General features: G+C 38.7%; 1 protein-coding gene across 1 annotated transcript; it reads right to left on the bottom strand.

Annotated features, from left to right (window-relative positions):
- Window positions 1-9575: 9575 nt before the first annotated feature.
- MMRN1 (multimerin 1) lies at window positions 9576-50390 on the bottom strand. Its single transcript, XM_035326086.1, has 8 exons — window positions 49719-50390; window positions 36834-36953; window positions 34324-34430; window positions 28943-29041; window positions 26020-26193; window positions 18991-20970; window positions 13013-13159; window positions 9576-11851 (listed from the first exon to the last, which is right to left on the bottom strand). Exons 1-8 carry the CDS (start codon window positions 50249-50251, stop codon window positions 11430-11432), a joined length of 3582 nt encoding a protein of 1193 aa, XP_035181977.1. The 5' UTR covers window positions 50252-50390; the 3' UTR covers window positions 9576-11429.
- Between the last annotated feature and the right edge of the window lie 19352 nt (window positions 50391-69742).

The following is a 69742-nucleotide window of genomic DNA, read 5'->3' as shown; positions in this document are numbered from 1 at the left end:
AAGAGAAGAGAAGAGAAGAGAAGAGAAGAGAAGAGAAGAGAAGAGAATTGCTATCCTTAAGAATCAGGCTGCTTGTTTCAATCTTAATTGGAAAAACTGTTTTAGTTAGTATTAGTATAAAGGAATGAAGCAAAGAACAAAGCAAGATGATTTCCTTTTGTTTTCATTGGGTTTTTCTATAAGTCTTGAATTGTTTCCGTTCCGTATTATTGCACAATGTAATAATTATCAAATTAGCAGTTATAAATCCCAAATTCATCCCATGTGGTGGGATGAAAGGATCATGAAGGCACATGCATGCTGAAGACGTTTTATTTGGAGGATTTTAGATTTGCAAGAGTATCTGGCAATTCACGTAAAACTGGCAACCTATGAGTAAATGAGAGTGAGTTTCTAAAGTAAAAAAATCACTATTTTCTGAAAGATTATGACACTTCAACAATCTGCATATTTTCACAGAGGAATTGTGTTCACAGCTCCTAGTAGAATACAAGAAAGCTTTGTGACTTCAAAATGGGCAGTTAAGATCTGCAAGCTGCAACACGAATTCAGGGTGGAAAATGAGGGGATGTTTTAAAAGGGCTTCAGCTGCTCCTATGAAAGCATTTTTTATCTATGTATTTGAGCAAAACCCCTTTGATTTGTAAAGTGTTTAGCTTCAAATGTTTTGGGGACTCCAGAGGAATATATAGTTTCAAGTGAACTTTTTGAAATGCTGTGGCAAATAGTTCCTCTCCAACAAGAAAAACCCCAGACATCAAAGTGATCCCAGGAGGAGAGAAAAATAGAAGTATTCAGTGTATTTTAAATTGCTTTTCACAAACAAAATGTATAAAACTAGACATGATACCAGATTAGGAACTAGTTCTCTACAGCTTCCAGTGTGTAGCTCCACTGAAGTTAGTTTTTATCCTCAGAGACTTAGAAGTCTTTGCCTCTGGGTATTGGCAGCAGGATCCTGACAACATTTTCAGTTCCACGTGAAACCCATTGTATAGAAATTACTCTTATTCATACAGCTCCCAAGCCTGGTGTCCCTGGACAGGGTAGGCAAGCCTAGACTGGTCAGATGAAAATGAAGTACAAACGCTATGTTATATAAAGAGGCACATCTGTGAAAGAAGTGGGGAAAGGAAAACTATTCAAATGCAGCCTTGAAGGGAATTTACCCTGAAGAGATAGTTAATTGCTTAAGGCACGTGTGAATCAACTTACTGGGGCTGACTGAAGCAGCATTCTCACAGACCACACTTTAAGCAGGTGCACAGGGACACAATGATGTTTTTAAATTTTATGAACCAAACTGGTTCGGAGATCACACAACACACGTGTAAAAAAAAATGCGGATTTATACTGAGGTGGTACAAAAAGAAGCCATTCACAAGGTAATTCCTCTTATACTTCCTAGATTATAGAAGTAATAGGATTTGAAGTCACACCCCTGGGCTTTTGATTAATAAACCAATGAATCATCAGCATAACAATGACAGTGGAAATTATATTGTAGACTGCTTGTTCTTGAAAGAAATACAGAAGCTCAGAAAGCATGGATGTAAAAATTGAGTCCTTGTGAGATTTCACAGTGTATATGGAGGGAAGTGGCAAGAAATAAAAGCAAGATAAAAGTACAAAATTGTATGGGATTCACTACAGAAAGGCTGAAATACTACAGAAGTATTGAACACTGCAGATGTGAACTCCTGTGATCAGTTCTGTCAGCTTCAGGAGACAGGTCCAACAACATCAGCACTTGCAGCATGCTGTTATCAGCATACATAAACACATAACTGGCACTGTCACTTCGCAATGGATAGTCATCATGCTGGGCAAAGATCAAAACCCAAAGAAGAATTTCTCATTAAAGGTGTTATCTGGGAAGCAGCTTCATAACCAAGTTGTCTTTGTCAGCATTTTTGAAAATCATGGTGGGAAAAAAAGTTGCAAATTGGGTGGTGATGAAAGATTACTCCAAGACAGACCGCTGAGCATCATAGTTGAGAAGCAAGAGCTTTCCAATTTACAAAGACAGCAGCATTACTAGTTATAGGCAACACTCCAACATGAAGGCAGTGGTCAACACTAGCACTAGGTGGTTTTGGAGCAAGTTACCAGAATTCACTGGTTCTGGTCATGTTCTTCATAGACAGAAAACAGATATTGCTGTTTATAATGAACACACTGGTTGCAGGCTCATGATCATATCTTACAGTAGCGTGAAGGTGGAAAGGTACAAACAGATGATGAGCAAGAAAACCTACTATGTGCATGTTACTCTACATAGCTCTAATCCGTTAGACAAGAACAACTACACATATATAGTCCGGTACTTAATTGTACATACCTGTCCTCACCCATTACTGTAACCACCTAAGCTCAAGATTTTAACTTTTTTCTCACATTCATACTGCCACTAATACTGCTCCACGTGCAGGAAGAATATCTTTCCTCCCTCCAACAAGTTCAATGTGGGTGGCAGAACTGAAGGCTACAAAACCAACTCCCCCTTTTAACTTCCCTCAGTATGCAGGGAAAAACTGTCCAACTTTTTTTGCTACAATTTTTAAAGCCTGTCTTGGGAGTTTAACTGCAAAACGTAATGTCATTACCTTCTTAAATAAATATTTATGCATTAGCTATTACTTGGCTTAAATTTGACTGAGCAGTTCTCATTTAGATAAGGATTCAATTTTTTTTTCCCAAGGTAAGTTAGGTCAAAACTCTATTTAGAATTGTATGAATTTAATTCATTTGAAATGAGATAGACACTTCATTTAATGAGCTTATTTTTATCAGTGTTCATAAGCCAAGGGAAGCTCTGTGTGTATGCAACAGTGTGCAAGGTGGAATTAGGCTTGTTACACACCTGTTTTAAGTTGTGCTCTACTTTTGATCTAATACTTGGAGATGGCACAATAAGATCTGCTCCCAGTTTAATCATGTTATTCCCAGTAACAAAACAAAGTCTGAAAGGATCTCCTTGAATTTTTATAACATACCTATTATTTTTCTCTGCCATTGAAGAGCCGTTCACATACACACATTATCTCACTATCAGTTACTGGGAAAATAACCACAGAGAGTATCATCTGCAGACAGAGATATGAAACAAGCCAACAAGTGAGTGGTCAAAATGTATATGTATCTGTAAAAGAGAAAAGAATGGCATGAAGTTTTGAACAGGAAACTACTAGACAGTTTCTCAGACATGCACTTTCTCCTCTAACAAAAGTGTACATCACCTGACTGAAAAGCAATTTTTTCCCCACCAGCTTTTTTTTCTGTTACTACCTGAAAAAAAAAATCCAGACACAAACAACAATGAAATACTGTGTCTTCTGTGTACAAATAGACTGAAAAAAAATATATTCTACCTGTTATTCTACACAAACTTTTGGGATTTTTGTAGTGTACTATAGCAGAACTAAAATAACAGCAATAGGGTTGACTATAGGAATTAGCAAAATTAAAAAAAAAAAAAAAAAAAAAGATTTGGGTTTATGGCTCAGAAGAAATCTGACACATAGATACTGCATCATAAAAAAATTCCAAATGCACTGATGTCCAGCTGTTCTCAAAACTAGCAGGAAAGTAGAAAGAAATGCATGGTAGAAGACAGAAAAGCCTGAGAAAAGTCATGACTGTTTCAGTCTAAAATCATAGCAAATGTACACTCATACTGCAAGAAAATGAATAGTGTGGAGCATATCAGGTCAGGCTACTCTAACAAAGTGTCCTTCAAAAGAAAAAGCACGTTCTCAAAATAAGTTGTTATTATGTGTGTTTGATTGATATCTGCTATATGAGGAAAGTCTAAAAGACATACCTGGGAAATGCATGTACTGAGTACACCTGGCACATGGCTTCCAAGGAGTAGTTCAAGCTGTGCACACTCTACAAAATTTTTAGTGAAGTTTTTTACTTGTGTAGTAACATTGTGCACTCAGCAAATAAGCTTTCTTTCATACCACAGAGGTGAAGTTCCACAAGAAAATCTGCTTCATACAGTGAAACATGGAATTGAGTTTCCTAGACAACAATCATGAGGAAAGAGTTTCTATTCTGAAATCATTCGGAATTAAGCCTTTCTACAGGTTAGGTGATGAGCACTCTCATTCATTGGTCAAGTATATTAAAATATTTTTATATATTAAAATTTTATCTTATATTAAATATTTATCTTATATTAAAATTTTATCTTATTTTTCTCTTCATCATTATTTAGATAGATTTATGTATTGTTGTTCATATATTTTCTTTAAAGACATCATTTGTTTAATTTTCCAGATGTTTGCTAGAAAAAAAAACAACTTGTAGATTGTCTACTACATGGTTGGTAGAACAGGACAGTAAACAAGAAAAAGGGTAAATGTTTATTTTATTCTTTACTCAGTACAAACAGAGCCTGTGTTATTTCCATAAATTACAAATCTGTGTCTTCATGATTATTTAAGCATTTGAACGTGCTTTGGGGAAAATGGCCATACATACAAGTCCAAACCTATGCAAACAAGACAAACCCATACACATATTGAAGAATGGACCTAGTATCTTCTGCTCTAGAAGCTAACTGTTCCTCATTGTTACCTTCATATTTCTGTTTAGCTCATGCAAATAATTCAACATCTAAAGAGATAGCCATTAACAACTTTTAGTTAAGTCTGGTGGTTTCACCTTGCTATGCAGCTGTTCTCCACCACGAACTCTCTTTCACTCCCACTCCTCATAAAGAAAAGAAGAGAAAATATGATTAAGAGGGCTCAAGGGTTGAGATTAGGACAGGGAAATCATTCAACAATTACTGTCACAGACGCAGCATAGGGAGATTAACATAATTTATTGCCTGTTAAAATCATAGAATCATAAAGGTTGGAAAAGACCTCCAAGATCATCTGTTCCAGCCATTCTCCTACCACCAATGTCACGTGCTAAACCATGTCCCTAAGCACCATGTCCAACCTTTCCTCGAACATCACTAGGGATGGTGACTGCACCACCTCCTTGGGAAACCCATTCCAATGCCTGACTGCTCTTCCTGAGAAGAAATTTCACCTAATTTCTAACCTAAACTTCCCAGATTAGAACAGTAAGAAGTAAAAACAACCTAAAAACACCCATCCACCCTCTCCTACCTCCTCTCTCCCAAGCGGCACAGGGGAAGAGAGAATGGGGGCTGTGGTCAGCTTATAGCACTTCGTCTCCACCGCTCCTTCTTGGTCACTCTCTGCCCCTGCTCCACGTGGGGTCCCTCCCACGGGATGCCGTCTTTCCCCAGCTGAACCTGTGTGGGCTGCCCACAGGCAGCAGCTCTTCAGGAACTGCTCCCACACGGCTCCGTACCACAGGGTCCATCCCCCAGGAGCAAACTGCTCCAGCACGGGTCCCCCACATGGGGGGCAGCTCCCCCCAGCCCCCTGCTCCTGCGTGGGCTCCTCTCCACAGGCTGCAGCTCCGGCCCGGGGCCTGCTCCTGCGGGGGCTCTCCATGGGCCGCAGCCTCCTCCAGGCCACATCCACCTGCTCCCCCGGGGGCTCCTCCACGGGCTGCAGCGTGGAGATCTGCTCCATGTGGGACCCATGGGCTGCAGGGGGACAGCCTGCTCCACCAGGGGCCTCTCCACAGGCCGCAGGGGAACTTTAGCTCCAGTGCTCAGAGCACCTCCTGCCCTCCTTCTTCAATGACCTTGGTGTCTGCTGTTTCTTACTCCTCTCTCTTCCATCAGCTGTAGCATAGCACTTTTTTCCTTTTATTAAATTTGCTCTCACAGAGAGCTTATTGGCTCGGCCCTGGACAGCAGCAGGTCGCTTTGAAGCCGACTGAAACTGGCCCTTATCCAACATGGGGCAGCTTCTGGACTCCTCAGAGAGGCCACCCCTATAGGCCCCTGCTACCAAAATTTTGCCACATAAACCCAATACACCAATATCATCTGTATTTAATGCATTCCATGGTTTTCTTTGTTTCCCTTTAGCTTTTAGTGGGATCTCTCTCCATTTCATGTAAGCATAGTTCTTTTTTTTATTATTATTATTTTTCCAGTATAAAATATATTATGGTAGTGTGTATCTGTTAACAAGCTATAGCAATACCCAGGTGTTGGGGCCAAGTCAACAGGATGATGAGCTTAGACACTAGAAATTACTGTGGAAAAACATACTTGAGGCATACTATGTTCCTTTTGACTGTGTCTAAACACTGTCTGAAAATTGTCTCCTGCTTGCATAAGCTGGTAATGGCACTTCCTTTGTCAGGAACTGACCTTATACAACTTCCTCCCATGTGTTTTTTCATTTCATAAGTGCATTTTTTCACTTCACAAAAACCTATAAGAAGCCTAAGTGATTTTCTTTTTTTTCTTTTTTATTCCCTTCCAAGGTAATTTCTGGAAGATTCAGAGTAGTCAAACACAGCTGAGGATAATTCTCTGTCTAAACAGATCCATCATTTTAGTCAGTTTTGTTTGCCTTTTTTTTTTTTTTTTAAATCACAATCATTCTTGACTTTGTCACTAGATAAGTTGGAAGTAGACATTTAGTGTCAAATGTATGATTTCATCTGAAACAACCAAGCCTTCATGATGGTAAATCTACATGGATGAGATACACTGGTTTTCAATAATGGCTTCACAGATCATTCAGAAGGTTATTTGTAAAGAACTTCTGGGCACTTCATATCATTTGTATGGTATATCCCGACTCCTGCAGATCCACATAGCAAGCTTCCTGGAAGCTTGTCCACTCCTCCACTGTTTGTAAACAGCCATGATCTATTCTGTTTGCAAGTTGCTTTCTGTAAGATAAGAATCTTCAACAGCAACCTCCACAATAAATATTTTCAGAAACACTTCAGTGTGTTTACATGGAATATGTGAACGCAGAAGACTGTTTTCATTTAGCAGCCACCACCACAGATTTAAGCAGGGCAATGAAGTTCATTACAAGTCAGTGTGTTCAGTGTTAACATGTCTATAGCAACTTCAGCTAGGAAGCAGCTTGATAATAAACTTTTATTTCTAAGCTCCCTTGACTGGAATTCCATTTAATGATTGTGTTTTATTATATCTAATTCTTGTCAACTCTCCTGCCATTCCTGCTCTTATACAAAAAGGAGAATGACAGCTTTGCAAATCACAAATGACTAGAACTAGACTTTTACTGAATATTATAAATACAAAGTGGTAATAAATACTTGTATTTCTTATAGAACTCTGCTGAAAACATAATTACATTGGGAAGGCTTAGTCAATACAAAGACTTCCTCTACTGTAAATCAAGAAACCTTCTCCCTTTGATAACACTGTCTCATGGGGACAGTAGTATGGGGATCTTGCTTTCTAGAAGTCAGTTGAGTGTACAAAGAAGAATTAAGCAAATTAAAACAGGATGAAAAAAAATGTAGACCTTGTTAACTCTGTGACACATCTGATGACCTAAAAGGGTTAATGAAATCCATGAAGCTGCTAGGCTTCCTGCAGTCAGGTAGTAGCAGTCTGTTAATATTTTATTAACGGATCTTTGCAATGTGTGTGCAGAGTTCTGTGTCATATAAAATGTTGAGCCAGTCATTACAACTTGATAAGGAACATGTGTAAATCTATGGTCTTTCTGGGGACATTTTTGTATACAGTTTCTTTGTAAATGCCGTAAGTATATTTTTGTTTCTTTGTAATAGTTTTGAGCTTTTCTTCTCATGTGTCCAGATAGAGCTGCTAGGAAGACTCACTTTCACAACTGTCTCAAAACACTTGCAATCCCACTGCAAAGGTACTTAATCATGAGGCACCCGATGATTTTGGTGGGGTTTAGCTGCATTGTTCCTTCTAATAGGTACGTTCACATCAATGCATAAATTCAGAAATAACACCTCTCTATACTTCCTCTCTACACTACCTACACTTCCAAATGTAACTTACCTACATTTACAGGAAGTGTAGAACAAAAATAATGAACAAACATGAACAAAAATATCCCAGATGCATGGACAGAAGGCAATACTCATAAATCAGGATCAGACAGACATGTGTTAACAGAGGGATTTGGCATGAGCTGGAAGGAAGCAGAGTTGTGCTGCCTATTCAGCTAGAAAAGGTATGTGAGGAAAATAAACTGCTAATCTCAACATGAATGCAAAGTATATGAAGGGCTGGGGAATGCGTTTAGTGATAACTTGGTTGGTCTAGGTGAGGAAATGATAATGCAAGCTTCAAAGTAAATTGGATGGGCTTGTCAAAGCCAAACCAGACCAAATGTTGCCATGGTTATTGAATCACGCAAATAAAGAGAACACCGCTCACTCTAAAGTACAAAGGCTCAGGATGTCTTTGTGGTCCCTCACAGGAGCTGCATGTGGGTAGAGATGAACATTCAGATTTGTTGCCTGCTATTATTAGGGAATGCAAATCAGACAGTGAAAATGAAAGTAGAGGGGTGACAAAGTACCTTAGGAATGACCTTTCCTGGTTGTTTCCTAAAAAGTTCTCCTGGGAGTTCAGACTGATTAATTTGTCATTGTCTATTCTGCATAATGGCTTCAGATTTTATTGATCTTCAGTTATTTTTCAGTATTATGTGCTTCATTAGTCCAGGCTGCCAATGTGCAGAGCCACAGGCCCATAAATAAGCCTCAAGGGCCAATGCAAACCTATAAGCATAGTGAAGAATCTGTACTTTGGTTTTTAACAATAAAGTCCAGTGTACTCAATTCTAATATATCTGTGGAAAGATTTTGATGGATTATTGCACAGAATAAAATTGTATAGGGTGCATTTATTATATTTTTTAAAGCTTTTTCTTCCATATTTTAAATAATATAATGAGAATAAGCTTCAGTGCTATTTTGAATTAAGGAAATGATTTTTCTGTGTGTTACAGCTACAGACGTGGCTTTAATCAGAATCCTTACACTACTACTAATGAATCTGGAGTTGAGAGAGAGAGAAAAAAAAGAGGGGGAGGGAGAAAGTGAGAGAGGGAAAGGTAGAGGGAGAGGGAGATGAAGGAAGGGAGAGAGGGAGGGAGGGAGGCAGGATGGGAGGCAGAGAGGAAGAGAGGGAGAGAAGGAGAGAAGGAGAGAGGAAAGAAAGCCAATACCATGATCTAGAAAGTTTCTGACTCTTGGGGGAAAAATAGTGCCTATGAAGATGAGGAGCCAGCTTGAACGATTTAGTGGCAAGAGAAGCAAGGGCAAAGAAAGTTACATTAAAACAGAGATGCAGTCTCTGGTGGGTCATTTGAATTTCATCTGCAGAGTAATTTTCATGCCATTTAGCCATAGCTATAGCAGGAATAAAGAAGACTAAACACATTAAAATGACAAAATCATACAAGGGGGGATTGTGGCACGTGGTCATTATGTTTGATAAAATTCAATGATATGGAAGGCTGAGTTGGTGCCATACCAAGGACTTTGAGTATTTACAGAAAAATATAGTATGCAACAGGAGAAAGGTCTGTAGCATACTCATTCAGGGTTCATGGTATATTGAGAATCCATCGGGCATGAAAGTGAAAGGATTTCTGGCCTCAGATAAAAATCTAAAAGAAAAATACAAGCAACAGCAAAACATTCCAATCTGTTAATGAGATTTGCTGTTGACCTTTATTATAGTGGCTCTATTTATTTCAGATCCTTTAAGGAAACATAGGATATTTAGTATGATTAATTATGTGCTGCAGGATCCATTAACAATTAATTAGTGGATTTAAGGCTTCAGAAAATAGGCTTTTATCTAAAGTTTCCATCTCCCTTGAAATCTCGATAAGTCTTTCAGAACAGAAAATGAGCCTCAGACATGTAACCAACTAGCTAATGTAGGCAAAGAAATGATAAGAGGCTTTCTTTCAGATAACAGTGTTCAGAAGAAAAAGAAATGCAATAGGAAAACTTGGCCTGCAGTAGGCTGAATCCGTTTCCCTAGGTCAAATAGAAATTCATATTCCACAGCAGGATTAAACCAAGATTAGAGCAGATGGTAAAATCACTGTTTGCCCTCCCTTGGGTTTTCCAGCATTTAAGAGTAGCATTAAATTTGAGGTCATGTTATGCATGACACGCTGCTGGTGTTTGCTGTTACAGGACACTTTGAATAACTTCCCTTCCCAACAAGATAAGCAACTCCACAGCTCAGCATAAGTTGAATCCTGGACACTGGCCTGGGCTCAAGAGGAGGCAGGAGGAGTCCTGGGCTAGGGCTGCTGGTCAAAGTGGCTGCTCTTAATATCCATTAAGAATGAAGAATTAGTCTACCATCTAGCAGTGAAAATATTTAATAAACTCAATGGTGGCAGAGGAGAGGGGACAGAGAGAGCACTACAGTATGTGTTCTTTTGTTCGACTTTACTGTAAAATTTTACTAGGACATAATTCCCAATTCATATACATTAGTAGTAGCATTTTCCAAGAATATGTATGTAAAATTCAGTCATCTTATTTTTATCCACATGTATGTTCAAGCTCTTCCTTTACGAGGCAATGTGATCCACTATTACATACAGGCACTCATATGTGACAATATGTTCTTTTTTATTGTACTGATGCTTGGAAATCACATTTTGGATTGTGCAGACCAAAGTTCATTTTATCTTGCCTTAACAGTTAGTGAATATGATGCAGAAACAAATAAAATCATAGATTATAGAGTTCAAACTTGGAAAGGACTATTATGATTATCCCATTTAACATTTTGTACCTTATAGGCCAAAATCTCTCTGTGGTTTGAATGCTTCAAGCAATAGAAAGAGTCCACCAAATCCATTGTAATGTTTTTGCCATGACTAATTATATTCACTGGCAAAAATGACCACCTTATTTCTGATTTGAGTATATAAATATGCAACTTCTAAGTCTTCCCTGTTTTATTTCTGCTAGACAAAAAAAATACAGTTTGTTATCATACTGATTACATACAAAATTTTGAAACAACTAAATGCAGAATTCTCAAGGTATGTGGTTGATAATGTCAGGCAAAATAAAATATATACATATTTTTTCCAAACAATATATACATGACTATCACTTGATACAATGAGCTACACAGTAACCCAACATCTGAATCATCAAATCTATCCATCACCTACGTGTGCACTCAGGTTGTAAAGTGATCATCAAAACCAGCTTTGATTTTTCTTGAGAACTGAGTCTCGGCTTCCTTGTGTAAGTATATTTATGCGATGTAAATGTAGAAAATAATTATATTTGTGTTTCCCACTCATAGAAGGAGGATGCATACTTTTCCCCTGTCCCCAGCCTGTGGACTCTCTGTAGATGTGTACATGCTACACACAAGCAATTTGGAGGATCAGATACTTCAAATGCTAATGCCATTACTTTGGTTACTTTAAGAAACTTATCGATGTGAAAGGAATGAAGTATTTAAAGGCAAAGATAAATTTATATGCCAGTTGTTTCATTTGATGATTACATTTATGAGTGGCTTAGGTACGATACAACAAGTAACCACTAAAGGTAGTGACTGGTGGATACTTGGCTGGTATAGAGCCAGCTGCCAGTCTGAGCCAGACTTCTTGACCATAATTTAATTCTAATAAAGCATTTCCAGTAATTACTCTGTCAGTGTACTTATTGCTGTTAATATTTTCAGCCTGAAAACTAAGTTTGTCTATCCCATCAATGACCAGATAGCCAGAGGCACGGGGACTAAATGATTCAATGGTATATTCAAAAACATACACCCCAAGATATGGAACATGGAACTTCCCACTTGCTGGGGCAAATGAAGCTCCGTAGTTGACATCCAGATTGTTAAATCTGATGGGTCCTGGAGTTGTCATCCCGTATGTATGAGAGGCAAAAAAAGCCACCATAGGTGCATATCTGTATGATCCCTTTGAAAAATCTGGAAAGGAATAAAGAACAATTTCAACTAATGTCCCTGGCATTTCCCCCTCATTCTTCCTGTTATATTATAGATGGACAACTTGGATTAGTGAGAAGATCAGTAAAAGCTTTTCTGAAGACACATAATTGAGTAACTTGAGCAACAAAACCAGTATTTCTACATAAACATGCATTTTTTCTGTATTGTATAAAATGCATTTTTCTTCACAATTAGTGCTAGGTGTATCCACAAAAAAAAAGAAATTTAGAAAAAGCAAGGTAACTCTGTGATGGACTATGCTAAGTTAACATGATGAGAGGTACTATTTTTCTTTTCTTTCTTCTTTTCCCTTCTCTACCCCCAACTTATTCCCCACCCCAGGATATCTTTCATTGTTCATCTGTATGTGCTGAAGCCAAGAATTTTCTCCACAAATCTTAGACAAATAGTGGAGAGGTTTAGTACTCCTGACGTTAAATGAGGGAGTAAAAGTATATGTGTTTCTCTTCCAGCTGAGCATGCACACTGTGATTCCCTGCCACTGTAAAAATGATTTTATTCACCATTCATATGCTGTCATGAATGAGAATCAGCCAAACAGCTGCTGAAAGCTGCATTAAATTCTCGTTCCATGCAGCCTGGATGTAAATTATTTATTTGTTTTCTGGGCTGAATAAGCACAGTTTGCACTTTTCTTCTTTGAAATATCTTTCAAGGGATGTATTTTGCTACTGAAAATCAGAGGTATGCCTAAAATGACTCCTCCAGGCTATAGTCCCATATATTATGGTAGCTAGTGGTATTTATAGGGCATTTTGTGCAGTGTTAAGCTAGTATTCCCAAGTGATGTGATTTCACCTCCCCCCTTGAATTCCATGATGCCATGTTCAACTACATCTACTGCATACCCTCCTTCAGCAGAAGTCAGCAGGGAGCTTTCCAGCTATTATGGCTGGTCCCAGCCCAATTTAATCCTATTGTCTGGTCATATTAAAGAAAGAGATCAAGAGTCACCCACAGGAATTGATGTCTTCAGCACCAAAACACAGGACATTACTTCTTGAGTTGGTACTCATTAAAGTGAAATGTGAGACCTTTGACCAGCAAATGCTCTCTAATTAGACCTTGGGGCAAATGCCCGTGCTGCTAGCATATTGCACTACTAAATTCTTTACTTGCCAACACTCAGAGAATTGTCGTTCACCAGCTTCATACTGCAGTTGACTCCTCCAAAGGGGTGGCGACAAGCACAAATAAAATTCTCTCTGTCATTGATACAGGTTCCTCCATTCTGGCATGGGGAGCTGACACACGCTGAGTACTGCCCTGTGATAGAGAGGGAGGAAAACCAACAGCCTTCAGTTGCAATGGCATGTACATACCCAAACAGTCATTACAGTGACATTGCCCAAATTTTCAGTATTTTGGATGGTCTCTTCATCAATTCATAAAGCTGGTGGCATTTCTGCTGAGGTTCTGTGTGAAGGCTAACTTCAGATCCCGTCCAGGTTGTTCAGCATCTCTGCTAATTCAGCCTGCCTCTTTGCTTGAACATAGCATATCCTGAGCTAGTCTCCAAATTATTCAGAAATACCTATAAAAGCTTAGTTCTGCTTGTCTCTAGGGGTCAGATACATGTAATAAGATGAAAGATATTACAAATCTACCTCCTTTGGAGCATCTTGCATGCCACACATGAGCAGCATTAAAAGACTGAGATATCTGAACAGCTGTAATTGTATAGTCCAAGAGAGTCCTGTCAAGAAATAGCAATCTTTCCTTGCTCATTTCTCCCCATTCCTTCCTCCTTAAATTTAAGGACCTCCCTTCTTGTAATAAAAGTTTCAACCAGCAAAGCCTGGTTACAGCCGAGCATTAGGAAATGTTCCTTCTGCTGTTCCTGACACGAGTCTTTCTATAACCATTTAAGGCAGGGTGGACCTACAGGTGGTCCTCGGGACAGGTTCAATTTGGAAGATATTCATTCCCATAAGGAGGTGGAGGTGCTGAGAATCCACCCCTCCTGACACAGAGACTTGCAGTCTATCCAGCATCAACTGGCAGTTGACTTTACCTGCTGACTACCAGACAGCTGGCTCAGTCCTCATCCTCTCTTACTGTATTGTAGCTCTTAGACACTGCAGCAAAACAAGACACGGTGCAAATCAGGCAATTTGTGATCATGTGATTGAAGAAGTAGGCTGGATAAGCTTTTTAATGGGAATGTGCCGAGGGGTTTGGAGCTCACTGCAGGAGCCCCTCAGAAACAAACAGCAAAACCTGGAGAGGCAATGCTGACATATGCAATTTTATTTCCTTTTGGTAAGACAAAGGAAATGATTATTTTTTTTTTCTGTTGCTTCAAGGAAATCTGTGTCTCGATTTGGTTTCTCTAGTGTAAGCACAGAAGGTTGTTCTCAAAGGGCAGATTCAATTCATCGTTGGGCATAGCAAAACACAGATTTTGTACTTCTGGTATTGAGGATAGGCTGTCCTGTCTATGACATTATTCATCCAGATGTGTCACAACCACTGAGGGTGAGCCACCTACTGGAGATGAAAGATCTTAAAAGCTATCTAAACCACTTCCACTACTGGTTCTTTGTCCATAAATAAATTCAGTTCCAGAATATCGACCAAAATTGCTGTAAAAAAATTACATTGCAAGCAATAAAAATTATACCAACCAGGTGATTTTGCAGAGCATCTTCACTGAGGATGTCCTTACCTCTCTTTCTATGTATGTGCTGGCCAAATCATGCTCAACCGATATGGAGAAATCTGTAATTCCAGTGCCTCTGAGCTCTGAAGCAGTAATTACTGAGTGCAATCCTATAATGTTTTGTCATAGCAGTTTGGAGGAACCATGTTAAAAATTAAACATCACTATGAAAACTTTGGAACACAAAGTATTCCCAAACCATACATTTTTCTTTTCCTTTGCTTTGGTCAAATAAAAGTCAGATGTTTTAGAAAATGAAACTTTTCTTTGCCAGCAACTACCAATAGAGATGTGGAAAGAGGACTCCATGTAGTCCTGTGATAAATCTAGATTGGTAGGTGGGAACTGAAAAATCCCTTCATGGAAGGGTTTACTTGTTGCCAAGGAAGTATTAAACTGGATCTTCACATAGGTATTCCAGTAATGCCCACAGTTAGCTAAGACTCCTATCGAACAATTTCACAGACTGCTGCATTAAGGCAACTAAATTCCATGGGAAATTGTAGTTCAGAGAGTAGAATGCCTGAGCACACTGTACTGTGCCACATGAACTTGCACTGATGAACCATATAGGCCTAAAAACACAACAGTAATTTTTTTCCACAGAAAATGATGTTCACCCTATAATGCCTAAAATAAAGAAATTCAAATCTGACATGATGGAGGTCACAGCACAGGCAATTGGACATGAGGAAATTATGTTTTTCTTCCTAGATTATAGTTTTGCTGCAAATTTAATTGAAGTGATTTTTCACTCATATTTGCCAAGTGTCCACAATAGTTTAGAAGTTGTGTGAAAGGAAAGCAGGAAAGGAAGGAAATCGGCTGATTGTGTTGACTGTATCATATTCCCAAAATACCATAGAATGCTTTGTGTAGGAACACAGCAGATTCTCTGCTAATTGTCCTCTGCTTATCATAAGCAAGTATATCCAAGAAACAGGAAAAAGATCACACTAAAGGAAATGATAATGAGATTGAGACCAGTGTTTTAACAGTCTGCAGAGGGATGAATTTGCCTGAATTTAACCTTGGAGTTAAACCAAATTCAGACATAGCTTTACCTTTGTAAATTAACCGTCATGGAGCAGCATTGCTGGGGTTTATGCTTTACTTTCTACAAGCTAGGAGAATCTGTGAAGACTCGAGCCAAATAAGGAGTTTTAGAGTAAGAGGCCAATGCCCTAGACCTCCAAGGAACAAGCAATCTATGTGTAACATCTGTGTGTTTTACAATAGCATATTTTTGTTGTCATTTCTGGCTGATGCTGCTCATCTCCCCTGCATTTTCTTTTTGTTCCTTGCTGAAGGGCATCCTGGAACACTGTGTCCATGTAACATATACTCTAGTTGGGGTAAAGATGCCAAAGGTTTCAGATTAGGAAAAGATTTCTTACTATTGTACACATCCTATTTTTAATTAACCTTTCACAACTTAGTGGTGTAGATGAAGAAGAAGAAACACTTTAGAAATTAAATGAAAAAATTCAATTGCAGCTATAAATAGCGGAGAACAAATGAAATGCAGTTGTTATTCACACTTAGAACAATATGAGTGGAGATAGCCTATTAAAGCCGAGTTTTTCTACTCTTTGGGAGGGCAAGCAGCCAGAAACTTTTGGGAAATAGGCTGCCAATGCTGTACAAACAACTCTTCAAATAAATAATGAAGATTTGTCAGTATCTACTGCAGCATTGTTTAGAAGTAAATCAAATATTTAGCAATCTAATAGTCTCCCTATCGAAAGAAGTGACTCCAGTGGTTCACTTTGGAAGTGTCTGAACAAGAAGTGACTTTCCAGTGTTTTCTCAATACTTAGTTATTTGCAGCTGTCTCTGTGGAAGCCTTAAGAGATTGGAAATCTGAGAGTGATAAAAGCAGTGAGCATCCTCAGTAGCCTGGATGCAAGGAGTGACATGGGGCTGCAGGTGAGGGGCTGCCCACCAGGGGAGGCAGGCACAAGCAGAGGGTGACAGCAGAGCTAGAGCATTACCTGGAGAGGTGATGAGCAGAGCGAGGCAGGTCGATCACGTCAACTGGGATCAGCCACAGCCCAGCATGACTCACAAAAGACCAGATCATGAATCCTGGCCTGAGCTGGAATGGGGCTCCCAGGCACATGGGCAGGGTGTGCAGTGTGAGGGACAGGTCAAGTGCCTGGGGCAATCAAGGCTATTGGTGCCCTCAGGACCTTGGTAGGGAATTCCGGTGCAAGTGTTCTATGAAGTGTCCATGTTACAAAAAGGCACACTCACCACACAATGATCTTGGACAAAAAGTGAGGATGACAGGAGGCCCTTTCCTCACTGCAGTTGCTCTCCCCAGCTTTAGGTGGAGGCAGTTTGTCAAACTTGACCTGAACTACTTAGACTCTGGTAACTCTGTTGAGGTGCTTCTTTGTTAAACAGAGATATCTAACACTTCAACCGTGATGTTCTTTAGGTTTACTAAATTAAAAACAACAAAGCAGTTTCATCCACCTGTTAGTCTGAAGCGTAATTATGCAAAATGGAGTTGTGTGTCATCAAACTGAACTAGAATAATCATTAAACTAGTGGAATTAAAGCACAGGATCAAAATATTTAAATTGTTTAAATTCACTGCAGGATTTAATAAAAGAATGGCAATGGAGGCTTGCATTTATGTCAGGAATTAGAACTCATGAGAAACTAAAATCTGACAGAAAAAAAAAAAAAAAAGCCAAAATGATTTCCACATATCCAACTGCAAACACTCTGACTTAGCCCTCAGTTTCAGAGTGTAGTCCCTGCTGAAACAGATGGGAGCTTGGATTAAAACTAAAAGGTAGATTGTAGCCTATTGAAAGTTGGGAGCATTGACCATCGTTTCAGTACAGTGAGTTGTCTTGTGTTGGTGAGTTTTTGACAGAAGCAAGAAGATAGGAGATAAAACATAATTATTATTGCAATCTTAAATACACTCTAACTCCTTTGGTAGTTCATTCTCCAGTGTACTGAGAACACTGATTTTGGTCATTCCCCTGTGAGTACACTAAGATATGTAAGATGAGTTTACTAAGATGAGTGTATTGAGATGTACTAAGAGTATACTAAGATCAGGAATGAGATAAAAAGAAGATGAAGAATTAAAAGAAATGACCTTTATCTTACAACGATGCACTGCTTTAAATACATAATTATAACACAGTTGCACTCTCAATTATTCATGTTGATGGGAGGGCAGCATAATCTGAATAAGGCAAAACCACAACTAACACAAGACATGCTTCATTACTGCTGGAAAACTGCATAAACACTGCTATGTAAAGACCTTGCTTAAAAATAGGGCTTTGCTATGTCTGCAAAGATCTGCACTTTTTATAAGTGCGAGCACAGTTAAAGTTATCAAGTAATCTATTTGATAAATTTGGCATGAGATAAATAATAAATAGGAAAGACATTAATTCACTAATGCAGGTGGCAGCTTCCTGTGCTCCAGGCAGGTGGCACTGGTGACAGTTTCCAAAACAGAAGAAGACTCAGGAGGGAACAAAGACATCAAATCTCATTTTCCCCTAGTTTTAATTGTGATCAAAGGTTTTGAATTTCCATCCTGTGCACTGGTCAGAACAGGCAGAAAACAAAAATGACCAAGAAAGAATTGCTGTTTCAATACATTAATATAATCAAACTACTTTCTTGGTAGTACGTGCATTTTGTACAAAATACAAAAAGGCGTAACTTTTGTATTTCTATGAATTCATCCATATAAATTAATTTCATGTGATGATGTTTGAACTGAAGTTGGGAAGCCAATCACACTCAAAATGTCCTTTTTAAGAATGGCAGCTTCTACTCAGCCGAGCCATTCTCTAGATGAATTCAAGAGTCAAACACACTTTATTAGCTGGAGTACTGATTCTGCAAGAACACTTATTATTGTAGCTAATCTTAATGAATTCATGTAGGAGCTGGCAAAAGCTTATTTGGTGTATTCACTTGCTTAGGTTTTTAATAACTTTCATCCCCATTGATGCTGCAAAGCACTGATGCAACTCCAGACATCTCTCCCAAGTTGCACATTTCTACCGAAATTGCTAATTGAGATGCAGGCACAAAATTATTGTAGTTTAGATTTTCTCTGAATTGACAGTTAGGTTTGAAAGGTCAGGTCCTCAGCTGTGAGTGTGCATACACATATATCTTAAACTGATTAGATGTGAATTTATTAAGGAAAATTACATGGAGCTTCTGGGTTGCCTTAATGCAAAGTCTCCTCACAAGAAAAATAAACCTTCTTGGAAGAGTAACCTCAAGTTCTTCCAAAACACTATGGCATTCATTGAGTTTTTATTCTCCTTCTCCTTAGTTCTTATGCCAGCTGTTAGGACTACTCTCTGACTCAGTTCATACTGATTACGTAACACCCTTTATTACAAAAGAGCCTAATTTTTCTTAAACTAAAACACGTTACCTGAATCTATAGTATTATCTGTGTTTCTCTGACTTCGGCTTGCCAGGCTCATGGTGATGTTTGTTGTCCCTTTTTTCATTGGAGCTGCTTTCTTTATAGTTGGTTTCGCTTGCTTCTGAAGTTTGGTGATGTTGTTCATTGCACTTGCCACCAGTATGTCAACATGCTCAGTTAAATTTGTCAGGATAGTCCCTGCTTTTATTTCAAGCACAGATTCAATGAGCTCTTTAAGGCCTCTTTGCAGTAGGGGAATATCTGGCTGAGCAAGTTTAATTAGCCCAGGTATACTTGCATTCATTTTTTGGATGCTGCTGTTGGCATCCTGACACAGCCCCCAGGCTTCATGAGCAGTCCTGTTCAGAAGTGGAATGCTGTTTGAGAAGCGGATCGACTTGGCTTCCAGGGCCTTAATCCTGGAATTCATTGCCTGGAGCTGAAGTGAGATCATTTGTTCTTTCTCTGTTGAGGCAGCGTTGTTTTTCTTCAGTGAGACACAGTTATTTGCCAAAAACTTAGAAATTTTTGACTCCACACCCAGGAGGCGAACCTCATGGTCCCTAGATTCCTCCACAGAGTCGTATAGTTTTTCTACCAGTCGGGTGATATCTTTTTGTTGATTGTCAACTTTTGATGATGTTTCATTTAAAATATAGTAAATTCTTCTGAAATTGTGGAGCATAATTTTGTCAGACTCTGCATAAGGAAGATCAGAAATGGATGTATCTACTTGTGAAGTGAATTCCTGTTTCTTGCCAGTAAGCAGTGTCCAGAGGGTTTCATTCAACTGTTGGAATTGGGAAATGAAAGCCAGCAGGCTGTCCAGCTTCTCTGCTCTGCTACAGCAGACCTCAGTCTCATTTTTCAGGGCATGTAGCGTATGTTTCAGTACATAGTTATCTTGAATAGAATCAATAGCACTGTTTATTACTGTCATGGTCTTGTTTAATCCATCCTCTATTTCCATAGAGCATTCATTAATACGACTCTCAAAGAGTTCCTGATAAGCCTGAGATTCATTTTTAAGTCCTTCCTGAGTTTTAGAAAGTCCCTTAATTGTAGAACTCATTCTGTTAATGGCAGTTGTGAGGTTTTCAAGCTTTTCATTGATAGCTTCAGCTTGAATTTGGTGTTCATACTCTGAAGTCAGACTAAAAGGTGCCCCTTGTTCAATCAAGGGTTGCAGGATCTCCATGTCATAGCACAAATCATTAATTTGCTCATTCATTTTATCAATCTTACTGTCCAATGGAAGGACCATGTCAGAGAGACTTCTGTTTAGGATAAGCACATTCTCTTGGGTTGCTGCCAGCTGCATTTGGAAATCCTTTCTGCTCTCTGACAACATGTCATCACAGACTCCCAGAACAGAATCTCTCTGAATTTCCAGTTCAACACTGAGATTGCTGATTTTGCTGTCCTGGATTCTTAAGTCATCGTAAATCTGCAGCACCATCAGGCCCTGTTTCTTTACTTTCTCATTCAGTGTGAACATGTATTCTGTAAGGTTGTACTCTGTGACTTGATCTTTTGAAGCGATGTTTTGATTTGAAGTCTGTTCAACTGATAACAGTTGTTCATGAGCATCTTTCATTTCAGTAAGGGTCCTATTTAAAGATTCATAATAAATGACACTTCTTGACTGTTGATGTTCCAAGTTGTCTTCCAAGGATTTCTGCTTTTTCTGTAAAGCTTTCACAGGTTTGTCACAAATTAAGGTCATTTCCTCTTTCATCTGCACCATATGACTTTTTAGCTCCAGAATGTCAAGCTTTGTTGGCCCGCTGTCTTTCTCTTGAGCAAATTTTTGTTGGGTTTCATTCAGATGTTTCACTAATTCTTTTGTATTTTCAAGATCTTCTGATAAACTAGACACAGTCTTGAAAATTTGAGCAATGCTCTCTTGCATTTCTCTTCGAAATCCTTCTAACTGTTCTCTGACAATGTCTTTGACTAACATATTAATACTCTTGGATTTGAGACCTTTGGGAGAAAGGATAAATATAGAAACAATCAAAACAATAGTCAGCAATATCATTTAATTTTTTTTTTTCCACAATGTGAGCACAGTGCTATAAGGAAGTGAAATGCCTACTTTGGTTACCCACCCACAGAGGAAAATGTGCAGCTGAGGAACACAGAAGATGGCTACTTGTATGAAATCTCATCCCTGCTTCTAGTGAAATCAGAGGGAATTTCACTATTATTTTGAAAATGCAAACTCATCTTCTGCATATATAATTTCAGTTTTGATTGCCTAGATAAGCTGTCTCTGAGCACTGAAATTAGGAGAGTTGTGTGCTTTTGTGGTTTGCTCAGAAGAAAACAAGGTGTCCTTTTTCCATTTAGAATGTAAGGAAAAAAATGGCTTTAACAACATTATGGTCAAGAAGAAGTAATAGCAGAAATTATTATTACCTTCCTATTCTATCATGTGTGATAAGCGACCATATGACACACTATAGTGAGAAAGAAGAAAATAAAAATAATAGCCTTATTACATATCTAAAATTAAGGTATGATAAAAATGCTGCAAAAGACAGACTTTTAAGGTACACATTTTAAGTTAGTCTTGCACATTATAACTTTATAAATAGCTCCTAGGAATACTGATCCTGAAAAGCAACGGTTAAAGGTAATTGTGTGGGAATTCTGCTCCTGTGTAAAACATCAAAATATGACTCCTGTATAGCCTTAAGTGGGTAAAAGCAGTTATAAAATACTGTCCATCAAGACTGCTGCATAAAAATATTGAATTAATTAGAGCAATAATTCTGCTCCATTATGAGATTAGAAGGATTGTTTCTTTCTTTCTTTCTTTTTTATTTTTTTTATTTTTTTTTCTCCAAAGGGAGCCCCTGGGTCTAGTTAAAGCACTGAGACGTTCTTTGCACAAACACCATGGACCCTTGTAGCCAGCTTGCCATATAATGATTATACTCTTCAAACTCTACAATACTTTGATGACTATCAGTTCTCAGATTAAAAATTCTTGATAAAGATATAAACTCTTCATTTGCCTTTCTCTGTCTTCCTGTAAATTGCTTCTATATCCTGGAATGTATTTCTTTATCTCCAAAACAGCAAGGCAAACTCTGAAACCTTATTTGAAAATACATTCTCAGCAAGAGCAATATAAGTGGCAGGAAATCAGACCCATAAAACCTAAGGACAATAAATGCCAATACAGCTCTGGGCCCCAAGGGTGCAAAAGAAAGTCCCAGTAAAAATGGTTTTGTTCAGAAAGCTAGAAACATAGTACTTTTTCTATTCAGGAAATCCATTTGAATTATGTGTGTCCTTCCAGCTGTAAACAGGCTAATGTAACTGATAATAGCTGCTTTCTATGAACTATAAATGAATCTCAGTCTTCATTATGTCTGGTAAAATGGACAGTAAACATCTCTGATGCTTACGGGAGAAATCTGTCACTTGTTCAAGTGTTTTTTTTCAAGGTAGGATATAATAGGCAGGTGCAGTAAATTTGATAGCATAGAAAAAAGCCACTTCAGAAATACAAAATGAAGTTTCCCAAGCAACACATTCAGTTACTGTCAACTGTGGTCACAGATGTTACAGCATTTTTTTTTTACATACAATATGCAAAACAACAAAGTGATAATATTGAGATTGCCTCTATTTTTTCACTTTTTACTACCCAAACAGCAAGTAAATGACTACACAAATATATACACATGAATGTACACTCACATACGCAGAGTTTTGTCAACGAACTTCAGTAAAAGAAAAACAGCAAGATATTTGAAAATGAGGATATACTGGCAGCTGAGGGGAGGATCCAAGATATGGATGAAGAGTAAAATAATTGACATGTAGAGAAAACCATTATCGCTGATGATTTGGGCAGGATACTTGAAGATGCTAGAAAATATTTGTGGTTTTAAGAGTCACAAGGAGCTGTGAAGAGAGGTTTAATGGCTGTGGAAAAAAAGAAAGTTACTCTGTGCCTTCTATGAGGAATTCATCAAATTTCTTCATGGCAGCAACATATTTGGATGAAAATCTATCCTGCTGCAAGAATTCTTCTATGGGATCTACACTGGCCTTTTGTTTCTGTGACAGTCAAGAAACTGCCAGCCTCTCCTCTCCCATTCCTACTCTATTTAGCTGGATTGTGGGTGTTTTGTGGAGCTCAGCTCTGGTTTTCAGGTGTTCTTGTTATTATCAAGATGATGAAACCTGACAAAACAGACAACTTGGGGTTTCTCTCCCTTGTTTCCTGGCTAGGACACTAGGTACTTGGTAGGCAAGTACTGTTATGAATTTATTGCTCCCTGGGGCTGTGGGAGCATACTTCTTCACAGGAAAACCTGAACCAAACTCCTGCTGTAGGTGACAATCTTAACTAAATTCTTAGCTTGAGCTAAGAATACATGTGAGTACATTCATGAATGCAACTTGATCTTTCTGTTGTTCATTTTGAAAGGTCCAAACTACCTGTGATCATTAAAGATCTCTTGAACTTTTTATGAGATTATGAATTTTAATTTTAACTTTCTGGCTGAAATCCACAGCATGTAATTACTCTGTGTCAACATATACTCCCTCTGCAGTTTCAATTACTATTTGAAGAATAGTGTGCAAAATAAATGTATGTACACAGGAGACTGAGCTGAGGTTATACATCCAGCTGTAAATGACATTTCTGACTTGGAAGTGATTAACTCCTCATTGCTGAGTTCATTTTTAAAGGAGTGTGCATTTTAATGATGAAAAGGAAAGGAGTATATAAAAGGGCTTGATGCGGATGAAAGAAGGAAGAAAGAATAGTAAAAAACAAGCAGAGTTTATTAAATGAAAGAGAGAATGCCAAATTATTTTCTCAAAACAAGTAAAAAGTAGGAAGAGTCTCCTGAGTATTGAAAGCAGTCTTTTTAAATGCATGGAATACTTCAATAATCAAATTAGAGGAGCATATCAGTTACTACAGTGTCACCTTGGATCAACAGATGACAGATTTGTGAGTCCAAAGTCTATTTACAGATGAAAACAAGAAATAAAGACATTGTAAACTGTATTGAATTGTTTGTTCAAAGAAAAAGACTTCACTCCAAACAAACCTTGACACAAATCTGGGCAGCCATTAGAATTTCTGTGATATGGAAAAAGGTGAATGATGTATGTGAGAAAGGAGGCGGGCATCATGCGAAGAAAATGGAAAGGCAGGAGGAAGAAGGAAAAAATCTGAATAACATGAAGGAAGTACAGTCTTAGCTATTCTTTGAAAGCATATTGTTTCAGCAGGCAGTGGTAGTGGGGAAAGTTGTGAAGTGTTTTGCTTCAGGTGAGCTTCTAACAGCAATTTTTAGCAATTCTGATGTTTGTATGCTCTGCATCTCTACTGAGCTAGAGGACAGCATGGAACTCTGGACAGTTTCAGTTTCTTTAGAATATTCGTTGCCTACTTGGGATATGATGGAGTGATACTCCCTGGGCAGAAAATGCAGTTGCCCTTTAACGTTATTACATGAGCCAACAGAAACATAAATCTTGTCCTCTCTCCCCTGTTCCATTCATTCCTGCTGTTTACCTATGTACAAGCCAAGAATAACTTGTATTAGAGTGCCCATAATAAGACTTAAGGAAAGTAGCTGATGGCAGCATTTTCATTAGAGCTACCTGATTAGGAGGTAGATCAAGAACATAAATCAAAAAAAAAAGGCCAGCAAGAGGGGATTTCATTCAAGCAGGTATAAAATAGAGCATGGTAGATAACACATTTACAGACAAGTAGGAAATAATTTTATTTATTTATTTATTTATTAATATATACTGTGCATTTTAACTGGGACTTGGGCCCCTAAATATAGATAGGGAATGGAGAAGCAGGAGCACAGCAAATGACCCTTGGAATAGCATCAAAATGACAGCTAGAGTGAGTTGAATATAAAAAAGAATGAAGAGAAAGCAGAAGGGAAATGGGAAATATTCAAAGACAAATTAAATGTATGCCCAAGGGTCAAGAATGCTATCTAGCAATATGTGGAGAGGTGAAAGCAGGTCACAGAGTGAGAGATGGGATAAATGTGATCCAGGGTACAAGAGAGCCATCTAGCATTTGGCATGAGCAACTTGGGAAACAGAAGAGAACTGAAAATACATGAAATGGGACAACACCAGATAATTCTAAGGGAAATATGAAAGCACTTATTGCTTCCTTTAGTTTTATCTCTATGAAAAAGTTCCAGTTCACCCATGTTATTTTTAACCAATAGAAAGTTCTCTGGATTCTGAAACATATTAAATCAGTTTGGGAAAAAATCCTGAAAAATTAGGAAAATATTGCACATCAAGGAAATGAAAGTTTCTGTCCCAGTCTGTTTCTTAAGCACTGTTTCTAGATAAGTATCAAACAGATCTTGCTGTGGGATTTACAAAGAATGGATGCATAATTCTGCTGATAAAAATCTGCCCAACCTTCTGATCCCTGTCCATGTCTCACTCACCCAACAGAAAAAGGATAATTTATTACTTGATTTTTAACTCATGAGCACAGATCTTTATCAAAGTTAGCCTAATATTATCACAGAGGCAAATTATTCAACGGGATGTTTGACATGTTATAAATGCAACTACAGAAATCCTTATATGTTTCCTCTGCATGTGTGAATTATGTGTTAAAGAATATTGCTTGAACTTAGTGTAAAAGCAAATCCCATCTCCTTTAGCAGCTGTCAGGTAAATTAAAAACAGAGATAAGAAAATTTGCAGAAGCTCTAAGTGAAAATGCCTTGATAGTAGCTTGTTACCATATAGATGATGTAGCACGTAAGAATGAAGTTCTTTTTGTTACTATAAAAGACACCATAACAAATGCTTAAATAATAAAAAAAAATCCTTCTGTTATGAAACAAGAGTTCTCCCTCCAAATGTTGCACAATAGAATAAGACAGCCTATAAATGTTTTTACCTTTTCTTTCTTTCTTTCTTTCTTTCTTTCTTTCTTTCTTTCTTTCTTTCTTTCTGGCACCTTTAACTGGGTGAGTGATTACATTAATTTATTTTTCTTACCTTTTAGAAAAGACTGGAAGTCTCTGCCCTTATCTTCATTGATTTTGCCTTCCAGAGAAGAAAGAGTCTTGCTTGCATCGTTCATGGCAGCTGTAATGTTGTCAACCTTCCCCTGTAGAAAAGTCAGTTTCATCTCCTGGCTGCTAATCTTCTCGTTCATTTTTTGTGTAAGTGCTTGTTCACAGAACAAAATGAGAAAAAAAAAAAAAAAAAAAAGTAGCATTACAAAATTGCAGAGGAAAAATAAAATGTAATTGACTTGAGAGACATTAGCTGAGAGTACAGTGAAAAGTTTCTGAATTATTAGCCTGGAGTGAATCATCTTGATTTTTGTCATGTATCATGTATTAGTGGCATTCAGCAGCACAGCAGTAAATAATTACTGAAGCATCTGTGTCCATTATAAAGCATTTATAATTCTAGAAGAGTACTTTGAATGGTTAGCATATTTTAATCAGCATAATGCCATTCTCCACCTAGCACCCTAAGGGTATTCAGTTAACTCTCATTTAGTCTACCTCCTTTAACACAATCACAAAAGCATTGATTTTTACTTTCCATTTATAACATAACTTAATGAATTTGCAAGGCTTGTGTCTGAAGAAAAACATATTTTCAGTGTTGGGGTCAAAATAAAGACTTGTTCGACAGAGCAGCAAGGGAAAAATACTATCAGAAAAACAGCTAATAGATAAATGACTTCAGAATAATTGGTCTGTCACTAAGAAAAGATGTTCAACATGTTCGGTCATTTTTTTTCAAAACCTGCCCAAATTTTTCCTCGCATTTGTAGTCTCTTCAGGTGCAAAAAGGCCTATCCGGATGCTTTTAAGATAGTGGTAAAGAAGGCCTTGATCTTGCAAACTGACAGTTCATGGAACATCAGCTATCCACTGGTGTTTCACAGCTAACAGGAATGACTTAGTCTGAGATTTTCAGAAGATGTTGAGAAAATTAAATGATTTAATTCCTGTAAGCAAAGCTATAAAATCTCTTCAGGTCCTTTGACAATTGAGTTTTAATGGCCTATACACATACATTATACACATGATATACTACACCACATTATCCAAACTATACCATGACTTAACAAATTGCCATGACTTAACAAATTGCTATGCAGAAGATTCTTAAGCAATGCAGATAAATATTTATTAGTGCAAATTTACAGTATTGCTATTGATCTTTAGTCACTTTTCATTATGGGATCAGTGTCTTTTCTCATGGCAGTACACTTATAATCAGAAATCATGTAGGCAAAGGCTTAGTGTAAAATACAGGCTGTAGGCACAGGGTCCTAAAGACTACAACAAGATAAAGCAAGTTAAAAAACTTAATGTTCTGACTAGAATTTGATTCTTAAATATTCTAGTATGTAAAAAATAAATGTATCATATCTAAATCAATAGCATGTGGGAAAATACAGAGAATTCACCAAATGCGTCAAGTCAGTGCAGATGAATTATGCCAAAACCCACAAGAATGCTTTCCTGTAGAGATGCATTGACTGTAAAACTCTTAATAAGTATAGCTTGATGAATAAACCTGTTTTAGGTTAGAATGTTAGCATCTCCAGCTGTTCACTTTCCACTTGGTGTCCACTTAGAGAGAAAACTGTGATTGTATCTCAGCTAAGTAGTTTAGAGTCTGGCAATTCTCCTCAGCTCTCCTCAGCATCATCATGGAGACAAGCCATTGGTGGTTCTTTTTTGAATGCTCCTTGGCATAATACTGCTCTCTGACAAAGACAGACAGGCAAGTATGGATACTTCTGCTCTTTGAAGAAGTATCTCTCTTACTTGAATTGCCACCATAATAAACTGAGTTGATTTCTGTACTTGCTCATCTATAGCCATCAGATCTAGTAACTGAATGATAATTAATTTGCAGAGTGCAACACTTTCTTCAGATACATTTCTGTCAGTCCTACTAAAGGGAGTAGACAAGCTTCAAAAATTATCTTGAAACTGTGGTTTATAAATGCTATGGCAGATGGAAATAGAAGCTGGCTTTTAGAGTTCTGACAGCAGCTGATGGAGTGGCAGACCAGGGCAGTCAAATACTCCTGGCCCCAGGTTGTGTTTGCAGAGTTGGCAACCAGAACAGGTATCTCTTTATACTCTAAACTGATCCTATCAATTAACACGGAGCGCTGAGATTTCAGTTTTATTTTTTCAGGCCAGAATTGCTACTAAGAGAAGTGGCTCTATTTAACGCTATTGATCAGGCTCACTTTTTCATATGGGCCCTCTCTGTACATGCCCACAGAAGAAAACACTGATCAATATGTTCCAAAACCTTACGGCTTAAAGTGAACAAATGTGGGCAAAATGTGAACATAGTGAGCAAATGAGTAGTGCAGTAAGACATGGTCTCAAACATTTGTGGTATAGAGTGGTGTATTGTCCCTGTGTTGCTTAGTTATTTGATCATCATAGATGGAGTAGTTTAAAAAACATCTAAGCTGCCCTTGCCAAAGTTCGAAGAGTCACTGGACTGATTTTGAATAGAGCAACAGTTTTTATAAGCAAGTACATAACAGAATTGTGTATTCAGGTAATATAATTAACATCACTACATTTTCTTGCAAAGTGCAATGCTAGTCTACACTACTAGATTTTTTGTTTGTTTGTTCTTCTGTTAATTCATCTAACTAACTCAGTAATGCAGCAGTTTAAATGTTTTTTATTCAATGTTTTTTCAAGTTTTTGCTTTGTCATGGACACTCTATAGTGCTGTCCTGATTTCAGCTGGAATAGAGTTAATTTTCTTCCTAGAAGGTGGTATGGTGCTGTGTTTTGGACTTAGGATGAGAATAATGTTGATAACACACTGATATTTTAGTTGTTGCAGTGCTTACACTAGTCAAAGACTTTTCAGCTTCTCACACTGCCCCACCATGAAGTTAGTTATAAGAACTGACCTGGACCACTGGGGTCCTGTGAAACTCCTGGTGCCCTCTCATTGAGAGTTCTGCTGCTTTCAGCCTGATTGCTGTGTAGAAACAAATGTTGTTCTTGAGCTAAAAGACAGATAAAAAGGAAAGGATGCAAGTGAGATACTGAATGTGACTCAATGAGGATTCTGAATCAATTGCTTTAAAAAAACAAACAAACAAAAAAAAATTGCAGTTTACTCTTCTGCTTAGTACATATGTAACAGAGTGCAGAACCACATATTTATTAACATAGTGAACAGCTTTATAAATGGCTTCCTGACATCAGTGATGGTTGGTGTTAATACTATAAGGTCAGAACTTGTCCTAGAATGAACAGAACATGGAAATATACATGGCTAAAAATTCTAGAAGAAGGTTTTAGATAAATATAAAACATTAATACAAAGACAATACAAACATTGCCAGCTATAAACTTATTTACTTGACAGCTGTAAGATTATTTTTTTCCTAGCTGAAAGGGATAAAAGTTTGTTGAAATTATTTTTTAATTATTTTTTATTTTTGTCAGATTACATAGATCTTCAAATTATAAAAAGCTTCTCATTAATGTGATGGTTGCAGCACCTAAAAAAAATAAAAAAAAAAAAATACAAAATATAATCATATTCCAGATTCCAATAAATATTATCTGAGATTTTCAACTGGTACCTACATTAATAATGAAATTTAGGAAGGTGGCAAGTTTGTAAATACTTTCTCTGGTCATGGCAGATGAGATTTTTCTGTGCTTGTTTTACCTCTCAATCCAAAGGTACAAAAGCACTTTGTAAAAAACTGGAGTAACATTATTATTTCAGTACTACAGTTGGGGAAACAGATGTCCAGAAAAGTAGACCTTCACCCACAAAACATAGGAAACAGCTGATGGTTCTGGGAAATTAAATGAGATTTCCACTTTCAGGACTTAATTCTCTTTCAATTCACTTTCATTTCATTGCAGTGGGGAAAAATTGAAATATGTATAAAGTAGGTTGAAAACTTGTTCGTGTAAATTCAGACCAATTTTTACATTTGTTAAGTTCATGAAGCATTTTGTATTGGCTGTTGTTCCATCTTGAGCACATCTGAGGAATGACACTTTAGCTGATGTGATTTCCAGCCTTTTAGTACAGTACAAGAAGAACTTGGATATGGCAACATTATTCCCCAGATCAAATACTAAAACAGAGTCCGGCCATAACGTGAGTTTCCAAGGAAACAGAACAAAATGCTGAATCAAGAAATTCTCTATTTTCCATTAGCCTTTTTTGCAGTGTATTTGAGGATCAATAGATTTCATTTAAGTATAAAGTATTTGAGATTGTAAATTAATGGGGAAGTAACAATTAGAATGTGAAAAATCAAAGGAAATTATTAAATGGACTGAAATTTTCTGAATATTCTATTTTCTGAAATAGAATCTGCTGAAATGGTCTGATAAAAATACAAAATCCTTAGTAACAATTTCAATAGCTTCTGTTATTTTTCTGTGGCATGATTATTGACAGGAGTTAAATACTTGCATTCATCCCAATTCATTACACAGCATTTATCAGTTGCTGATGTGATGATATAATCTATGACAAGGGAGTCAGTTACTTGCCCATGATAAAGACCAGCTGATCGATGTCCTTTTATTCTTTCATTTACTGATCCTTCTGTTGCTCTAAATGTATTCAGCACCACCGTCACTGCTACAGCTATCAGATTTTTTATACTATCCACCTTATCTTTCATTCTCCCTATTAAATAAAGTGCCCTGTACACAGTTTCACAATGAAGAATACCCAAATGCTTACAGTCAGTTTTATTTGCTTTTAGAGTTTCAAGGACATATATTTATCGCTGCATGATTGTTTTACTAATGCTTTGAACTGTTCAGATAGCTTAATCCCTGTAAGACCCAGGACATAGATACCACCCTGTCGGACTAAACCAGTAATGGAGAAAACCACTAATGCATTGTACTGCTTCTAAGAGCAGCAAGGACTGTAGCCAGCAATTCACACACATACACACAGAAAACCATCCCAGCTACCAACCAAAAAAAGAGAAAGAGAGAGAGAGAGAGAGAGAGAGAATTCCCTGTATTGTACGTTTCTGGAATTTCATCACTGTATAGGAAATGCACTTCTCATGCAGCCCTAGAAATCTAGAAATTCAGGAATTTTATTGGTGAAACAAATTCAGAACAGTCAGTGGCAATATAACTACTCCTACATTATTCCTCTAGTCTAGCTCGGCCCTTTTCCAGAGGAACCACTCTGACAGATCACAGAGTAATTAGGTCTTAGGTGCTGATTGGTCCCACAGCTGAGATCCCCATCCTACATGCCAAACAGCAGCAGATGGGACAGGAGCACCAAACTGAAAAACCAACACACACATTCTGTAGGTTAGAAATAGCCATCAAATGACTTGAAATGGGATATGCTGTGCTCAGTTTAAGCTAAAAGAGAAAATATAAATTCAAAATTAGACTTCCATTCCACCCTATAGATGCCATTTACAATAAGAAGCTCAAGGAGCTTGAAGGTTCCTAGCACTTCCAAATATCAGGTGACACACATAGGAATCGAACGCTAGGTTCCTGTTGTTGAATATATTGGCCTAGGTGTATATTTTTTAAATGCATGGGACAAAATCACGTGCAAAATGATTTCAGGGAATATTAAAAATATGAAAATTGTATCTTTTTCTCTCAATATATTTTTGATGGAGCAGGAGTGTTTCAAGGGAAATCCCTGTGGGGGATTAGGTAGTTTCCTCCCTCTCCCTCTCAGGGCACTCCTGTGTTTAAAGGTGAATTGCTACCTTTTGTGTCTGAATCTCACCCCACACTGAGGACAGTGCTCGCTCCTGTGCAGAACATTTTACAGCCATCTGCTGGAGAAATGACATTGCTACCAGGCAAGAGAATTCAGTGCTAACAATGGCTACTGTATTGTCAACAATTTCGAGAACAAGCCCTTTGCTCTAAACCACAGCCAGGGTAGATGGAAACAAATTACCACACATAAAGTTACTTTACTCCAAAGCAAAGCTGAATGCAGCATGACCTATATTTGAAGATGCATTTTCCAGTTCTTGAAATTATTTGTGACACATCATGTAGTATCCACTAACCATATGTCCAAGAATGATATGAGATTTCCCTCCCACCCCAAAACATTAACACAGACAAATTGTTTTCTCCAAATTAAGAAAAAATAGTTAAAATAAAGCTGTGCTTAGTAATAATGATGTGTCACAGTCTGTGTAACTCAGAACTGACAAGCTCTTTCATTTCGGCAGTTTTGTTCACAGTTAAACATTTGATATTTCTGAATTAAAATACTGATATTTTGTTTGTTGAATTGTCCATATTCTGCTGTTCCATGAGATTTATAATAAAGAATTCATGTCTATAGTTTTTCTTTATTAAACAACAACAACAACAAAAACCTTTCTTGTAAAGTTGCACTGTCCATGCTGCACTAGGATACACATATCACCCAATTTAGGAATGTGTAGTCACATGTGAAGTAGAGCTGGAAATAGTGATATGAACACCAGTTTCTTTGCAGAGGCTCTTCTGTGTCACTCAGTACTGTTCCCTGCAGAAGTCCTGTAGCCAGTTATAATGAAGATACAGTTTACAAATGTCTAGAAATAGCTGTCAGGTGGAAACAAGTTTTTCTGCTGCCTAGAATGTTGTACTGAAATCATTATGTATGGTTTAACTTGGTTTGAGAGGGAAGCTAAAGCAGGAGTTTTGAATTAGCGTTTGCTACAACCAATCCACATCACACTAATGGTGCCTTCCCAAGATCTAAAACAAATCATCAGAATACCCTGATTCCCTTAGCACAGAAATCCTTCAATAAATGGTTCTGCTGTTAAGCAGATCAAGTGCAGACAGGCCACATGGAGGCCTCAGGGACTCTGGAGAGCCACTGTCAGAGCTTACAACATCTCTCTCCCTACCACTGTAGCGATAGAGTGCCTGAAGACAGGGCTCTTGGACTCCCAGTTGTTCAAGTTCATTAGCTGATGTCCCTTCATGGGAATTTAATAATACAGGCACGGCTTGTGCTGGTGGTCTGCCCCTCATGGGAGGGAGGATTCCAGTAGCAGGGAAGAGGAGCATTTCTGACATAACACCTTTCATTCCAGTCTCTTTAAACACTTCTACAAGCATTAATTAATTAAATATCCCAGTGCCCCTGTGAGATAAGTGTCATCTCAATTTTCTAGATGGGTAAACTTGGGCATGCAGATTATAAGTGGCTTCCCCAGGTTATTCAGCAAGTCAGAAGAAGCTTGAAAACAGTACCCGGGAGATGTAATTTCAAACCCAGTCCTGTAACACTTGACAATGCATTCTTTTATTCTTGTTTTTACATAGATACCACTACAAATTGAATTGATAGTTGTTTGGTTTTTTTTTTTTTTTCCTAGTCAGTGCTTCCGTGTTGTTTTGATGTCTTTTCCATTTTATCAACTGTATTCTGACCCCTTTATAAGCATTTTTAAAATTTATTTTTGCTAATGTTTGAGGTTTTTAAATGCAAATCTTTAGAACATCTGATCCATGCTCATTTTGCTGACCGACTGTGTCCCCTCTTATTATCTGACTCCATGCTCAGCTACACAGAAGAGAGTTCTGTGCCTACTGAGGTTCTGGTTCTTCAGCATTAAAATTTCCCTCCTGGATGTGAATAACAGTGATTTCTCTTCATTCCTGTACATTAATTTTTAATCACAGCCCCTACTTTACCACTGCTGATTGAATTCCCTACCACATCTAATGGCCTTTCCTGTAATATTCATTCATTTAAAATATGTATGCAGAAGCCACATCTTATTTTTCAAGGGCAGCTTGTTTAAGGCCAGCAGCAAAGAAATAGCTATTACACAGATGTTAAACTAGAGTATATTGCCATATGTTTGATCACCAGGGCAGAGGTAAAATGTTCTATTTTGTCAACAAAGGGCACAGTTATATATGGATCACATATAATACTGAGTAAAATTCAGTCACCATTGAACTGAACAAAATTCCTGCTCGATTCAGAGAGAAACAAAGTTGGGACATTATTTTATCATATGTGTGAAACATATTCTTAGATACTGAAACTGAAAGCCAAAGGGTCACAGTGCTGCAGATGAATTTTACAGTAAGCATTCAATACAGGACCCGGGTTTAATATCCTAGCACTGTAATACTCAATAATTGAAAGGTTGAAAGCAGAGAAGTACTGAATGCAAACTCCGTATTTCAGCAAAATGGAATCAGGCTGAAGATTTTGTGATTTTTTTGAGGGGAAGAAAGGAAACGATGTTCTGCTTAAGCTGATCTGGAAATTAGTACAACTCTCACCTACCCGTGGACTGGCAGTTTTGCCCACTGTACCCAGGACAGCACTTCCACTCCAGCGATGTTACTATTTTATGGTTGATTCTGTAGGCCACATGCGTTGTCGTCTGGGACCTGCAAAACAAAAAACTTTTTAAACCTGTTCTAGGTGACCAAGCAGGAGTTGTAGGATACCTGTACATCAACAATATGGTATCTTATGTATTGTTTCATTAACCCATTGAAACTGAAAGTGAAGCCTAACTAGGATTTGGTGTTTCAATAGCAATCAGTGTTAGAATTGCACCCTTCAGATCATCGGCATAGGTTTTAAAGGAAACTCATGCCTACTTGGGGCTGTCAGGTTTCTTCCCTGAATATCTTATTCAGGAGTCAAATATTAATAACTGTTATGTTATTATAATTAATACATACTACACTGGACAGAGCGAGTCAAAAATAAAATTGTGAAATGCTGTTTACTTTGAAATCAGTGACAAAAAGCACTTATGATGAATCTCTGCCATGCCAGTTCATATTAAGTACATACCAGAAGCCTTCCATTCTGATTATTTTTGGTAGGTTTATAGGTGCATTATTCTGATAAAATATGAAAATTTTCACTCTGTAAGTTGATGAAAGGAGGGTATAGCTATGTAGTTGTGATGCCTCTGTTTTTACTGTAGGTAACTGCAGTCAGCAGCAATTTTGTCTCTGTGTTCCATCACATTCTGTATGTCCTGGCTACACCATCACTTCTCTTAGCTTTCTGAAGTTCAGAGAAGTTAGAATTAGTTTAGAATGAGAATGGTGCAACAGAAAGAAACAAACTACAGCAACTCCACTTGTCTATTTTAAATATGAAGTTTGAGTAAAAAGAGTATCAAACGGTTCTGCTAGTTGCTAGACACTACCATGAATAGTTCAAATCTCAGAAAATATAAAAATACGATGTCTACAGAACTCTTGGACATACCATGCCTGTCTAAATCATGCCAGAAAGGGGGCATATTTGAAGACTGTCAGACCAAAAAATGCCTTCCCATTGTATTAAAAAAGCATGCCATCTTGTTCTATACAGTAGTTAATCTTGTCAACCTTTCACAAGGAATGCAATATTGTATATTAAAACTTGTATCAACTGTCGGGAGCTTTGCATGTGTCCCCAGACAGCTTTGCCTCTGAGAAAAGGCTTTTCAGCTGCAAGAACCCAATAAAGATTAAGGTGAACTGAAATCAAGGGATTTCTTCTCAATTCTTTCACTGTATGGATGCTCTTATTTTATGGTGCGACTGCTTTATTCTGCATTAGCATAACTGATTCCTGAAAGCAACCTTAAAAACAAATGTCCCTAAAAGAAGTAAATCAGGAATAGATACAACAAAAAAAACTTTCCATGTAGACCAGACCCAGAAGTGTATATAGCAGAGACTTATTTACAGGAACAGCCCAATGAGCTCACTTTCCTTAAAATAATAATAATAATAATCAGAGTTATTGTGAATCTTCCAGATTGAATTAGAAAACAGCTGGCAACATTACAACCACAGGGCTTGTCCCACAGTTTTGTGATGCAATTTATTATATTTCAGAGTTCACAAACCCTAAGGACACTTCTGTTCCAAGTTTCACCTCAAAACTTTAAGCATGTCCTGTCCTACCACCTAGAGGGGAATTCTCAGAACAAGCTGGTTTGTAAGAAGCTTCTGAAGTTTTTCAAGGGAAAAAATATATTACAACCTCTGTTTTGCTGGTGCTATTTCAGGATGCTATTTTCCAGTCTCACGCACTGAAATCAAACTTCATTTACTATTGAAATCTAATGCGCGAGAATCCAATGAAGCACTCAAATCACAAGGGACAATCTGAATATGTTTAGCGGTTGTTATTTACACATTGCATCCAGGCCAATTACTTTTCTAGGTTCATTGCCTCAGCAACAAAGCTGTGCCACAAATAAGCACCCAGCAAAGATAGTAACAAAAATATTTATGCCATTCAGAGGAGGCCTTTTGCTCCAACAATGCACAAGCCTGGAAAACTGCACAGAAAATATTTTCTTCCCCACACATGCTTTAAAGCCTTGTACCTTCTCTTGTAGTACTTCAGAAGAGAGCAGAAAGCAGTGGGCTTACTTGAAGGCTTTGAACAGATCAGAGGATGACAGAGCAAGGGTGTACCAAGCCCATACGGCAGAGCTCAAGGATACTTCCAGTCGTGAGAATTTTACTTGCTGTGTTGTTTACTTGCTATGTTTACTTGCTTTACTAGCAACACATTAAGATGAGAACTTGAAACACACTATATGCTCCCTCCTGTGGTTGGTGTTTTTTGGTTGGTTGGTTGGTTTTGTTGTTTGGTTTCATTTGTTTTGGTTTATTTTTTATTTATTTTGTGTGTGTTTTGTGAGTGGGTGGGTGTTTCTTTGTTATTATTGTTGTGTTGTTTTGTTTTGTTTTTAAACTTCTGAAGTTGTGGTTGTATTCATTAGGCATATGTGTCACTCTCAAGTACACTTTCTTCTGTTATCTACGCACCTCTGAGCACAGGATCCAATAAGCCACGTGCAAGGCTTCGCTCTGCCTGATGAGAAGGTTTCCAGGTTGTCCACTACCACTGTAGGTAATAGTCTGGTATGGACATAAGCGCACCAGTTTCTGTAAGAGAGAAAATGTAAATATAATTAAAGTACAAATAACATTTCACACAATATGATGAGATATGATACTTGAAGGGGAAGTCAAACTCATAACTTAGGGATAGGATGAAGTTATGAAAATAAAATTTGTTTTCTCTCAGACTGACAGTGTAGTCTTAGGCAAATTACTTTTTGTGCTTCAGCTACTCATTAGCAAAGAAAGCAATCATTTTTACACCTCTACGTCTATTTATATGGTATAACAGATTTTTTCTTTGTAAATGTTTGTGGAAGACCAAGGCACAGAAGCCTTTCTGGACTGCAGTAATAACAGATCTTATAATACACCTACATTTCAGACCATAGAAACTGTCTTTCCAGTAGTCAAAGGATTGTTTGACAAGGTTCCTCATCACCTATAGGTTCCATTTTGTGGATAGATATTTCAACTCTTCCTCCCTTTCCCTGGAAATGTTGTCAGAACAAATAGACTGTGTTTTGGAGTCCACTTTGAGGAGACACACACAACTATATTGTGCCATAGCTCTGCCTTTGCCTGTGCCTTTTTTTCCACACCCTTTCCTAGAGGGAAGTTATATATGAAACAACCAAACTGCTAACTGCAGTACAGAATTATGGGAGCTGAAAAGTGTAAGGCCACTTTCTTTTAAAAGTAATTTCAGGTAATATCGGTTATTTCTCTGCCAGACTTCAAGAAGCATTTGGAGAACCCTCTCGGACATATGGTTTAATTTTTGGATGGTTCTGTGCTGACCACAAACGAGTTGGATATGATGATCCTTGTGGTTCACTCAGGATGTTCTATGATTCTATACACGTATGAAACCTCCTCCATTTTATAGCTGTAGTAAGGGTTGTGCATATTCATACCTGAGATTAAAAATCATAATTTTCTCTGAACTGCAGCACTGAGATTTAAATTAAAAAAAAAAAAAAATCTATCAAAATGTCATAGTAAACAATTCTTAACAGATGGATAAAGTGATGCTGGTCCAGACTGCCAGTGTTCTATTCAGGGGGACCTCTGACTAAAGGTGGTGATTTGCTTACAATTTGCTTATGATTTAAACTCAATATACAGAATATAAACATCTAAGTTTCTGAATAACTTTCAGCAATGAACTGATAGCATATAAAGTCTGATCAGAAGACATCTGAAGTGCTAAATACAGCTGAGTTCAGTACCACACCTCTTTTACTGTAGCAAGTTATCTGTCTAGAAAGTGAGGGACTAAGAGTAAACAGCAGAAAGGTGTCTTACCACATCTGCAAATCAAGACCCAAAAATAGGAGTCAGGTTTTAAAATCTAGGCAGAAGTGGATCATCTCAGCCTACAATGTGCCAGTGTTATAGTTAGGACTTGAGCTCCTGGCTCCCTCACCTGCGCTCTACCCTCACGTGCAGATCTGATGGCTCACCAGAGCTGGATTAAGCAGAGGAAATACAGCAATGTTGTCGGTGTTGGTCTTTTATGCAGTGCATGTGGAGGTACAGGTTTTAGTAACTGGATTCCATTTCACATCAAAGTAAATGTGATCAGTGAAAAGATAAGACAATGAAAACAGGCATAGAAAGCAGCTGCAAAATATATGAAAGTCCTGGAACACAGAGAGGTCAGTTTAAAAAAAAAAAATCTTTTTTTTTTTTTTTTTTTTTTTAATTAATAATGTAATTCCAACAATTATCATTACTATTGAAAGCAGCCAACTTCAAGATAACAGCTACTGGAACATGCCCATTTGGAGACGCCCTCAAGGAAAGATACCTACAATACATTCCAAACTTAACAGTTAAGGATTGCTGTTTGTTTTTAAAAATAGCCTAAACTCAGTCTCTGATTTCCACCAAAAATTTAACTCAACTTGAACAGATTGTTTCTGTTTAAAATATTTAACTCATTCTTAAGCTCTGTGAGTACAGTATCTGTAGCTGTTCTCACATGACCCAGCAATCTTTGATCAGGCTAAATTGCAGGAAATATCCACAGAGCCCCTAGTGTGACTTATAATTAGGTTTATGCTACCAATGAAATAAGCTCATTAAGAGACATTAAGAATGTAAATATAATTTTGAAATCAAATTGTCTGAAAAAATGCAGATTTGAAAATAGAAGATGAAGCATGGTGGAAGAACTATGACAAGCTGTGTTAATGCAAAGGCAGAATAGAAAACAACTCTTTTGCATAACAGGAACTTAAACCTGAAAATCTTCTTTACCCTCCATGGAACAATATATTCCAGATCAGCAACACAGGCTTCTGACATGTAGATTTCATTGAAAGCTGCAGGAGCCTCTTGTTTGTATTGGGTCTGGATCTTGTATTAATACCCTGTTGGATAAGTTCTCTTCTCTTTTGCTTACACCAGTCCTATTTCTTTTTCAACAGAGAAAACATTCCTGTGAGGCATTCCTTCCTTTCCACAATTGGTCAGAAAATAGGACGTAGGTTGGAGATAACTGTGAAATGGCAGATTTTTCAGAGCAACCACAAGGGCTGCCCACACTGTGTTTCCTCCACGGCAAGAAGCCCCACACCCGGTCTACATGAGTTATGTATTAGTACATATCTTTCTGTCAGCTGGCAAAATAATAATAATAATAATAATAATAATGAAAAAAAGAATTTCTGAAATATAGGACACATTACTGGAGTGTTTCCCTGTGTTTAGCTGACTCATCCTTGGTGATTTACATCAGCCTCCTGTTACGAAGCTATACATCCCGAATTACCGGACAACATGTTGCAACTTAATGGGACTTAAACCCGAGCTGGTCTGAAGCAACTGCACAGCCATGTTCTCTTACATGTATTTCTGGGCCCTGAATCAGGGGACTGGCGGTCACGCCTGACTGCAAGCAAGAGCCCCTAAACTCATTACTGCTTCGCTGGCGTATTGTCAGCGCTCTTAAAACCCTCTCAAATTTTATTTTTTAATTAGCAAAGCCCAAACTCCGCTCCGGCAGCAGCCCGGGAGCCCTGCCAGAGCGGCCCGCTCCTGCCGGGCGGAGCTGCGTGAGGCGAGGCGGGGCGGGGCGAGGCGAGGCGGGCAGCGCTGCCGGGAGGGGCCGGCAGGTGGCGGCCGTTGCCCGCAGCGGCGGGAAAGTTGTGACCGTTAACGGCTCTGTGCGAGCTCCCGAGGCTGGTGAGGGCGGGCAGAGAGCCCGCTGACAGGAAAGTGGCAAAAGAAGGAAATAAATTTATGTACGCTTCCAGAGTCTGAGGAGTGAGAGTGCTATGACTTTTATCCCCTTCTCTCTTTCTGTCCTAGAGGATGTGCTCTTCATTCCTTTTTCAGGTGAAAATAAATTCTCTGGTTTTGAGAAATTAGGTGATGAGGATATGCTAGCTTGCTGGTAGAGTTATCCAGTCTGTAAAAGGACTGTTGTTAATACATTTGCAGTCAGTGGAAATATTTCCACAGCAGCAGGCTTGATGTTGGTGAAAGGGGAAGTACAACTTACGCTATCATCGACAAACGATAATTTCCTGAAGGTGAGAGGGTGAGTGGAAGTTATGAGACTTCAGTGACCCCTTCCACAGCACACTGCTGGTTTAAGCTGTTCTTTGGGTAATTGCGCAACAACAAACTGCTGGCTAGAGATCATCAAGTGTAGCTGTACACAATTTCTTCCCTTTGGTTCTAAGCCCAGATCATAGTTTCAAACAATCCTTGTAAATGGTCCTAAAGCCATATCGAAGGAACACTGGTGGTAGTCAGGACACAAAGGGTAGAGATTTCATTCTGTACCTTTCATGTTATATCTGAAAATGAGTTATTTTTATACACAAATAAATTAGATTACCTGACTTTTAATAGAAATGCTATTGAATCAGCACAGCTGAACATCACTGAATCATGAAAATGAGATTATTATGTTGCTGAAGGAAGACAGCAGGACACAGAGCTGTAGGCATTGTTAAAGCCAGAGCATGGCTTGGTGGCCATGCCTCATTCAGATTATATGCAGCTGAAGGGTATTTCATAGAACAGTTAATGAAATACAAATCCCATTTCTACACCTGTTTTCATTTAGTGTCTTCCTTTGCACCTTGGCAAGGTGAATGTAGAAAGATGCTATGAGCAGTGGAGGCGGTGCCTTGGAAGGAAAGGCTGAGGAACTGTGGCATGTTCAGCTGGAGGAAGGAAGGCCTTCAGGGGCACCTGACTGCAGCTCTGCCCCAGTTCCACCCCAAGGGCCTACAGGGACCTTATTGAGAAGTTGGACCTAGAGCAATGTGTGGCAGGAGAATGAGAGGCAACCTGCACAAATTCAGACGAGGCGGTCAGACTGAGTATAAGAAGCTTGCTCCCCACAAGGACAACCAGGCATTGGAGCAGGGCCTAAAGGTTGTGCAGTCACCAGCCTTGAACAGGTGAGCCTTGGAACACAAAACCTGACTAGATCAGGCTCTGAGTAACCTGGTCTGATCTCATACCTCACCCAGGTGTGAGCAGGAGGTTGGACTAGAGATCTCCCAAGGTCCTTTCCAACCTGTCTGATCCTATGATTCTGTGAACCTATACTCTTTGCTTATATACAAATATAGTTTAGATGGTATGATTGTTCTTCTGAATATAGTACTGTACAAGCATTCACATGGAAGAACACATACTGACATTGTGCAGAAGAAGCCATTCTTTTTCTATTTTTTCTTAAGATAGGACATTCCCCAGTATGAAAGAGTGTTAAACAGAGGCCCTGGATTGAGGTTGTATAAAGTACATTGCTGTCATATATTTTCAGCTTCCTTTAACTATCCTTCCAGGTTTTGGTGAGGAGAGATAATGTTGATTGACAAAATGTAAACACTCAGATTAAGAGGATAGAAAGCATCCTTGCAACCTTTGTGTTTCTTTGGTTGGTTTGTTGGTATTGCATGGGAGACCAGATTTTGGCTTCAGCAACTTCTTTTGAACTCTACTAGGTGATGAAGGAGACCTCTGACCTTTCTGATACTAGCCAATCATACCCTTTTGGCTACACCAAAAGAAGTGTGGCTAACAAGTTGAAGGAGGTGATTCTCCCCTTCTCAGTGAGACCCCACCTGGAGTGCTGCATTCAGCCCTAGGGCCCACAGCATAAGTGAGACATGGACCTGTTGGAGTGACTCCAGAGGAGGGCCACAAAGATGTTCAGAGGTCTGGAGCACCTCTCCTATGAAAAGAGGCAGAGATGGTTGGGGTTGTTTAGCTTAGCGAAGGCTGTGGGAGACCTTAGAGTAGACTTCCAGTCCATAAAAGGGGCTTACAGGAAAGATGGGAAGAGACTCCACCAGAGAGTGTACTGACAGGACAAGGAGTAATGGTTTTAAAATGAAAGAGGGTAGGTATAGACTAGGTATTAGGAAGAAATTATTTACTGTGCGGGTGGTGAGGCAGTGGTACAGGTTGCCCAGAGAAACTGTGGATGCCCCATCAAGTGTTCAAGGCCAGGCTGGATGAGGCTTTAGGCAACCTGATCTAGTAGGGGGTGTCCCTGCCCACTTCAGGGGCTGGAATTAGATGATCCCTTCCAACCCAATCCATTCTGTGATTCTATGATTCTATAGCAAATTCTGTATCTTTAAATGAACATCAGATATCTTTCTGAAATATAAGCTCTACTTCAGACAGAAGTTATAAAACTGAGTCAAAATTGGTTAATTTTCTCTGTTTTCTACTCAGCTTCCTTAGTTTTGAAATATATGAATTTACTAATCTCAGCTGAAATGAAAATTCATTACTCACTAGAAACTGACCATAAACAAAAATCAGGTTGGGAAATCTGTTTTATGTCCTGATTGGAATGACAAACCTGGACGACCTCTGAAAATTGCATTTTTGATAGGCAATACAGTACAGTAAGTGATGGTAAAATATTTTATAGGATATGGTTTTTGATCCTGATAAACAGTTGACTTGTTGACACTGAAGTATCAGCTGGGGGAGTTGTACCATTTATTTCATGTTTTTTTGCAGGATTTGGGGTCTTGACATTTTGTCCTGCCTGTTACAAAATACAAATTCTACTGTCATCATTCATTTCCTTTTTTTTTGTATGTACTGTGCTGAAACCTTGGACCGTGAATAGCCTCTTTGTCTCACTCAAATTTTTATTTACTGTTGTGACCAATTGTGTTTTTTGTCTTGTGCTACAAAAATTAGTTCACGGTTTCCAGTTAGCTAGCATTTTACCCATCTGTTTCATCATTAAAAAAGATGTCTTGCTGCATACCACGTTAGGTCTTTTAGAACTTATTTTACGGTGTTTGAAGCCCCTCAAAATAATAAAACTTTTCTAAAGATGGAATTTAAAATGTTAAGAAGATGTCCATTAGTCTGGATTGAGAATCATCCAGTAAAACACTTTTGAAAGGCCAGTCAAACCTATTTACATTTGAAAATCCAGTCAAACCAATTTTTGTTTGTTTGTTTGAAGTGTCTTAATTCTCCCCCCCCCACACCCGCCCCTGGAATATAAATTTGTTTTCCATCATCTATCTGGCCCAGACTACAGGATTCATTACACTAATTCTGGTCTAATTTACTGACACTGCTTCTCAGGTGACCTTCAGTGGTACTGGTTTGTGCTATTTTGTTACTCCTTTTCTAATCTACAGAAAAGGAGATTGCAGTATGTCAGTAATGACTTCACTCTCAGAAATGCTGACAAAGAAAAAGTGTCGCTAAATGAAACTGTTAAAATAGAAGATATCATCCCAGTTCCTGGGACAAATGTTGTTCTTTAATCTGTTTAGAGTGTTTGGACAGCTTTTCCTTTCTTATTTAGCTTCATTCAATGGTTAAATTGCCTCACTAGTTGCTTTGTACCTGGTTTGCCACTTACTCATGCAGAGCTGTCTCTACTCACTGATTTCTGTGGAGCTCTTTCACAAAAAGAATCTGAGCACAAGTCCATGAAATTTAATTATACGGGGGCCCCCCCCCCCCCCCCCCCCCCCCAGCTTTTTCCTCATGACCTATGGTATTACTTACTAGGAGTATAATAAAGCATAGATGTTATGAGACTTGGCACAAAGAGTGTCTTCTGAATCACTTAAATTCTCTGACTAGCAACACAAAGAATGCCTTTGGAAAACATACATGGACACCTTGTCACTCCTCTTTTCCTTGCCACATCTACTCCAGGAATTAGAGTGTCAGTTTTCTAAAATGTTAATTATATTTGGGTTTGTGATAATGCAAATTTTCTGTGGAAATTTGAGCAGATGTTTTTGGTGTACCTTAGATGAAATTATGTTTTTTGTTGTTGTTGTTGTTTGTTGTTGTTTTGTTTGTGTTTTGTGTGTGTTTGTTTGTTTTTAAATACTGTTTGCAGTTACCAAGAGCTAAATACTAACACCCTGTCCAGTTTGTTAAAGTAATTCTAATCCATTCAATGAGATGGAGAGATATAAATAGGGATGAAAAGCATTCTCTTCTTAATCCTCACTGTTTCCATGGCAGATGAAGCAAAGAGCAACAGCAAGGATAAGCATGAGCATTGATGCAGTAGTTAGTGTAATGAGATTAATGGAAACCTTTATTAACTTCATTAAAGTATTTCAGAAGTCATATGCATAGTAGTGCTTTATCTAAATCTGATCATAGAAAAACTAAGTAACCAAACTCTGAGGAAGCTAAGAGGTAAGGGACTAAGGGGCTGGGACTTTCCCTCTCTTATAAGTACCACGTGTCTCACAAGCAGTGTGGGTGGAGAATGTGTTTTTCCTTTTCCAGTGCTAAATTTCCTGTACTACTGAAAAGTCTGTCATGATTCTGCCAAGCCATCATTGCTGAAAGGCTGTCTGAAAAAAAACAAAACTATGAATTTTGTTACTTCAGAATTTTTGTCTAGTTTTCAGAAATGACAATTTTGTCATATATAGTCCAGAGTTGCATGAACGTATGTTTACTATTTCTTCTCTCCCTGAAAGACAAAATATCCTGTAGGGTCACTTTGGGAGGCAGTACAAGCTGGGTCTCCCTCAATGATTCCTTTCAGGTACTGGAACTACTTGAAAGGTGAGCACTGCAAAGGTTCACATTTAAACAGACTCTTTAATTCTTTCTGTGCATGGGATATCAGCAGTGGGAAAGATTTCCTCAATGCATGGGGTATTTGATATAAACTGATATAAACAAAACGTCTGTGAATTGCATGAACCCTCTGCACCTGTTGCCCTATACCAGTGTTGCTGTACAGCTCGTGGTAGTATGTGATCTGCGTGATGTGGTAATGCACTTGGCTACTTCACACCAGCACCCTCAGTCACCTGTTAATCAGCAATCTCTAAATACTTGTGTTAAAATTCTCTTTGGAGTTACATTTTCTTGGTGCCATGCCTTTTTTATTATTTCACTTTTTTATTTCACATATTTTTATTTAAATTATTTCACAATTATGGAAGTGAAAATTATGTCTTTTGCTCCCATTATTCTGTGGATGAAATAGCAATAACATACTGAATAGCAGTACCTGGATTAGTGATTTCATTTATTTTATTATCATTTTTCCAGGAGTGCAATGGGAGTAATGCTGTGTTCAGCATACGCAGGGCACTTAGACTGTGGACTCAGCCATACTTCAGAAGTACATTCAAGATGCTACTGGAGAAGAGGGTATCATTGTAAATGTCTTCTGCATGGCTGGAGTACAACATTGTAAGGGCAAAGCACTGTCAAACATCTTCTGACATTTAGCCACCAAGGCAGCCTAAGTAATAGTGTAAGGGGTGCTTTCTTCCAGGTCCTAGTGAATACACCTAGTGAGGCAGAAACTTAAGTCATACGTGAGTCTTATTTATTGTAAATGCACAGTGATGCAAAATCTTAAGAAATCCATTTAAGAATTGTTCTCTCTGCTCCATTAAAAAGTGACATGATCAAACGAGACGGTGGACATTACATTAGCCAGGCAGTTAAATCAGTTTTTAAGTTTCTTCTGTATATTAAACATCTGCTGAACTTAACCATTCACTTCAATCCACCAGTACACTAGAAATTCTACCAAGCCAGTAAAAGCAAAAACAATTTCTGGGGAGAAATCCAGAGCTCTGGTCTTGAGAATGAAATATTTCAGCACTCGTATCACATGTGACAGCTAAGTAAATCTGTCCCTGGTGCTGACTTTATTGAATCCTTCTATGCTTAGTAATAAAATACTGTCACCTCATCGCTACCCATGGTAATGGCATGCAAAGTCAGTGAAGACCCTCAGTGGATTCGTGACAACTGGAAAATGTGAAATATACACATAGTAAGAGAAATGAGTAATACAGAGCCATCCAACAGTGTGGAGGCAGTGTGGTTAATTTAGAGCCTGAATGAATGTCTCATGTTTTCAGGAGCTGCCTTGAATAATAATTAATAAAATTGGCTTCAGAATGGAAGGAGACTGTGCTCATCCCAAGACTCAGCCTCAAACTTGCTCCAGAGTCCCACAGTTACTTGGCCTGTTTCATACAGTGAAATACTTCAATTAAGTCCTATCTGCAGGCTGAAAAAGATGTATCTCACATGAAGTCAGTTGAAAACAATGTATCATCAATTCTTTTCTTTGACACCAAATTGGTGCTCACATTTAATTTCACTCAACTCTGGAAAAAAACTCTCTGCTGCTGAAGCACAGCTTTAGTTTTCCAGCATTACTCATCCTAGAAGGGTGGCCAAATAGTAAACAATTAGGAATAGGGAAGTTTTTAGGAGCTAGCATATTTAGATTCCTCTGAGATTATTTTATTTTATTTATTTTTTCTCCTCTGTAAATTCTGTAATAATAAGCCACCATCACCAGGCCTGATCCGGACTCACTGACTTGCCTTCCTGGCTGGACGTCTGCCTTGCAGCATCTCCACAGCATCACTTTGTGATTTGGCCTCTGGGCTGATGCTAGTTGCCATATCTGGGTCTGCCCTGCCTGCATTGGTTTGTCAGTTGTCAGAAATATTCTTCAGGTGCAGACTTTGAAAATCCGTAAAATATTACCAAATCATACTAGTTTGACATTTTCAATTGAATTTTGCCAAAACAGAATGAACCAGAAGAACTTTTATTTTTAAATCTAGTTCTAGCATGCGCATGATATATGTACATAGCCCTACCCTCAGATAATATAGGGCAGAGGCAACTGAGGGAGTTCTCTTTATAATTAAGCCAATAGAGTACACAACCTCCTTCAGAAAGAGGGTATTTTGGTAATTAATCTTGTACAATGAGCACATACTGTATCTGTTGGGTAACCTGACAGCCCTGGAGACTCTCCAATAAAGTATATTGCTTTATTATTATATTTAAAATTATAAATATATTTTTATAAAATGGCTTTCCTTTATTTTTCTTACTCTTGTCTCTCTCTGACCTCTTTGTTTTGTTCCTTCTATATGGAATCTTTTAACATCAGCATTGCTGCACATATGTTAGCACAATGGGTTGCCGTAAAGGATAACAGAATCATGCAGTTTCTACAAAGTCACCTCAAAATTCAGTCTGGAATAGGGACTATCACTACACAGTTGCTTCATTCAAAATAAAACCAAAAAGCAAATTGTGCTTCCAAATTTCCTCAGAGTAGTGCGCTTTACAATTGTGAAATTCTGCTACCGACTCATTCAAGATGCACTCAGGAATTAGATAAGTAAATCTCAAAGGAAGCTGCGTGTGTTTATTGGAAGTTTTACTGCAGCTCTTTCACTTTATTTGCAATAAAGATGCAAAAGGAGAAAAAAAGAAATAGGAAACGTGCTAGAAATTAATGTAAAGTGTAGTCAATAACACCTGCACATAATAAATATAAATAGTTGTTTTCTTATGCATAGTTTCTCAGCAGTAGTTTTCCAGATGCTTCACAGCAGTGATTGGTAACATTGAGCACACCAGACATTTTTTTCATGACTTTACTGAAAAAAGTCGAATTGCAAAAGACTTGCTTATTTATCCAGGTCTAATTCATAGGGAAAGGGAGAAAGAACAGTGAAGTGACTCAAATCACAGTCTAGGTGAGTGACAAAACTGCAAGATAAGCTCAAATCACCTTATCTGGCTGCAAAAGCACTTGTAGGAGGACTAGACTTGTAAGGCAAGAATCTTTATGTGAGAAGGATCAAACCACTCCTAGAACAGTTTAAAAATGAGAGTGGGGATTTAGCATTCACTTTTATGCTGGGGTTTCACACAGTTACTCAATCCTGTAACATCATATGTAAACCTTGCTTTGTGTCTAACTTAATGCACTCAAACAAAATAGGACCTTTATGCATGTTGCACAGCAGGTTGCTCCTCAACCACTCATGAAATAAGGTGGTAGCCCACACAGAAACTGCTTTTTTCCCTCTCCACAGCTGCAGCCACATCCCATTGTGATAAGTAAAATGTGAGATCTTCTTCACCAGAGACTGGTTTTTCACTTTCTGCTTTTATATCTTATGTAAAGGGTAGAAACAATACTTGCCAATTCACAGAGTTTTTCTGAAGATTAATTTCACTGGAATATTATCCTTGAGAGAAGCTGAGAAAGTTAAAGTCTCTAGCCTAGCATATTCTAAGACCTATTTAAATGGCATTGAAGGTATAGGCTCTACCAAATAAAGAGAGCCCGCGTAAGCCAGGTTATCTCAGACACTGCCAAAAACTGTGATAAGGTGTTGTAACACATGACATTCACTTCTAAAGGAGTATGCTAGGAAAGCAGCCTGGGAAGCATTGCTTCTTACTGGGTATCTCTTCTGCACTGAGGTGAAGAACTCCTTTGCTTTGCATCTTTCTGGCATCACTTCATTTATGCATGATCCAAAAGACATTCAGGTCCACGGGAATCTTTTCTTTGTCTTGGAGGAATATGAGCTCACAGCCTCACATTGCAACATAATTGTAGGAGTGTTTCTAAGGAGTGCTTTATTCCCTTTTTGTGAACTTAAGAGAAAGAGTTTCTCCACATTTTGGGTATTAGCATTTGTCAACTACTATCAAAAGAAGGAATATATATTCTGAAAGCCCTCTACCCTTAAATATGACAGAAAACCACCAGTCTTTTGTGTCTTCCATTTACATCAGGATATGAATATATATCAGCAATTAAGTGAAGCTTGCAGTAACTCCAAAGTCAGTATTAACCTCCCCATTTGAGTTGAAGATATTGGAGCTCAAAGAAAATAACTGAGTGTTTAGAGCTCTAAAGCTAGCCAGTACAAGCTGATATACTCCATTAAGCATAGCTATTATGTATTAAGCTATACAATTCTGAATGCACATTCACCTGTAGCACTATTTCCTCTAAGCTTTTATCACAGAATAAAATGCTGCAATTGTCATACGCTGTTGCATCTTTACTGGTTTGCAGTTTCAGATTAGCGGGGAAGTTTAGAAACACAATCATTTTTAATAGAATGAAATCTAGCCCTTAAAATTTCTTTTACCCACACAACAAAGAAAACAACAAAAGTTTATTATGCACAAAACAGGGAGGCATCTATTGTAGTCCTTTCTTATCCATACGTGTTAATGACTTTCCTGCTGGTTTTGAGATAAGCACCATGACGAAATAAATATTTCAGTCTTTACTCTGTCACAATGGTTTTGACTGAGTAAATACTGCAGGTTTGGTCCCTTGCTTGTTTTTTCATGATCTTCCTAAAGTTCAGAAAACAGTTTTCCTTGAAATTATTAGGACATTTGCCAATTATTTCACTGGAAATTAATGAATAGCATTGCTAAACAGTACATAGAAGACAAGAAATAATAATAATAATAATAATAATAATAATAATAATAAGTTTTCCTTACTTTCCCCTGGTAGTTTGAAAGCCAGATGCTTTAGAGCTGGCATCCCTTTGGGTGTTGGTGATACCAGTGCTGTAGGATGACTGCTTGAGAGCTCTGTTCCCCGCTGCTCTATCCTGGCTTGGAGTGACCTCTTGCTGGAGAGGGGCCTTTCTTGCATTGCTCTGTAGAGATGTCATTTCACTGCTAGACGAGCTTCTCATCTTATCGTTGTCAGAGTCCCCATCACTGTGTCCATTTGACTGGCTTGCAGGGATGGAGGTTGTAGAACTGGAAGTTTTCTTCACTGCTTTCATTCCCAGAGTCTTGCCTGAAGATGCAGAAGTGGGTGCTTGTGATGCACTCTCCTTGGCAACTTGTATCTCAGAATAGGGTGACCCTGCAGTTGTCACTGCAGTTGGAGATGGGGTCACGTCTGAGTAAGTTGTTGGGCTTTCACCACCCTCCTCTGTGGTCCAAAGCTTTCCTGGAGTATTAAATCCGAGGTTGCCACTCTGGAAGTGCAAAAGGAACAGCAAGAAGATACCCTCCTTCATTCTGCTAGTTTGTAAATGCTACAGGATGTCTCACATTTATTTCCCAAGCAAGAACCCTGTAGCTTTTCTCTCCTCTTGAGCTGCTGCTCATACAGCAAAGAGCCTACCCAGAGAATGTCCTGCTGGGGTTTATTTTTTGTAGAAAGGAAACAGGTTTTGGTGTTTCAAAACTGACAGAGGAAGCTTGGTTTCCTGTTTCTGTGGATTCCTCTGCAACCTGTGACCCCTTAGAGAGCAGGAGCCTGGCAGCCTGTGTAGAAGGAAAAAAGAAGTTTTTGCAGAAGGCACAGGATAAAGATTAATGGCACAATAGAAATGTGGAAAAATATGTACTGTGAAGTAATCCTGAGGGATAAAAACTGAAACTGGTGGGTAATTTTCCTTTCACATGTACATGTGCAGAGAGCAGAAGTGACTTGTCACCTGCACTTTGAATGATTTGTACTTGTGACCTTGTTATTGAAAAAAGACTTGGAAAACCTGGTGTGCTACGTAAAGCTCAAAGTTTGCTGTGTCTTCTCTTCTGCTTTGAATAATTAAGCACACTGCTGCCAAACGGAGGGAGGTGTTGAAAGATAGGATCATGCTGTACTCCTTGACACCCTCCCCTAAGGTATTTATACATACTGATGAGATCCCCCCTGAGCCATCTTTTCTCTTGCCTGAAGAGTCCTAGCTCTCTCAGCTTTTCCTCACCGGAGAGATGTTTCAGTCCCTCTATTATTTTTGTGGACCTTCACTGGGCTCCCACCAGTAGCTTTGTAGCTTTCTTGTACAGGGGAGCCTAGAACTGGTGCCAGCACTCCTGGTGTGGCCTCACCAGTGCTGAACAGAGGGGAAAGATCACCTCATTCAACCTGCTGGTAACTCTCCTCCTAAGACAGCCCAAGATATTGTTAGCTTACTTTGCATCAAGGACACATTGCTGGCTCATGGTCAACTTGGCATTCACCAGAACTCCCAGGTACTTCTATGCAAAGCTGCTTTCCAGCCAGCCGGCCCCAGCATGTACTGGTTCCTCCCCAGATGCTGGACTTTGCAGTTCCCCTTGTGGAACTTCCCATGCCCTTGTGGACGTTCCTATCATCTAATTTCTCCAGCCTGTTGAGTTCCCTCTGGATAACAGCATGATCCTCTGGTGTGTCAGGGACTATTCCCAGTTTTTTATCATCATCTGCAGACTTGCTGAGGGCACACTCTGTCCCCTTACCCAGGTCATTAATGAAGATGGACCTTATAGTACTACCTGACTAAATGGAGGCTCCTATTTTAGGATGATCAAAAGAGCTCTTTAGACTCATTGGCTTGTTGACTGTTCTGATTAGGGGCTCGGTTTTGCTGCTTACACACAAGTGTAAGCTTGGATGCCATCCTGCACAATGTGCTCTAGGTGATCCTGCTCTGCAGGGGGGTTGGGCTGGATGATCTTCAGAGGTCCCCTCCAACCTCAGCCATTCTGTGATTCTGTGTCTGGCGTCATTTCAGATCGTCTTGGATGGAAGAGACATCTACAGGGTCCTGGCAGAGATGGTGTATAATCTATATGAGATATGTGTCCTTCAGGAGCAGGATATTAGAGAGCATTTCAAATGGGGTTAGAAGCTTACAAACTGGAGTTTAGACCCCTAGTTCAAATGCAGACTCATATTTATGGACATCTAGCTCCGTATTTCTTACTCTGCTAGTTCAATCCCACATACAGACAAGACTTAAATGAGTATCCTGAATCAATGAATAAAAGGGAATTCCTTCCCTTTTAGTGCACACTTTAAATTCCTGTAACCTCTTTCATAAAACTTTCAAGGCTGATCTTAAGATTAAGGTTGTTTTGGTATTCTTTTTCTTACATCTTTTACTTGTAAGTTGTTTCAATACCTGACAGGACATGAAATTATTTTCACAAGGGAGTCTGAGTAAAACAAGATGCTATTCTAAACCAGCATTAACTGCAGCCCAAGCATGATATTGGGAACTTTATATAAATGGTAAGAGGGAGATGGTGAATGTTCAATATAAAGAGTGAAATATATATATATATATTTACACCAGAAAGGTAAACAAGTACTGAATCAGATTACCCAGAGAAGTTGTGGGATCTCTGTGCCTCGATATATTAAAAACTCAACTAGTTCTTATTGAAGTCAATTAAATTTCTGTAATAGCAGCACGTGTTTTGTGGTGTTTGGATTAACAGTGTCTTGCTTTCAGTTTCCAGCTGATAGTCTGGCCTTTTCGGTGTGCCAAAATTTGGGGTTTTCCATTTATCATTGTATTTTACTGTTTTATTGTATCTTTAATGTGTAGGATTCTACTGTGCAAGTGAACCCCCTGCCATTTTGTGATATAACATGCTAAAGAAGAAATGCAGCTGTGCTCCCTTTCAGAGACTTTATTTCCCTCTTCTTCTTCTCATTTATAATAAAAGCCTGTAAAACCTTTTGTATGTAGACCACAGTCTAATGAGCAATCTCATTGAAAGGCTAACATAAACTATTTCATGTGAGTGATTCTCTTTCTGAGCTCTACATTTGAGATTTTGAATTAATACCATTACCTGCATTAGCATCTGTCATCCCATATTTTTAGAAATCCCAAGATAAAAAGAGAGGTAAATGACTCCTGACCATATTTGCAAATTAAATGCAAGCTGGCTTGGAAAAAAAATAGTTGCAGCTGGTATATGCTGTGTTTATTTTTACAATCAACTTGCCTAATAACAAAAAAAAAGCTTGTATTCTTCCTTCTATTATCCCACTGCAAGTGTTAATTATGCTTCTGCAGTCAACGCAGCAACTGCAGATTTCCACCAGTGCAGAGAAAAGCAATGTAGAAGAATCTGGCTTTTGGTGGCTGAAAAATTTCATTCCAACAGTGCTTTTTCCCTCTTTGAATATTCTTAAATGAACATTTATTATTAATATAATTTTATTACTGAATGTCTGGGCTGTTGATCACAAGTTAAAATTAGTTGAAGTTGTTTTTATTTAGCAGAATAACCTGGGACTGTAAGAAACACTGGGTATCAGCTTTCAGATTGCTGCATGCTGGATCTAAATCCCCAATACATCATAAATAGTATTTCAGCATTAGTTCACATCCCAGTGCTGCTTGTCTCAGTGCAAACTGAAGATAGGGGAAGATAAGCGCTTAGATGCATTTGGTAAAACTCAGGTAGAAATAGGTTCAGAATTGTCCTGAAAACTCCCACTCAACTCGCTGCTTACTCCCTTATGCATAAATCCACAGATGCTACTGTTTTTTCACTAGTTGTGTTAAAGTGTTACTGAAATCCCTGAATATTGGGCTAGCCTCGTGGATTTTTATTGTAAAATTTAAATGTTAGCATTGGAGCAGAAACCGAACCTTAGGTTCCGAGTCCATGGCTTATTAAGTGATCCCTCCTGGAGTCTACATTCATTACGGTTGCACACATATTCTTCCATTCAATGAATCTTTAATATATATTGGCACACTGAGCAGGAGGGATGGAAGAGTCCCTTCTTCTCCTATGAGAACACAGGGTGGTAAAAAACACTTTGCTGGGAGGTGGAAGATATGGAATGAAGATGTATCTGACCTCCTGGTGGGCATTCAAATCAACAGTCTACATTACTTGTAAAGAGCAGTACCCTTCTTACAGAAGAGCTATCACTTCCTGGTTCTCCAGAAGAAAGAGAACAGCCTTTATCTTCAGGGTCTCAGCTGTGGCTCTCCAGATGGGGCAAGCACTTTACAGAAGCCTCAGTAAGCTGAGCAAAGCTGGGAGTTTAGAAACACTTTTGTACTTAACATCTGCTAATGGCACACAGTTCTGTGACTTTAGACAAATCCTTGCTCATCTCATTGAATAATTTGAGTCATCTCTGGGGACTTTAAACTCTCCCCAAGCAAAGTGAAGGGAGTATCAGGTTTGCTCTGTTCTGCGATTAGAGGGCACATTCACTTTGGCAGAGCTACTGTTGATTCTTCAGATTATTAAACAGCTTCTATAAGCTCACCTCTGCTACACTGCTGTGGTCTGTCTCACTGCTTTTTATCATCCTCACTCTTGGAGGTTTACCAGTAGTAAGGCTGTCCTTAGCCTTAGAGTAGTCTGAAGCTGTCAGAATCCGTAGGAGCTGCTCAGCCAAGAGTGAGTGAGGTCAAGGACTGCACAGCCAGATCATTTTCTCTGACTATGCCAGCAGCTACAGCATCTGTAAAACACTGCTCAGCCCATGAGCTGTATGTCTGCTTAGCATGCAGTGGCAAAAGCAAAATGGGTAAAAAATATGAGTTTCTATATGAGAAAGCTGCCATTTGGTAGCATTTTATTCCACTGACATGGCTACTGCTGGGAGAATTCAGCTTTCCTGTGTCTCAGATAAATTACATTTGTGTTGAGATAGTATTTCACATTACTTCCAGTACCTGGTCCAGTAGAACAACCACTTTGCTTTCTTCGCTCGTATACAGACAGGATAGGGCAGCACTAAGATCATGAAAATAGACACAGAATCAGGAAGAAGAAATAACTTATGTAACCCTGCCATGGTGGAAAAAGTTCTCATCAACTTATATAAGCTCTAAACCCCCTCTATATTAGAAGAGAAAGTGAAGTCTCTTTTTCTTCTCATATTTTCCCTATTGGCTCCCAAAACAAGCACTAGGCTTCTGAGCAGTTCTGAATTCCCATATTCATTGTTTTAAAAATTAACAGCATGTATCCAATGTATATGGCTGGTTAGCATGAATTGATGGGACGTGTATAAGAGATGCCATCATGCTCAAAGTGGCTACATATAGAATCATAGAAATCATAGAATGGCCTGGGCTGGAAGGGACCTCAAAGATCATCCAGTTCCAACTCCGCTGCCATAGGCAGGGACACCACCCACTAGATCAGGTTGATCAGGGCCTCATCTAACATGGTCTTGAGCACCTCCAGGGATGGGGCATCTAAAACCTCTCTGGGCAACCTGTTCCAGTGCCTCACCACCCTCGGAATGAAAAATTTCCTTCTAACCTCTAATCTGAATCTCCCCTCTTTTAGTTTAAAACCATTCCCCCTTGTCCTATCATTATCTACCTGAGTAAAGATTCTTCTCCATCTTTTTTATAAGACCCCTTTACGTATTGAAAGGCCACAGTGTGATGTCCCCAGAGCCTTCTCTTCCCCAGGCTGAACATCCCCAGCTCTCTCAGCCTATCTTCGTAGGAGAGGTACTCTTATATAACTGATATAAGCATTGTGTAGAACATTTCTCCAGAAAAATCAACATTGTATGTTCACGTTGTAAATCTAAAATAAGATTCAATGAATAAATAAGATTCCTTTAGGTTTATTTTGACTGTGAAACATCACTATATCCCTCTCAAAAACAACTCCTTTGGATCTTTGCTTAGAACATTAGTAACAGGAAAAATCGTTACCTTACGTGGAAAGGAGATAACAGCACAGGGGTTTTCAAATTAAAAGTCAGTATGTGCAGTTCGCATGGTTACTGCACAAGTTCTTAGTGGTTTTGATGACTCAGCTACAAGCTAGGTGCTAAGGCAAAGAGTCGTATGTCATCTTTAGCATCATCCTTGATCAAACTAAACAATAGCCTATAGTACCTGAGCTAACCTTTCCTATAGCATCATGTCAGAGCTGTGATTTGAAAGTGATTCCAATACATTCTTCTTCTTTGACTGTGAGCAAGATGTTAGCCCCAAATGGCACATATTTAAGGCATTAATATATATGTTTTTGTATTGAAAATATCTTTATGTGGGAACTGTGGCAGCTGGTGAGGGAGATTGCTCTCTGCTTTGCCCTCTCTAACTTCAGCCTATCCTTAAGGCAAAGGGGACATCAAGCAAGTGGGAATTGGTGTGGTCTGGCTTCTAGAGTTTTCTTTCCAAAATTGATTTTAATATGCAAATAAAGCAAACAAGCACTAGGATTTCCTAGAACAAAACAAATAACTTGCTGCACAGCTCTAATCTTGGCCATTTCCTTCCCTGTACTACTTCCCAGGTATGATGGAGACAGTGACCTTTGGTGAGCAGACTCTTTTAGCAGACTCCACCAGATTCAGATAAAAGTCAGTTTAGCTTAGGAAATGCCTGCAATATTCTGGAGATCAAACCGTTTGCATGGGCCTAGAAATCAGCAAAGACAAAGGAAAACAGCAGTTACTTTTATAGCTTTCAGAACCAACACTAAGAAAAGCTTGGCTAACCCCCAGAGTCAAGGCTTTGCCTTTCTTGCATTTAATTCAGGAGAGCGTGGCAAGCTGTGGAACAAGTAATCATTTCTGAAGGACAGAAATTTCCTGGATGCACTTTTAATCTGTCTGGTGGTGTGACATTCCCACGCATATCTGCTAGTGAGAAAGCTTCGTTAGCAACACTCTGTGAAAAACAAACCGTGCTGCTAGAGACGAGCACCGAGAAGCTCCCATGCTAGTTCATTTCCTAGTATATTGACCAATAATATTCTGTGGAAACAAGGGCTCTGACAAAAAATAAAATAAAAAAAGAGGAGTAAGAAATTCCTCTGTTGGTACCATCCATTTAAATCTACGGTGGGCTGCTTTCTCACAGTGGAGGATGGCACCACAAAGAGAGATCATTAGGAACCTCGTGAACATTAGAGCTGCAGGTGCCTGGAAGAATGACATTCACCTGAAAACCAGAAGTAACTCAACCCCTTTCTTACAATGGCAGGTCATCAAATGGTGCTAATTCCTCCAGGAGATGAATTATCTCTGTTTTGCAAATTGCATTCAACACGTGTTTCTCTTCCCTTTGGCAAAAATGGTCGCTTGGTTTGCTTTACATCGGTGGAGATGAGAAGAGAGATCATGATCCCTCCATATGGCTTTTGTTGCAAAAAGAAGGGGATAGCTAAGGGACAGGTGACTGAAGAGGGACAAGGCATCAAGCAGACAGGAAACTGAAAGAGGCAAAGAACAAAGAGGTGACAATTAAGGAGATAGTGACAGTGCTAGAAAGGGAACCCTTTACTAAATTTTGGATTTGCATCTTTGATTAGGCTGACTTAGACCTCAGAGTTTCTTTTAATTCCAAGCTTTTCCTGACAAGGATGAAACAAGAAATTTCAACAAGTAAAACACCAGAATGAGCCCTACACTGCTCTGTCTCCCAGTGGTCTCCACAGAGGTCCCTCTCTTTCCTTATACTGCATGCCACTGCCATGTAGAAACAGGCAGATGAAACTTGGTAAATGAAATGTCTTCTTTTGCCAGCCTCACAAACATGAGCAGAGTGTCCAGTGTCCAGTGAGAGGCCTTCCCAACTTTGTTTCCTCCTTTCCATTTAATTCTTTGTATTTTCTGAATATAATAAAGGATACCTAGGGCGTTTCAAAAGTTGCAGCCAGAAACAACCCAAAGTTACCAAGTTACTGGTGGGTCTGGCAGACTGTGTAAGGAGCAACCCACAATTGCCTATGCCTGCATGCTGGAATAATCAGATTGAAGCAATAGTTGATATTCCTCTCATCACTGTGTTTCTTTTAACTGCTGTTTCCATGACAAATATACAGGCTTGGCTTTCTACAAGCACACTCTTTTATCACTTCTCTTGTAGATATGTATTTCAAGGAAAAATAGATTTTTTTTTCCTCCCTCTTGAGCACCTCAGTCTGGAGTGAGAGTCTCAGCTACTTAAAGGGACAGTGCAAGGCCCTTTGCTTTTTTTAAGCATAATTCATGTTGTGCAAATACACAAAGAGCAAGTCTTAATGAATGCAATCAATGAAAAACGCTCTATGAAAATCTGCACGTGATTTCATAAGACCATAAGAGTTCTGATCATCATGTTTTATTTTTCTACATTTTGCTTATTTGATTCACCTATGGGTCAATTTTCTTCTCTTTATTTTATGAACAGAATCAACCTGGTTCCATTTTCCAGCACTGAGGCCCCAGTCTTGCAGATGGAAGTGCAGATAGATGTGAAGGCCCTCCATCACGCATGTGACTCGGTGCCAAACTGCCTGGGGCATTAGTGGAATAGTCCTCTGAAAGGGAAGGTGAGAATACGGCTGTGGGCCCTTCAGTCTGCATAAATTTTAATCCAAGTTTATCCATAATCCTGCCTCCTAATTTTTGCTGCTGTGCTTGATGTTTGCCCAGCTTTGGCTGGATACGTGGCTGAAGCTTGTTGCTGCTCGTAGCACAAATGCATGTACAAACTGCACAGGAATAAACATGGCAGTCTCTATTTTTTGAAATGAGCTTTGGTTTGATGATGACATTGTAGTTCAGTAGGGAAAGAACTGATTTGCCTGGTGTGTCCCAGCTGGCATCTCTGTGACTTGAAGTATCTCCAGAAGTCCCTTCCAACCCCTACGATTCCGTGATCCTGTGAAGTACATTAGGTCAAGATATAGTAGTGTCATAATTTCACTCACCTGTGACTCTGGAGTAAGCTGAGTATCCCTGAACTACATGTCACAGGGGAATCTGTAAAAGGAGCTATCCCCAGATCAGAGCAGTCCTGTGGCAGAGAGGTGTTTCGTCTAGCTGGATCTGTAAGCAGGTTTTTGTATGACTAAGCTTGGTAGAAGAGATGAAGATGCTGAATGCCTTCACAAGAGTTTAATATGATTTGCAATGACCGGCTGGAGCCAGTTTCCAACGCTGATTTTGATTAAAGCTTCTCAGTTTCTTTCACAGAATTTATCATGTTTTTCTCCATTTTTCTCTACTTTATAAAAATACTTGGGGATCTATGTTCCTTAAAATTGCATTTGAGGATAGGGCAAATTACCTCTGGATGTGTCCAGTGAGATCATATTTTAAGTTTCCAGTCAGAAAATGGTTTATGGCCATGGGGAAAGCCTAAAAACCTGGATTTATTTTGTCAGAAAAGAGATGACAAACCAGCTGCAACTTACCCTTCATTGTAGCCTTTGATGAAAGATTTTGAAAATATCCTTGGTATCCAGATTTTAAACCTTACATTCTGTCACTCTGTGCATTGCTACTATTTAAGGCTGTGCTTTGTTTTTTCCAGAAACCTTAGTTATGTGTGAAGCTTGTGTATACTGAAGGCTTTTCAAAGCACTCTGCTGTTTCAAGGAGAAGGTTATTGTTCCAGGACCCAGGAACAAGCCCTCTGTTATTTACAGAGAAGCTTTCAGCATCATATGGAAAATAGATTCGTGAAACTTTTCCCTGGCCCATACCATTAACTGTATTCCTAGAAAATTAGCTAGCAGACCTGACATGCCCTGAGAGAAAAAATGAAGGAGGGCAAGAGGAACCGCTGTGTGTAATCTCCAGTTTGAACAACTGTTGATCTGTCGTAGTGACTAATTTTTTCCTCGGAACCAAAAAGCAAAGGAGGGGTGACTAATGTACTGTGCAACGGTTGCTGCAGCTGGGAGTTCAGATTTGGATTGGAGCCTGAAGAAGCTTAATTTAGAAAATAAAGAGCTTTGGGAGTAAGTGTTATATCTAAATATATGTACATATGTTCATGTATAGTAGCCACGACACAGGAGGTGCACGAGTGCTTGGATTTCAAAGGTCTCTCTTTCCTAGCTGTATCAATAAGAGGAAAATAGGAGGTTAAGAGAGAGTCAAAGGAGATAGGAGCAATTAGTAATGGCCACCAGCTACTAATTTCAAATGAAAGAGCTGGAAAATCTTGTACTACGTGAATAAGCATGATTTCTGATTTCACACATGGCTTCTTGGTTTTGTTTACACTTTCAGATTGAATCACCAGGAGAGTGCTAGTAAATCTACAGAAAAGGCTTATTTATTTTTTAAAAATAGAAATAATAATAACGTCTCATTTCATCAAACTATTTTTCCTTTTCTGATGTTAGAATATCCACAAATTAATAACTGTGTATTTTTCATTTCCACACCAGTCACCAGTGGTGAAAAGATGAAAGGGAAATAGAAAGAAGAGAAACAAATTGAGTAACTGAGAAAAGGCTTTCAAAATTAAAATCCCTCACAGAATAAAACAAAAGTGAATGTAAAATTGCTCCACTTTATCAGCTAAGGAATTTAAATTTCAAAGCTTCTTTTGAAACCCTTTTTCTCTCTTCTATCAACTCTGCTTAGAGCTAGACTGGAGATGAATTGAACCCAATATGTTTTATCATTTGTAGCTGAGAGGTAAGACCTGCTACCACCTCTTTTAGCAACTGAGGAATGTAAGATCTCAGTGTGACACTGAGCACGGTGTTCCTACAGGAGGTACAGCAACATGGGCCTGTCTGATCTATATTCTAGGAGTGCCTTTAAATCCTTCTGAAAAGATCAGGCAGCCTCCCTGATCCTTGGCAGGAAGGCACTGAGATTTGCTCAAGCCCTCTACAACATATTCAGACCTTGAAAAAGAAAAGACATTTTCCAAGCATTGAGCAATTGAATTATTCAAACCTGGTGATTTGCAAAAGGGCTTTGGGAACATGGCCTATTAGAGTGCCCAAGGTGAACCCATTTGGGAATGAATACCCAGAGGAATTAGGAGTGACCAAGGCTTCACCTTCCCTTTAAGAAGTTAAATAGTTGATCCATCATTTCAATTTCTCAAGGGAACAGGAAGCATCTATTATGGAAAACCCTGGGGTTTTTATTGGAAGTCACGTTGTTGGGCCTTAGTGCCGGGATCCTTCAAGGACCTAGAAACAACAAAGCAGCCACTAATTTGACCGGCTGCTTCTTGGCCTGGGAGGGAGTTGACCTTGACTTCATATATTGTATTGCAGTGAATATCACTGGTGAGAAAGGCTCTGTAAGTTTTCTACATGATTTTAATCTCTTCCAATCTAAATTTGATGGAGAGAGAAATCCTGCTCTTTCAACATCTGCAGAGCTCCTTTCTCCAGCTGATCCCTCCGCATGTGCATGTTACTTTCTACTCCTGGGGAATACCAGAGCTCTGAGCCCTTTGGAGGCTGATTATTTTTATCTCCCCCAGCTCTTTTCTATTTAGAGGAAGGGGAGTGGTATAGATGCTTCTCCTCCTTTCCCTATTTGTACCAAACAGCTTTTCTGAAATGTCTGGACTTGTTCTGGCTTCTCTGAAGCTTTGTTTTACATTGTTTGGTTGCAACAATTGCCTAATGACCAGGTAACTATAGCCAACCTGATTTTAGTGTTTGCTAGCTTTGTAAAATCGTGTGATGGAACACTGACTGGTACCTGTAATTAACACACAGCAACAGCAAGTAGATATTACGTATAGAGTGAATTATCTGTGACCCTCAAATAAAATGCAGCATAAAGGACCACAGGCATGGGATTAGAGTGGAAAATTTAAAGGATTGGCACAGGATGTCACAGGCCCCAGGACTGTGAACAGCTCAGCTCTGGTCAGTTACTGGTTTTACACATAAGGTGTGTTCCCCTTCTTGCTCATGACAGGATTTGAAGTATTTCAACCTGATGGAGAATTCAAGTAATCTGGTCTTTAATTTGGATGCAACACACTGGTAACATGCAGAGCAGAGTCTGTAGTGCTAGTAGCAAACTGGAAGTAGCAGGAGAAAAAAAAAATATCTGTATGTGCTCATGCAGCACAAGGCTTGCCAGTAACCAGGGCCGTTAATCAGGGGTGTTTCCAACTGCTGGAGGGGCAGTCTCATTTCTTGTAAAAGGACTCTCTGTTAATGACATGAGTTGTGGATGAAAAACCAAAGAAGATGTAACAGAACAGAGCGAGTGATGCTGTGCCTGGCTGCCTGGGAAGCTCTCTGGGTTTATGGAATGGGTTGCAAGGTTCCTGCTGGGAAGTACAGGCTTGGCAAATTTACGAGGCATAGTAAAATGAAATGACAATGGCTAATTACTGGCTTTGCAAACTGCTTGAACTGAACAGCACATTTCACTGTCATGTGGCAGGAGGGGCCCCAAGATATTTGCTTATGATTGAGTGTGAGCCACGCTCACCCCTTGCAATAATAAATTTTTCCCTATGAGCCCCGTTTCAATTTCTACATGTTCTGCTTCACTGTTGGTTTGCCACAGCCACATTTGCTGAGTTTCAGTCGGTCCTAACTGATAAATTTGTGAGACAGAGGGGTAGAAAAGACAGCAGTACTTTGGGATAGTAGCTGTCGCTGTGTGACAAAATATACTTACCCAAAGCAGTAGGCTACAGCCTTCCTGAAGTCATTCAGGGAATCACTGCAGGCTATATAAAAGAATATGGGAACGCCTGACTGAAGGTGCATCGTGATGTTGAATAATCCACAGCAGAAGGCGTATAATACATTTAGGGGAATGACAGGCTCTGTGTGCACTGTCTGCAGCATGCCTCAGCATTCAGTCCTGCTGTTGTCTGGATCAGGTGTGGGGTGGCAGAGTATATGCGTGGATCCATTAGCCTGAGCACTGGATCTCCCTCCTAGGGCCACCAGCAAACTGGTGGAGAGGCTGGGAGGTGAGTAGGGGCCCCCAGTTTGATATTTTGATGTCTTTTCCCCTTTTCCCAGAAATAACTTTATTCTGGTGAAGCAGCTGTGTCTTGTGCACCCTTGTAAATCTGGAGGTATTACAGAGCAAAGATATCAAAATTAAATTGCATACTGAAGATGGTGATGGCTTGAGTGTACACAAAGAAAATTACATATTCTAGCATGCAGCATTGGCCTGAGTGCTAATGGTGCAATCAGGCTAACCTGTAATGCAGGGTTTGAGACTTTTTTCAGCTGCTGTTGTGATTACAGATTTCAGACAGACAGCCTATTGATGGCAGAGAAAGAAAACTGGGAGAACCAGGGCTGCTTGAGAGAGCAATGCATTTAGCAGTCATGATAGGAACAACAGAATAAGGTTAAACAAGTTGCAGTATTTATTTATTTATTTATTTATTTATTTATTTATTTTGTAGTTGTACGGCGAGAGCGAGGTATTTCTTGCAATAAAACTGTTGGTATAAGTCCACAAAGGCAATTCTTTCCATCTGAGAAACTGATGAAGATCAAATGTGTTTTTATCAACATGCCTGCACAGGCACACGCAGAAAGACTTGAATGTGTTGGAGTGAGGAAACTCAGTCTGGGAGTCTGTGTAGATTAACTGACAGAAAATTCAGCCCTGCTAAAAGGCTCAATGTGATGTACAGCTTCCAGATATAAATGTACATGCAAACAAAAGGGCCCTCTCCAACCAAGGCTATTCCACACTGACAGGCCTAGCTAAGGAAGAATTTCATGTGCCTATGTTGATGCAGCCTATATGAGGCACTTAGCGAGTCTCATTTACAGAGTAGGTCAACAGCCTGTTGCCTCCTCCAAGCTACTGTCTCCATGTTTTGACTTAGTTGTGCTTGAATCATCCTTCAGTCTAGTTTGCAACCCTTCTGGCCTTCTTTCTAGATGTGTGAACTGCAGTTAACATTAAGAACTTGACTCCACATTTGTTTACCAGGTTCTAAGCTCTGAGATGCTGTGCAGTGTCCTTACATTTCCTATCCTCTATTATACTCTGTCAGTTACAACCTTGTGTCTCTCATTTCAATGTACAAAATGTGCAGAGAAGGACATGTCATTATGTGACTGAAGAAGTTGTTCAGTAACTTAGCAGACTCATCCAACTCTTTTCTCCAATGGATTAATGCTTCTCAGTGTTCAACCTCTTGCTATGTTCTTTATAGTTTTTAGATAATGAGCTCTTCAGTCAAGCAAAATGCATCGAGTTCAATGAGAATTAGACTTAAATGAAAATTTCTCTTGGTTCCTTATTTTGTTACCTTAACAACCAGTGCATATACCTCACAACTAAAATTTCCATCCGAAGTTCCTCCCTGTTCCACATATATTTCCGTTCTGAATATTCATAGAAGAATGATACTAGATATGAAATATTGCACATAATTTGTATGTGCCTGTTTTCCCATAGGAATTCATAATGTCAGATACCAAGCAGTTTGCCTGCCAAATTGTTTTTTTTTTTTGAATTTACCCCCCAAAAAAGGGCAAAAAGAGAAAACTTCTTGTTTAAGAAAATTAACACCAAAGACAAGATTGCAAAATGGATGAAATTAATGAGAAATTCTCCATTTTCTCCAACAAGCTTTACATAAGACAGGTGTGTTTTTCAAAAATAATTTCCTTGAGGAGCAAAGGAAAGTAACCAAAGCAGTAATTCCAAAGTAGTAACACAAGTAATAACAAAGTAGTAATTGGTTACTCAATTCCTTGAGTAACCAAAGCAGAATTAATAACTCTCAATTTCTTTTTAAGATTTTTCTTTTTCTTCTTTATGAAGTAGTTTCTCTAAACAAAACAACTGGTAGCTCAGGTTCAGCTGTGCAGTTTGCTGCTTAGTAGCACAACTCTTAAAATGTTTTTGAACATTTTAAATTTAAAAAAAAAAAAAAAAGAATAAAAAAAAAAAAAAAAAACACCTCAGTGTCCTGTTTTGTGAAATAAAGCAACTAATACTACACTAGGAGTACCAGAATTCCTTTATCATCACTGAAAATCTTTTATATTTTCTTTCTTTCTTTATTATCTTTCATATTAGTTGGTATGACTTTTACACAATACTTGAAGCTAGCTGTGCCAGTTATCTTTAAAACTAACCCCTATTTCCTCTGTTAGTAGTAGTAAAATGAACTCAGACATGGAAGAAGAGGTATTACTGTTGTAGAATTATAATACAATAGTTATGTTTTCTGCAAATATTGGAAATACTACAATAAAGCCATACTGAATTTATCATGCAGTACAAGGACATTATCTTCTACAATCCCAATCCCACATTTTTACCAACAAAATAGACCATACAGAGACATTCAGTAAGTGATAAGAAATGAACCTTTTCTCATTCTGTAGCTATGCCCATTTGTACAACTCAGAAGAAAAGGAAAGTGAGTTGTACAAAGCACATTGATGGATTTATTGTTTCATTGCTGGAGAACAGCATTCAAATTAGTTTAGGCCATATGACAATACATTTTTTTTTATTTTATTTTATTCACAATTGCATTAGGGGAGATTTGCCTCAGTGAATCTACATTACTGTTCTAAATCAGATCAGGAGAGCACTTCTGGAGCAGACCTCCCACTCTGCCTGGCTTACTGACTTGCATCACAGACCTGTCTCAGGGTACACAAAGTTTTTCACTTGGATGAAAGTAAATGAAAAGGTGTGCTCATTGCACTTGTGGGTATTCTGTCCATGGGGCAAATTAGAGCTAGCCTAGGATATCTTTATCTGAAATACATATGGTTGGTATTTATTTGGTATAACATTTGGTTGGTTGGTTTGCTCCTTCCTTCCTTCCTTCCTTCCTTCCTGCCTGCCTGCCTGCCTGCCTGCCTGCCTGCATGCCTGCCTCCCTCCCTCCCTTCCTTCTTTCTTCCGTCTTTCTTCCTGTAGCTGGACTAACTGGTAGCCCCAAACAGACAAGTACAGTCAAATGGGGATCACTGAAGTCAAAAGCAACCAAAGGTGGTTTGGGACAACAAAAATGTGTCAAAACTACAAAATTATAACATTGTGTTTGTTCAGAAGGTTCTGGATAGGAGCAATATAACTGACTTGTGAAAAAAAAAATGTAAAGACATTGGAAATGCTGTTCTCAGGCTGAGATGGCTTAATGAGGCGTCAAAGTCTCATTTTCTTATTGACGGTGTTAGTAGCTCACAGCACAGATGACCCCCACAGACTGAATTATTATCTGCAGTAGATAAGAGTAGCAATGACTGAAATGCAATCTTCTAAAATCACTAAATGGAAATATAATACCCATCATTTCTTTAAGGTGTTCAGCACACTGATTTTAAGAGAAGAACATCAGTCAAATTGTAGTCAGCTTCCCAAATGAGCCGAAAAGTATGTCAGCAGATACATTTCAAATTGAAACACAAGTTTGCTCATGATGGGTAATGCTTTCCTTCAGCAGAGCATTCAGGCTAGTCATAGAACAAAGAAAGATGAATTTGGCTCATGAATAACAAGGGAAATTATTTACAGATATGATTTATGCCCTTTTCAAGTACTTCTGAAAGAGTTTAATATTTGAAGGGAGTTTCAGAAGTACCTAGAAATGTGGTTATAAGGACACCAGCAGAAGACAGTATTGATGAGTTTATGCCACAGGTAGGAACAATTTACTGCTTGGTTAGACCTTAACAGTAAATAATTATTATTAACAATTGATTCAAACATTGAAAACACATTAGCTTTTTATAAACAGTCCTGATTAGGGCCATAAACCCAGCTGCTAGCCTCTGCTGTTCCTAACCTCTGCTGTTCCAAAGCAGCACTGTTCCTGACAGCATGGAAAGGAAGATATTGAATGGGGGTGTGTGGTGTAAGAAAGGATGCATCAAGATCAATGCATCTTGACATCGATATTTTTGAGCAACTGCATGAGCAAGAATCTTTTAATTGTGTAGCAAATCAGATCAATCTCTATCACAGAAGCTTGAAATTACAGCAACAAAGGCAGCATCTTGTGGTGTGTTAGCCATGGGTTGAAGACATGTAAACCTGGACAGCAAACAGCAGAGAAAATTACAGTGGATCTGGAGAGAAACAACACACTCTCTAATCTAAGTTCATTGAGGAAGGAAAACACACACACACACACACACACACACACACACACACACACACAAAAAATCAATCAATCAATCAAATAAACAAACAAACAAACAAACAAAAACAAGTTACAGTGATGCTAAACTCTCATTTTGCAGGGCAGTTGGTACCTAGGCAGGCTGTGATCTTTGATTATTGGTTGCTGTGAATGGTTCACGTGTTTCACTCTCAATTGTCCTTCTCACATCCTTCATCTATGCTTTATTTGCCTATTTGTACCTTGTCACAAAACAAGCTCTTTTGAAAAAAAGCACATTTTCTGGTCTTTCTAAATATTTTATATAAAGAAGGATCATAAGATGCAGGTGACCTCCTGAGACACACTGATTCTGTAAAAGTCCTGTATCTTTCAAAACACCAAAGGAAATTTATATTTTGGCCCAGGGAAAGATATAGATGCCCAATATGAAAGCATACCACTCTTTAAATATCAAGGAACTGACTACTTGTTTCAAAAAGCGAGATCCAGCTGTTTCAGGCAAGATTGTCTGGATTTCTTACACAGAGCACAAAGCAGGAGAGAGGCTACTGATGAGTCTGAGCTGCAACGAGTGTTGAATGCACCCTAAGGACAGAGCAAAGTGAATCATTGAGAACAATTAATTTCTTACAGTGTTTGTGATAATCTGAACAAAATCTAGGGATCTGAAACAACTTCAGACTTTTAGAAAGCCTTGATTTGGATTTTGTGTTTGTTATTTTCACACTCCATAGTCCGGGCAGTGTCTGATTTCTCTCATTGTTACTCCTTTTTCCTTCTAAAATCCCCAAGAAATTGTATATTTGTCTTCGTAGCAAGTTAAGGCAAGAACATTTAAATTTAAATTTGAATCAAATCCTAATCTGTAATGGCTAAAATGAAAAACAGTACTTTTGGGAGGTTAGTGTCTGCCAAATCAGTATCATCTGAATCTGAATCTTACTAATATTTAATGTTTAGTAGTGATATTAACAGTGATGAAAGTTGTATACAAATTGGTTTACACAAAATAATAATAAAAAAAAACAAGCAGTATAGCTGTCCTACAGTTTCATTCCTCTGGCCTTTGTGTCACAGAGAGATTATGAAATTATGTCAAAATTCCTAGACTTAATTGTCTACATGAAAAAAGTCTATTTAGTCTATTTAGACAAATAAAACTGGTTCTGGAGAAAGCTGAGTTTCAGCTGTTACAGGCAGAAATTTTGCAAACCTGGACCCTTGTCTAGATGCTTTGAGTGGTTGACCTCACTCACCAAGCGTTAAATTCTGAGTATTTCTCTGTCTGACAGTGAGTCACCTTACAGTCACTGATAGTACAAATGATCTGGAAAGCAAGTGCTCCTACAGTCTGGTCTGACAAACTTTTATCCTAGCAGAGGCCGAACATGATTGCTGTAACTTGCTGGGCTGGAGCACTTAAGATGATCTGATTGTCTGACAGCTTGTAGGTTAGGCCTTGGCAAATACAGCTTCTACTCTGACAAATATTTCCTTTTTCCACTCAAATCACCTCCATAAGCTGCTACAGAAATCATTTTCCTAGGGCAATGCTTCCACCATATCACCGCGCTTTTCACAGTTCTGCACTGTCCCTTGATTTTCTTGGACAGCACGCCTGAAGGCTCCTTGTGGCCTGTCCTTACGGAACCTACTGCCACCTGTTTGCTGTCAACACACCGGTTCTTGCCTCTCTTCTGCCAGGTGTCTGTGACATCCAACCCAAATGATTGCTTGAAAATATTTCATTCCTTCTCCCCGGTCAACCTTCATGCAAGAGAAGTCATTCCCCAGACATGTCTACTTATACCACTGACAACTTGTATTGAGGCCTACTGCGACCTTTTGTTGGGACTACTGCCACCACACTGCTGCTTTGTGCCCCTGTGTTCTGGATGGCCTTGTTCTCCCTTTGTCTCTTCCCTAACCAACTTATTCCATACTTAAGTGGTCTTTTGAGTCTTCTTCTACCTCCTGGGCATCACTGTAAATATGAATGCTTCAAACTACTTGTGAACTGAAACAAATCAGAGAACCTAACAAAAACTGTGTTGCCAGTGTAGATTTTTTTCAAGTTCTAAGCTTGAGGCTGTTCCTGGAATGGTAATTTACATTAAATTTAATTTACTCGTGCATTTATTTTGTCCATGAATATGAGTAAAAATAATCTTTTTGTTATTATTATTATTTGTCTCCAGTGCTCAAGCTTAAGACTAGATCCCCTTGTGAAGAACTGTGAAACTGCTCTCTGCAGCCACTGTGTGCTCTGAGCTGCATATAGATAAATATTCATACCCTAGGTATTGTCTTACAAATAAGGATTTTAAATCAAGACAGGTACCTAAATGTTTTGTGGCAATAAAAACATAGACATAAGGTACAGTGTGGGATGGAGATAGGATCCCACTAATTGATACCATGTCATTAAAAAAAAAAAAATGGAGGCAGAGAAAATGGAATATAAGTTCTTATACAGATATTTTCCTTCATATTCTTGCTCTTTTTGAATCTCTCTGAGGAAATCTCTGGATTAGTTTCAGAATAAATGAGAATTGAATTGGGCTTGCAGTTAACGTTACAAAAAGTGCTGGCAATTCATGACCATCTAATGAGGTTTTGGTGATAGTACCAGTCCTAGCAAACAGTATGTACCTAAGGGAGACCTAGCTGGTTGGGAATCTTGCATGTTGGAATCAAAGAAATGAGAAGGGAATGATGTATTGCCTTTTCCAGAGAAGACTTAACTTTTCCTTATGACTTAATGAGGCAAAACGTAATAAAGCAAGCTATATAGTCTTTACCTACCTTTTCTGTATATCTTTGTTTATATATACTTTTTTTTTTTTTTTTCAGACATGGAAAATTCAATAACAAAATCTCCCTTCTGCATAACAACTGTTGGTGAACATCAGTTACATAGCGTGCTTTTGTTTATTAAAT

This window comes from Oxyura jamaicensis, chromosome 4, assembly GCF_011077185.1.
Source record: "Oxyura jamaicensis isolate SHBP4307 breed ruddy duck chromosome 4, BPBGC_Ojam_1.0, whole genome shotgun sequence".
In the NCBI taxonomy this organism is placed as follows: Eukaryota; Metazoa; Chordata; class Aves; order Anseriformes; family Anatidae; genus Oxyura; species Oxyura jamaicensis.
Note: the sequence above shows the minus strand (reverse complement) of the source record. Positions and strands in the feature narration are given on the sequence as shown.

Excerpts from the sequence above, each read along its gene's own strand:
- MMRN1 (XM_035326086.1), bottom strand. The coding sequence starts at position 50,251 with ATGAAGGAGGGTATCTTCTTGCTGTTCCTTTTGCACTTCCAGAGTGGC. Across the intron at positions 36,954-49,718 it reads TTTCAAACTACCAGGGGAAA|AAACTGGTGCGCTTATGTCC; the intron begins GTAAGGAAAACT and ends TCTCTCTTACAG. Across the intron at positions 11,852-13,012 it reads CGACAATTCTCTGAGTGTTG|ATTTTTCAAAGGGATCATAC; the intron begins GCAAGTAAAGAA and ends ATTCCTTTCCAG.